Consider the following 72089-nt stretch of genomic DNA (forward strand, 5'->3'; position numbering starts at 1 on the left):
CAGGGGGAAGACATGGAAGGTTGAGAGGAAGACAACCAAAGCTTTAGTTTCTAGACTATCATTTTACAGAAAATGTTTTTGGAAGATGCGATGGATCATTGGGGATCATTCAATATTCCCTTTTGTTGTTCAGTGAAATCATCCCATGTGAAGAGTCAACTCATTTAAATAAAGTTCAATTCGTAACTACATTTGTATTTATTTATTTATATTGGAAGGATTTAATAATTTGCAATTATGTCTACTTATAAGGTAAAAGGTTTATGTTTCTGTCTCCATATGACATGCTAAATATATCCAATGCAAAAAACATCTACATTTAAATGGTATTAATATTAATTAGCATACATTTCCATTAATTCCCATATATTCCCACAGAAAGTTTCCACCTCTGAATATTCTCCAAAATGTGCAACCCTAGTGGTGAGTAATCGCTGTTCTGATGTCCAGAAGTTATTTTTGGTCATAAGAGACAGTTGCAGCAACATTATGTACAAAAATAAGTGAAAAGATAAGATACAAACAACATCAGCCATCCTCTCCGGCGCCATCTTTTTTCTTCTTGTGGTGCTTTGTTCTGTTATTTTTTAAATTTTTTAATCTCTTTTCTTCCACTGCAGAAAAGGATTGACCATGGGTATGTGACTGTTTAAACCCATTGCTTTCTCTTTGCATGATACCCATCTGTTCCAGAGCCTCCAAAGTATGTGACTACCAGTGTGTCCATTTCCTACTCAACAGGTCTGTGTAGAGGAACCCTAGAGAATGTATTGACAGTTGAAATTGATGCGTTCAGTTTAGATTGCCATCTAGGTGCATTGACAGTCACCCACTAATGTGATGAAAAACAACATATGAAACAATTTATTAACAATTCAATGTTGATGAAATGACTGATGTAGCCTGCCTACCAAGTGTTGTGGCAAAGGTGGTATGGTTTTACACTGCAAACCAGCCCTTTACCTCGCTTCATCTGTTATCATTCCCAGATGTGTCATGTCCACCAATGAAGTCATAGACATAAACCTGCTCTCACAGCTGGAGGTCATTCCCCCCTCCTGCTCCCTCAGCCCTCGCACATATTTTTTTCCCATCATCCCACTCTCTTTTACAAAGGGCTCTTTAAAACACATGGGAGGCCAGGGCAACCAAAAATGAGTACATTGTTCTGTCGTTGTTCTGTTGTCAGGTCTCACCCAGATCGTGGGGCTATTTAGTCATTACGTTTGATTTCAATCACTTTTTAACCGGACCCCTTGTATTTGAACAAAACTTGCCATACATATTTGCCTGTGGTAGAAGTTGTCAGAAAGTTACTTTTTGGAACTGAATGCCAAACGTTTAGGAGATGGAGGTACTCAAAGTTGCCCCATTTTGCATACCACACTCTACCATGAGACATCCATGTAGAGGTCTTCACGGATGCACTGGTACCGGAACACCCGAGACTCGATCTGGTACCTGAGCGGATCCAGAATTCAAAATGATGTCACAGGTCTGGGTCAGATCTGATATGATTGTCTCGGGTATGTGTCATTTTAACTGACTTGTCCGGATGGGCCCGTACAGAGCCAAACGCGACAGCTGCAGTTGAGAGAGACATTTTTATCATTTATGGTGCTGCTCTTGATTTTCACGAGAGTGGAGCGTGGCGCATGTGGCTTGTTGTTGGCCGTCAAAGTGGCAATAGGCTACAGTCAGAGAGCCTCTGTGTGTGTCAAAATGTAAGCAACTATCTAATCGATGGCAGATGGAATTAAAATGACTGAATTAAAAGTTAATTCAAATGTGAAGGAGAGACTACAACAATAGGCTGCTACTTAATATTCTGAATGGAGTTATTTGTAACTGTAGGATGAGAGCGCATGCACTGCAGCCTCAATTAGCCTAGCTAGCTAACATTAGCTAGTTTAACTAGCTTTTCCCAGGTTGACTCAGTCAAGACTATGAGATCAATATCATGCTAAATGTATTCACAAATGTAAATCACCGATCCACAACTGTAAATCACTTTCCCAAAAATGTAACTCACCAATCCACAAATGTAAATGACCAATCCACAAATGTAAATCGCTATCCACAAATGCAATTCACTATCCACAAACAGCTTTTTGATTTGTATTTGTAAATCGAGGGCCTTAAGTAAACTTACTGCCATAAAGATTTGCACATAAGGAGAGAGATGCGCATGACAGATATGGCAAGCCTGCAACTTCATATTTGGAAGTGCATAGGTCACCTGACTTTTGGCAGTAATTTGATGACAACAAAACGTGCCTTTCAAGGCTGCAGAAATCATAGTATGGTAAAGATATGTTAACCATATGTGTAACCATAGTATGTCCAATGTAAATAATTGAAACCCTAGCCCAAGATTACTCTATATTTGCAACACTATTGCGGTGTACACCCGTTCATCACCCAAATAGTTGAATTAGCCGGCCAGTGTGATAGCACCACTAAATGTGAAGGATATGTCATACATTGTAAGTGATTATAATTCATCCGCTGTCTCATGTTGCACAGACGATGAGCATTAAGGAGACGTAAGTATTCCTGAGGCCTCTAACCGTTTCCCCAGGAGAGTCCTATAAAAGGTAAAGGGGAGGTGTAGGATATGGGATCAGACTTTGTAACAGTATTGCTTCCGTCCCTCTCCTCGCTCCAACCTGGGCTTGAACGGGTTGAGGTTGGATGCGCGCTGTGTTAAGAAGCAGTGCGGCTTGGTTGGGTTGTGTATCGGAGCCCGTACGGGAGTTGTAGCGATGAGACAAGATAGTAGCTACTAAAAACAATTGGATACCACAAAATTGGGGAGCAAAAGGGGTAAATAAAAAATAAATAAAAACATTTGATAATAAGGATGTGTGTCATTCTGTTACCATTTGAATTGTCCATTCCCATTTTAGTACAGGACAGCTAGCCTGGACAGCTAGCCTGTATTCAAGAGCATCTGATAGTGGGCACGACACAAACACCTCAGATGATGTAAAATAGGGTCTAAACTACAATGTATGCAAAAATAAATAAATAAAGAATTTTATGTGCTTTTAGATCATTTATGTTAAAGTAAAAAAAAAAATGGATTAAACTTTTTTCAAGAAATGTATAATATACTTTGTCAACCCTGTTTTTAAGATTTTAAATGATATCAATCATTTATATTTAGCATGGATGTGTCATGGTGGGATGCAAAACTTTGAGCATCTCCTATCTCCTAAAATGTTTTTGCATTCAGGTCCAAAAATGTTACTTTCTGACCCCTTCGACCTTTGGCAAATATGTATAGAAAGAATCATTCAAATCAAAAGAGGTGCGATCAAAAAGTAATTGAAATCAAATGGAATGACCCTATTAGCCTCGTTTTAGCTGGGATGTTCTTCAGAGACGCAGACCTGTGACTGGGGGATCTTGGGTTGGAGTTACAGGTGACACAGTGACACAGCCTTTTACCCTCAGGGAGGTAGAGACACTCAACCTCTTTCAGTCAGATGGGACATGCGTTATTCGATAGCAGAGGCTATTGTGTGTTACGATGCAGTTTGTTATCAGATTCTCTCGTCGGAGTTGTAGTTTTGTGCCAGATCATCCTGATTTTAAGTCTATTAATTCAGTAATGGAGCAATCTACATTTAATATGTGCATTTGAGTCCTATAGGTCCTGTTCTGTGCTCAATCTGTCCTGCTGAGCATTTCGTATTGTTTTGGTTCAGGCTCATTATGGACGCACATAAAAACTTGTTTTAATTACCACACTTTGGGTAATGCATTTCAAATGAGTCGATGGTCACTATTAATTCTAAACCGTCATTCTCTACGGCTCTTGGAGAGAACCACACCCTGTTAAATTGGACCTGTGGCTTCCCTGCTCTTCAGAAACGAGTGGATAATTACAAGGGGCTAGCCTAAGGCCATACACATGGTGCTTCATTAAGTTAGTAGATATTGGAGGTAATGTTTACCTCAGAGTGTCCCTCTATAAACAAACACACACACACACACGCCCAAATGACTGTTTATAAACATTAGAGCCCTCCTGACAATAACCGTATTTTCACTCTGAGAATGAGTGTTTTGATTTCTGCGAGGATTTCAGAGGGTAGACCCACTGCAATTTCAGCCATGCCGTTTCAATTAAAGGATTCTTCATATCAACAAGCTGAAGGAAGCAATACCAGTTGTTTGTCCCTCTTAACTGGTGGTTTCAAGATGGACTTTTTAAATTGCATGTCTGATAGCAATTTTCTCTGCGGGAATGAACACACAATCACACCCTTTTATTTTTGCGGCACATGAATCGTGGGGTAGCTGATGTACTGGTGTCTTTGATTGGGATGAATGTATTTTGAATATATTTACGTTTACAAATGAAGTCATTTTTGGCGCGTTTGCGTGTGTATGGGAGGGTTGCTCTCTATAGCGTATCCATTGGAAAGGGCTGCCTCGCCGTGCCAAAGCCCTGTTGCATTGTCTCTGAACGGCACAGCACATGCTCATTGATGTAGAAGCACAACAAAGACCAGGATGCAAAGTTTTTATCTGCATCACTAGTTCTGCGTGTGGAGTCAGTGGATGCGCTGCTGCTCTTTATGAGCAGAGTCAATAGAAGGCAACACAGGCCTGTCTCTGCACGCAGCAGTCAGAATGCTTTCTCCTGGACAGACAAGCTTCCTGTTTCTTAGTGTATCTGAGTTCAGCACACTTTTTTTGTTTGTTGTTGGTCCGAACGTTCATCTTAATACTAGACGTCAAAACACATTTCTGCCCCTGAAGGACGAAGCCATTGGATGTACTATTGACTGTTGTTTGTTCCGTGGTGTTCAGATGCTCGGATAGGATAGGCCTCCCTTCGATTCCATGGCGCTTGCTCTTTGCAGCTGGCCTGGGTGGTGAAGAGTTAACCAGTCCCTTTATGATGGGCCACCTTTCTAAATATAACCCCAAACCTCCTCAACATGGGCACGCACAAGTCCTTCGGCTCGACTGCACTCCCTCTGTCAACACTCTCACTCACACACTCCTCCTCCGGCGCGCACACACACACACACACACACACACTCCCCCAGTTAGTTTTGTACCCACACTCAATCAAACTCATTCCTCCCCAAACTCCCCATTTTTAATACTTCAAAGTTTACCGAGGAGATGATTCATATAGACTATATACCTGGTAGTTAGTATGAGTGATTTTCATTTTACTCCCCTGGACCAAGCTACTATTCAATAATGTGTGTTTCTCAACTACAAGACTGGATGGGCAATCTGATTGGATGTAATTTGCAGAGTAATGACATGTCCCCTTCAAAATACAGTTTTCTTTGTATAGGTTGTTTGGGAGATGATGAAAGGGATGGGAGACTACTTGTCTAAATGCCTCCTCTAGTAGTTCCGTTTGTTTCTGCAGGAGGCGGCTGAAAATAGGCCCTTATGCTGCAGCAGGCACTAGTTGTCATGCTGTAGCCCATGACTGGTCTCATCATTAAATAGCAAGCAGCAGTGCACTCAAAGCTGTTCCAGATGATTACCACATGTCTGCAAAGCCCCGAGCGGCAGAGCAGATCGGCTCCCATCCTACCCTCTAATTTGTCATCCCAAAATTGGACATTTGGGTCTTTGTGTGACATTGTCCCTCCCTTCCATGGCTAGCACAGTGCGCTCTCACGGTATTTCATTCCATTTTCCTATTACAGAGGTATAATAACAGCGAATCAACCTTTTTGAGCGACGTTGAGAAAATGTTTTGTCAATGGATTTGACGACTTACGGGTGTGGTTTTAAACCATCCTCGATTTGCAGAGCGGAAATGTTCCATCTTCTGTCTGTATGTGGCCTTTTTGTTGTTGTTGCAAAAGGGCCTTGGTTTTTACTATGTCTGTCTTCTCTCTCTCTGAGAAACAGTTCCCCAATGTCTCTGTATTGTACTACTGTACCTCCGCAGAAATAGCTGAACATAGCCATCACAGACTTGTTGCATTCATGAAGAAAATAATCAATCTTTCCAGAGACAGACAGAACAAGGTTCTAGCCAGCCTAATTAATGCAGAAATATTTCAGGCTTTTACAGTTTGCCCAAAACATAAAGAAAGTTCTGCTCTCTGTGTAGGAGTAAATTTAAAAGAGATCTTTGTGTTTACCAGTGAGAAAGCCATTGGCCCCAGACTGCCAATCCCAGCATGCATAGCAATGCACCTCTGTATGAATACATTGCTTGTCTGACGGAGTGGAGTGGGTCGAATGCCCCCCCCCCTATCATCCATACATCCTACACAGGCTATGACACTCAACAGCTTGTCGGCTTGTCGCACAGGAGAAGTTTTTGAAGGTCGGTGAGAAAGGGAGGATGATGACAACATAATTATCACTAGGTTGCAGTAACAAAGCACTTTTACCTTGGGAAGATGGAACTGCGTGAGATTTTAGGAGAAGTGATTTGTTTTGACATCGACAGTAAAGTCAGGAGCTCAAGCGAATGGCTTTGAAGGGGATGACGGAAGGGGACTTCTCTTTGTTTGGATGCTTATATAACACCTTGCCTTCAGGAGGGCTGAAGGAGCAACCGGAAGAGACAAGTTACCAAGACCAAAGAGAGAACATTTTAGTTGTTTTTTGGGGGGGGGGATTATGAGGATACGTTAGGTTCTTCAAGGTGTTGAAACCAGAGCACAGTTGGAGTGGAGGGTTTAGACCTGTCTTCTTCTGCTGGGTTGTATCTACAATCCAGATCCTGGAGGGTGTTGATAAGTCAGGTGTCAGAGCTGTCTGTTTTAATGTTAGGGATCAGACTGTTTCAAACCAAGACGGTGGTTTGGTTTCTTCAGAGAGCTAATGAAAAACCCAGTTAAAATGGAAATCTTGACTCATTTATGCCTAGTTGGACATGGAGCGAGGAGCTCTGGTGCATGGCTTGGAGAGAAGGTTCAAAGCAAGTGTTTAGTGGTTGAGCGGGATGAGGTAATATAGCCTAGTTTTGCAGGTGCAATTTTTTTGAATGAAGTTGAATGAGCTGTTGGCAGATTTGAAGAGTTGGACTACATTGGAGAGTTGGAGTCTGAAGATGGATTCCGAGATGAGTTTGATGTAGCAAGGAAGGGAAGATGTAGGTAGTTGTGGGTAAAATAATGCATAATGTCGGTGTGGCATTAGTGTCAGTCGAGTACAGTGATCGGGGGACAGGATTTGTAGGTTGTTTAGGTAAGGTTGAAGAGTTAAGGTCCATAGTTAGGGTTGAGAGTGAGGGAGACTCTGGGGTTGGTTACCATGTTCCTGTATTGGAAGAAGAGGGGGGCGTATGAGCTGGAGACCCTCCCCTCCTACCTCACCGAGCAGGTGGCAGAGCACTACTCCTGGTCTTCCTCTCTGGACGTCATCCATGATCTGTGCGGTAAGCATTAGGATCGAGCGAACGGGATAAGTACACGCATCCGATTATATATTCAAGGGCTGGACCTTTGACCTAGCTGATTGTGTGGTATGTTAGTAATAACATGTTTATTGCATGCTTACTTCCATTTAGACTGAATGGCACGGGCAGGGGGAATTTGATTCCATTGGAAGATGATCATGGTAACTGACTCCATGAAGCCTAGCATTTGACATTTACTATTAGGCCTATGATGTTGTATAATTGATCTGAATCAGCCACGTTGTCATATGACACTGACCAACTTGAAGAATGAAATGTAGCCGGTTGCTCTGCTAGCAGATGGCGATGCCATGTGGTTATACATCAGAGATCTGACCTCCAGAATTTCAGCACCATCATGGAAAGCTTTTTCTTTTCTTTCCATTGCTCTCTTCTTCCGTTCAGTCCGTGGAAAGCACTCGACACTCAGTGACCTGGCATAGAGAGCACCTCAAATGAGAGTAGCCGAGAAGCGAATGGGGATAGGAACAGCTGCTGCTGTGGAGATGAAATATTTACCACAGAAGAAGGAGTGAGTGCATACTGTTGGTCGACGTTCCAAATGACACCCTATTTTGTTATAAGGTGTACTACTTTTCACTAGGCTCTGGTCGAAAGTAGTGCACTATATAGGGAATAGGGTGCCTTTTGGGACTGACACTAGGACAGCTGAATTGCGTTACTGTCTTTCTCCACTCAGTGCTTCTGCTTTCCCCCGTCCACTGCCCTCTATGCCATTAGTGAAAGGGAAAAGGGATGTAATAACTTTGGGCTAGAGCTGGCTACAGGAATGCTCTTATCCAATCCTCCCAGACCTAGCCAGGCCAGCAGTTTCTTGGAGGTCTGCCTCTGCTCTGTCTGTTGAGTCGCTGGGCAGCTTCAGGTGTCTGCAGAGTAGACCTTTGTGTTCTAGAAGAAGTGGAATGTCTGACTGCCACAGATAGAACTGAACGGCAGGTCTTTGATCCCTACCTGGTCCCACAGTCCTTGTAATTAATCCTCAACTCTACTGCTACTGAAAACATTTCTCAACTAGGCTGGGGTAAGGGTTGCCTAGGGGACTGCGCACTCTTAAAAAATCTAATAAATATTTATTGCAAAAAAAAAGTATCTACCTGGAACCAAAAAGGGTTCTACTACAGGGTCAGCTGAGGGACACTTAAAGAAGAGAATTTTAGGTAGCCATTTTGTTTTCTAAGACTGTGGGGTTGTGGCTTGGGCAGTCCTTTCCGTCTCCCCTTATCCCCTGAATGTAGTACACACTACTGTAGCATTCTTTAACCTATAATCAGGACGCAGGCCCCAATAACGGAGGAACATACCTCTCCACCCTTTCGCTCTGTGCCATTTCATCCCATAGCACTTGCCCCGACACGGAATCAAATCACATTAAATAATCAACTGAAATGACCTGGTGTTGTATGGTGCTGCTCAGTTAGACATTAAGGCATTCAAACATTCTGCTTATGTAATGAATGATCCCCACATGACACTCTTAAATATGGTTATAAGAGTATTATAAGCTGGTGCACTAATACTCTTACTTTGGACAGAATTATGCTTTCAGTTTTGTGGTGTTTTTGGCACTTTTTAAATGTTTTATTTGTTTATTTGTCAGTTATGTCTCTTTCAACATTCGATTGAACTAAAAATGTATTTCCCCTTTTCAACTACGTTGTTGTATACTGTTATCCAGGCGCAGCCTGAAACTCAAACAAATCGGTGAAATACATTTTTTTCTTCCTGCATCCAAATAGTGATCCACCCTCCACTATCTGCCTCTCTTCTGTTCTAAATAGTTTCTCATTGTTGTGCTCTGCTGGGGACTTTGGTAGTGGAGGAAGCACTGTGTGGCCGTGTTTTTAGATGTGTGTGTGTGTGTGCCACTACAGGGGTAAAACAACATCAACAGGATGACTTTGTTCAGGCCCCACTGACTGCCACTGAATATGCTGCTCCATTAATAACAGCTGGTCCGTCGTTTGCTGTTCTGGAATAACAAGGCCCAGCCAGGCAGCCCCAGCTGCTCCGCTCAGGCCACCATTTCTGCCGAGTGTACAAGAGTACTTGCCTGGTCCCAGATCTGTTTGTGCGGTTTTGCCAACTTCTATGAAATTGGCAAGACACCACAAACATATCTGGACCAGGCTACAAGAGTGCCAGGGTTTCAATAATGGTGGCGGTCTAATTAATCAAATCTAATTTTATTTGTCACATGCGCCGAATACAACCGGTGTAGAAGGTGAAATGCTTACCTACGAACCCTTTCTCAACAATGCAGAATTATTTTTTTTTTTTAAATATTAAAAAAGAAAATGGTAACACAATAAAATAACAATAACGAGACTATATACAAGGAGTACCAGTACCGAGTCATTGTGCAGGGGTAAGGGGTGCAGGGGTGAGATAATTGAGGTAATGTTTTATTAAATTTTTATTTAACTAGACAAGTCAGTTAAGAACAAACTCTTATTTACAATGACAACCTACCCTGGCCAAACCCGGACGACGCTGGGGCCAATTGTGCCCCGCCCATGGGACTCCCAATCACGGCCAGTTGTGATACAGCCTGGAATCGAACCAGGGTCTGTATTGACGCCTCTAGCACTGAGGTGCAGTGCCTTAGATTGCTGTGCCACTCGGGAGCCCTGTACATGTGGGTAGGGGTAAAAGTGACTAGGCAATCAGGATATATAATAAACAGAGTAGTTGCAGCAGTGTGTGTGTGTGAAAGTGTGCTAATATGTGTGTGTGTGTGTGTTGCAGTGTCAGTGTAGTATGTGTGTGGGTAAAATCCAATGAGTGTGCAAGAGAGTCAATGCAAATAGAAAGGGTAGCCATTTTGTTAACTGTTCAGCAGTCTTATAGCTTGGGAGTAGAAGCTGTTCAGGAGCCTTTTGGTCCCAGACTTGGTGCTCAGGTACCGCTTGCCGTGCGGTAGCAGAGAGAACAGTCTATGACTTGAGTGGCTGGAGTCTTTAACAATTTTTAGGGCCTTCCTCTAACACTGCCTAGTATAGAGGTCCTGGATGGCATGAAGCTTGGCCCCAGTGATGTACTGGGCTGTACGCACTACCCTTAGGGTCGGATGCCAAGGAGTTGCCATACCAAGCGGTGATGCAGCCAGTCAAGATGCTCTCAATGGTGCAGCTGTAGAACTATTTCAGGATCTGAGGGCCCATGCCAAATCTTTTCAGCCCCCTGAGGGGGAAGAGTCATTGTCATGCCCTTTTCAGAACTGTGTTGGCGTGTTTGAATTATGATTGGTCCTTAGTGCCCTCCTCCCTAATAGGCTGTCTCATCATCGTCGGTGATCAGGCCTACCACAGTCATGTCGTCCCAAAACTTAATGATGGTGTTGGAGTTGTGTGTGGCCAAACAGTGGGTGAACAGGGAGTACAGAAGGGGACTAAGCACGCACCCCTGAGGGGCCCACGTATTGAGGGTCAGTGTGACGGATGTGTTGTTGCCTACCCTTACCACCTGGGGGCAGCCTGTAAGGAAGTCCCCAAATCACGTTTCCCATCCTCATCTTTGCCTCCCCAGTTACATCACACAGTGGTAGCGCCGGGAAAAGGTGTTTGTGTTTTTATAGCAGATGCTCTTTAGTGTTAAGACATCTTAACAATTAATCTCTTTTGTAATGGGGCTTCTTGCTGGGACAATTTGGCGCAGATGCGGAGTTCCTTCCCAGTGCCTTCCAGCCCGCCTCTGACACTGAAATAAGCTATGCTGACACATGCAGCGCAATAGAGTGAAACACATCTCTGCCAGCCCCAGGCCTAGGAAACACCTTGTTCCCTGGCAGGGCAGCAAGCTCTCCATCTGCCATCTGTCTTTTGTCTTCTAGGAGACGGTCGACGGCGGCCATTGCATAATAATCCTTTTCCTGGCCTGTGTGCAACCGGCTCAGACAATCGCCCTCCCTCGATCCCCTTTCAAATGAGAGAGGGGGGAATAAAACGGAACAAACAGAGAATAGCTCAGCCTCAGACGCCCGATGTGCCACGGCAAAGCTCAGCAAATTGAATGCAGGACTGAGGCATTCTTAACATTCCGTATAAAAGTGTGCTCAAGGCTTGCGGCGAAACGTACTCTTGGCTCTGCCTCGCTCTGCCTAAACATGGAGCTGTGCTGGTGAGGCTGTGCGGGTCTGAGGGAGAATGAGGTGATGTAAGGTTTATGGGTGAACGAGGGAGTGAGGTAGAGTTAGTAGCCTGGTGGTCTACTCGAAGGGCTTTATCCAATTCCTTTTGACCATGATGTTGGCCTTTGACTTGACAATGATGGAAGAGTTGATTACAGCACACAGGATCGGACTGGGCTACGGGGGTCTTCAGCCAGTTGTGGCCATGGTACAAAATATCCCGTTTTCATTATCATGGCCTTACACATCCCTTTTCTATTTATTGCTGTATGAAAGTGACTTGCTTGCCACTCAATGCTGTGTCTTGTTTATTGACGTTATGCCTCCGACTTGAGGCACTGGGAAGCTGTAGAGAGAGCAAGGGAAAGGCTGTGCAGTCTGAACGCTCTGCTGTCTCTTTGGTGTGCATCAACTCATTGTCTGCTGTCACATGTGGCCTTGTGTTTGTTTGTTTTTGGCTTAATCAGCAGTGCTGAGTTCAGGAATTCCTGTTCATCAGAGACACACAGGCGGTGAGGGGCAAATAGGCAGAGAAAGGGAAAAGTGGAGTACGAGGGTACAAAGTGATCCAAAGCAGGAGAGACGGTGATGGGAGGCGAGTGAGCTGGAGAGACCAAAGGGGGAAAGGCCGAGGGCGGGAGGAAGAGTCCCATAGTAAAGGTATGGTACACAGAGGTATAGGCAGCTAGCTATATGAGAGACAGAATATCATGAACTTCACAGGTGAGAGAGTGTTGCTACAGGGTCAGGGGTCAGAGATCAAGAAGCAGACCCCTGGTCGGCCATTACCTGGAGCTTGGGTCACCTCTGTGGCTGGGTGCCTCTGCGGACCTCATAGTGGAGCTTTTCCATTTCCTCTGCACTGGCCGAAAACAGTTCTGCAGTGCAAAATTGTTGCCTTTAGGACTAGACAAGTGTCATAAAAGACTTGTAGTTTGAGGAAAAGTGCCTCTGAAGGAAGAAAAAAATCGGAATAAAAATGTGTTTCTCCCTGCGCAGTGTGCTGCCTGTAAACCTAGAAGGAGTCATTAACAGAGGTGGTGTTGGCAGAGGCCCAGGATGAGTGAGAGCACGTCTCGGCCTGCTCCCAGGCAAGGCAGGAGGGACAGACTCTGGGAGGGATTGCCCCTGCCCTGCTGCTATCCCTGCCTTGTGCCATGCCTGTAGTGGAAGAGCAACAGGTGTGTTTTGGGGGATTTTAGTAAGTTGTATCGCAGCCCTTGATCCAGACCTGTTTCTTGGCGTGAGTGGGGTTTAAGACTTGTTTTGTCTCATTTAAGAAGGTTAATAGGTACGTTTGAGGTCCTCTCTCTGTAGCTCATGTACAAACCGAGTTAACTTTTGGGCTCAGAACTGGGTATGTTTTAGTTTCTGGTTGCTCCTGTGTTTTTGTGAAGGAATCCGTTTTGATATTGAGATTTCTGTAGTCTGTGTGCTTCTCATTCAAAACCACTTTTGGCTGGCACTAGCCACTCACCACTTTGTCTTTACATTGATTCTAGTTGGCTAGATAGGATGTTCGTCATTGATCCTGGAGCCTGTTGTTTAACATGTTATATACTCACGATGGAGTATAAGAAAGAGTGGGAGAGACACAGTCGTCACTGTGGACAGGTCTGCTATTCCAAGGTTCTTGGAAAGTTGTTGCAGTACAGCTCTGTCATGTCTGGACCCTTTTGGCAACAATGCCGTTTTCTCGGTCTTTCAATTGAACTCTTACACCCTATATATAGAGCATTCTCAGGCCTGATGGGTTTACAGTATGTTTTCAAGTCAGATTTTATTGGTCACATGGTTAGCAGATGTTAATGTGAGTGTAGCGAAATGCTTGCGCTTCTAGTTCTGACAGTGCAGTAATGTCTAACAAGTAATCTAACAATTTCCCCAACAACTACCCAATACACACAAATCTAAAGGGGTGAATGAGAATGTGTACATGTAAGTATATGGATGAGCGACGGCCGAGCGGCATAGGCAAGATGCAGTAGATGCTATAAAATACAGTATATACATGTGATATGAGTAATGTAAGATATGCAAACATTATTAAAGTGGCATTATTTAGAGTGCATTGTGTAAAGTGACTAGTGATTCGGTCTCAATGTGGGCAGCAGCCTCTCTGAGTTTGTAATTGCTGTTTAGCAGTCTGACGGCCTTGAGATAGAAGCTGTTTTTCAGTCTCTCGGTCCCAACTTTGATGCACCTGTACTGACCTCGCCTTCTGGATGGTAGCGGTGTGAACAGGCAGTGGCTCTGGTGGTTGTTGTCTTTGATTTATCTTTTTGGTCTTCCTGTGACATCGGGTGGTGTAGGTGTCCTGGAGGGCAGGTAGTTTGCCCCCGGTGATGCGTTGTGCAGACCGCACCACCCACTGGAGAGCCTTGCGGTTGAGGGTGGTGCAGTTGCCGTACCAGGCTATGATACAGCCCGACAGGATGCTCTGGTACATCCTGTTTGAGTTTCTGCCTATAAGACGGAAGAAGCAAGATGGCATTGTGGGCAGATTTGCCGAAGGGAGGGCGGGGGAGGACTTTGTATGCATCGCGGAAGTTAGAGTAGCAGTGGTCGAGGGTGACATATTTATTTGGTCTGTGTGTGTGATCTTCTACCGAGGTGTGTGTTTCTCATGGTCTTTCCTCTGCTGTGTGTTCCAGACGAGAAGCCTGTTCAGGAGGAGGACTGGGTGGTGTGCCAGCATCCTGAGTGCCCTGACCGTCGACAGGCCTCGAAGGTAAGATTCACATCCTTGGATGGGCCAGTCAGTTAGGGATTATCCCTTTGAGCCTGATTCATTGAGCCCAAATCATTATCAAATAAATCCACAGTGAGGAGAGCTCAGTGTGTAACTTTATTTCATTTAGATTGTCAGTTTGGACAGAACTCGTATGCTACACGAGGTCCAGCTTGACCCCATAAGACCTTTACCCTTGTAAAGGTATCTAGAATATTGAAGCTCTATGGTGAGGTCCCGCTACATACAACCTGATTAGGGAGAGACTCCTTTTCTTCTGTTAGGTGTTAAAAGGGTACGAGGCGTGAGGCAGTGTGTCTGGCCACTAGACTGTGAAAGGAATTATTCCTTTGAAGCGGCTGCTTTCTGAAAACAGGACCATAGCCAGACGGCCAGATGAACCAAAGCAGTCTCTGTCTGGTCGCTCGGCTCTCCCCCAAACGGTCCACTTCACAGGAGCCCTTTCTCTCAATCTGGATAAGATGTGTTTCACCCTCAGTTTCTGTGACCGAGCAACCGGTCCCTTTCTTTAACAAAAAATTGAAATGATGGACTGGAGTGAAAGAGGGGAAAATAATAGAGAGAATTAATGGAAAAGAGCACAAAGCTAGGGAATAAAGACAAGACAGCACAGGGAAGGAGAGTTATCGACAACAAGGCTAGTTCAAGCAATTCTCTGTTGCAAAATCGTATAAGGAAGTTAAGGCACAAGGAGAGCTGGAGAGATGAACCTGTAGTAGCTTCAGTCTCTTAGCCTCTCTTCGGCTTCACACGTTATTGGGCAGATCCGTCCCGCCCCTCCTTTCCCTGGGTGATAGAAACACTACTACTGTACATCGCTTTTTTCCTGCCCTGCTCGTGTTATAACAGGCAACAAGGATCTTCTACAGGCCTTTTAGGATTTTGTTTGTAAAATTTGAGCAAGAGCCAGTGAACGTACACAGTGGGTGAAGTGTCTACATCGTGTGTCAAACTCAAGTCCTGCAGGCCCATTCAGGCCCCCCGGGTGGTTTGAGTAAACTTTTTTTTATTTTATTGTATCATTTTTTTCTACCAGGGAAAAACAACCCTCTGTCTACATTGAAAAGACTAAAACCATATCAAAACTGTAGAAATGATAATGGACCTATATTATACAGTGTCTTCACTTTTTCCACGTTACTAAGAATCGCCGAAACCAAAGCTGGATAGTCATGGAGCATCGAAAATTCCAAAAGAGATGGATAGAGGACTATTGTTTATATATTTTTCTAATCAGTGCGTCCCTTCGGACCTTGGCGAAGACTGAATACGACCCACAGACAAAATTTGTTTGACATCCCTGGTCTACATCGTGTGTGTGTGTTGATCTGTGCACCGGTGGGAGGAGGGGAGTTCATTTGGGACTAAGCCTGTCCGACTGACGCAACCCGTCTCCTTGGCCGAGGTCACGGGCTGACGTTATGTAAGGAGATTAAGACGAGGCCTGTTAGTTATGGGGACTGGACTGGGATAGGAGCAGGGGAGGATTGAGAAGCTCGCTGGTGACTGGGATGGACGGGAGGGAGGGAAGCCTTGTTTTCAACTGCAAGCAACAGCCCTGTCCCAGCCTCAAATCTCTCCCCCACTCTTCTTCTTTGCTGCCTTTTTCTGTCTGATTTCCATTTAATCATCTACATCTCTCCAGTCGGTTGACAAACTCGTATATTTCAGAGGATGGCACAGCAAACCCTTGTTCTCTCACTTGTGCTAATGTTGTCTTCAGTTGGCAGACAGAGCAGCAGGGAAATGTCCATGTCTCCTGTCTGTGACAGATCTGGTCTTAGTCAGCAGGGGGCGCTAATGAAGCAGGCCAGTTATGCAGCAGTCCCATCTCTTCTTATTACCTCTTGTTGCGTTTCACTCCGATTGCCTGCATTGCATAAACGTTTTAGACATGATTAGAGCTTTTTAAAAATACACTTTGTATTATATCCCATGTGGTTTTAAATGAACTCATCAAAGAAGCCATTTGACTCCGAACAGAAACATTCAACTTTTTACATTTCATTTTAAGAGTATTTTAAGGAGCTTGAACAAACCCTTTGAACTGAGCTGCTTTTGGCAACGGGGAGGGAGAGAAGGGGAGATAGAGAGTCAGTCAACTGGACTGCAGTCTCTTTCCTCACGTTATTTCTCCATTTTTATTTGAAAGTGCTTGGTCTTTATAGCTCTTCCTTTGGTCCTACTTCATAGTATTATAACCGTTCCATTCTGCGGTAACTCAGCGCCCCAGAGGCATTTGTGAGTCTGTTCCAGTCACCGCATGAGACATGCGCCCTGGCGTAGCATTAGTCAAGTTCACCTGTCCAATAATTCACTGAGTACATCCAGGTGTCCCATGAAAGTCTGGTACTGACACTACCTACTATAGCTGTCTACGAGTAGAGTCATCATCACATTACTTAACACTACCTGTACTGAGGATAGGCTTAGATAACTATTTCATGTGTTTTCCAAAGGGTTTGTACCATAGTCGTATGAAGCTAATTTAAACCTTTGTAGGTCTGGGACTGTTCAGGCCGATAGCTAGGCCTTTAGTTCTGAGTTAATACTGGACTGACTGACTGCCTAACCGTGCTGTGGCGGTTAGCAGCAGGGCCGTGCATGGACCTTTCAGGGGGCAGGTGCTCAAAATGAGTTCTGATTGACAGTTACAGATATGATTGGTAGTTAGACATGATTGACATCAGGAAAAGAGGGTAAACTGTCAGCTGATCATTGATGTTGATGATGGCTGTAAATCTGCTATATTGATTGTTTCTACTGATTGTGATACATCTTCAATGCTTTTAAATAATAACTTAATAATATAGATAATATTGATAATCTTTTAATTCATGATGTGTGGCTTGTGTGGATATTGTTGTATATGGAGGTTAGCTAGAGTCTAGACTACCTATTCAGTGCTTAATTTGTCATTTGTGCCGTTATTGTGCCGAAAATCTCCCCCTGCAAGAATCCCCCCCCCCTCTCGTGAACGCGCACACACTCAATTCTTCATTGCTGCGACTTGCTTGCTAGTTGAGATTTCACTAGTATTGTCTGCAGCTTTCGGTTTGGCTATTTGAAAAGTGTATTAGTCTATAAATAAATCTCTTTGCCAAAATTCTTCATCTCCCCCATGTCTTATTCGACTAGTAGTTGTTCTGAAATGTTTATTGCGGGGGGGGGGACGCATTTTATTGCCTGCCCAAAGCTCCTCCTTCCATCTTGGGACTGCAAGGCCTGGCACACTTCAGAATCATTTTGGTAGCTCATGTTGACTAGTAGTGTGAGTCACAGAAAGTATTTGACTCTGGCCACAAAATTTAAGGAAATTAGAAGGGGGAGAGAGGATTTCGGCAAGGCCATTTTCTTGCCTGCCAAAATCTCCCCCCACCCCCCTTCTAAATTCCTTAATTTTGTCACTAGAGTCATAAACTTTCTGTGGCACACACGACTAGTCAACAGTGTGGAGACGAATGGATTCGGTTCAGTCGGTTGTCCTGATAGCTGGCAACAACAGCAGCATGGCGCTAGTTAAAACTTGTAAAAGAAAGTGAAGTTTATTTTGATGGGCCAGGGAGAAATAACTTGTAGTATCGATCACAGACCTATATCCATCCTGCCCTGCCTATCTAAGGTCTTCGAAAGCCAAGTCAACAAACAGGTCACTGACCATCTCGAATCCCACCGTACCTTCTCCGCTGTGCAATCTGGTTTCCGAGCCGGTCACGTGTGCACCTCAGCCACGCTCAAGGTACTAAACGATATCATAACCGCCATCGATAAAAGACAGTACTGTGCAGCCGTCTTCATCGACCTTGCCAAGGCTTTCGACTCTGTCAATCACCATATTCTTATCGGCAGACTCAGTAGCCTCGGTTTTTCGGATGACTGCCTTGCCTGGTTCACCAATTACTTTGCAGACAGAGTTCAGTGTGTCAAATTGGAGGGCATGCTGTCCGGTCCTCTGGCAGTCTCTATGGGGGTGCCACAGGGTTCAATTCTCCGGCCGACTCTTTTCTCTGTATATATCAATGATGTTGCTCTTGCTGCGGGCGATTCCCTGATCCACCTCTACGCAGACGACACCATTCTATATACTTTCGGCCCGTCATTGGACACTGCTATCTAACCTCCAAACGAGCTTCAATGCCATACAACACTCCTTCCATGGCCTCCAACTGCTCTTAAACGCTAGTAAAACCAAATGCATGCTTTCCAACCGATCGCTGCCTGCACCCGCATGCCCGACTAGCATCACCACCCTGGATGGTTCCGACCTTGAATATGTGGACATCTATAAGTACCTAGGTGTCTGGCTAGACTGCAAACTCTCCTTCCAGACTCATATCAAACATCTCCAATCGAAAATCAAATCAAGAGTCGGCTTTCTATTCCGCAACAAAGCCTCCTTCACTCACGCCGCCAAGCTTACCCTAGTAAAACTGACTATCCTACCGATCCTCGACTTCGGCGATGTCATCTACAAAATGGCTTCCAACACTCTACTCAGCAAACTGGATGCAGTCTATCACAGTGCCATCCGTTTTGTCACTAAAGCACCTTATACCACCCACCACTGCGACTTGTATGCTCTAGTCGGCTGGCCCTCGCTACATATTCGTCGCCAGACCCACTGGCTCCAGGTCATCTACAAGTCCATGCTAGGTAAAGCTCCGCCTTATCTCAGTTCACTGGTCACGATGGCAACACCCATCCGTAGCACGCGCTCCAGCAGGTGTATCTCACTGATCATCCCTAAAGCCAACACCTCATTTGGCCGCCTTTCGTTCCAGTACTCTGCTGCCTGTGACTGGAACGAACTGCAAAAATCGCTGAAGTTGGAGACTTATCTCCCTCACCAACTTCAAACATCAGCTATCTGAGCAGCTAACCGATCGCTGCAGCTGTACATAGTCTATTGGTAAATAGCCCACCCATCTTCACCTACCTCATCCCCATACTGTTTTTATTTATTTACTTTTCTGCTCTTTTGCACACACAAATCTCTACCTGTACATGACCATCTGATCATTTATCACTCCAGTGTTAATCTGCAAAATTGTAATTATTCGTCTACCTCCTCATGCCTTTTACACACATTGTATATAGACTCCCCCTTTTTTTCTACTGTGTTATTGACTTGTTAATTGTTTACTCCATGTGTAACTCTGTGTTGTCTGTTCACACTGCTATGCTTTATCTTGGCCAGGTCGCAGTTGCAAATGAGAACTTGTTCTCAACTAGCCTACCTGGTTAAATAAAGGTGAAATAAATAAATAAATAAATAAAATAACCCTCTGGATGTCACCGTGACATGCCAATTAACTAACCTAGCGACAAGCCTGTGCCAATGAATGTTGTATCAAGGTGCTTGCCAATGGGAGACGTGATTTTATTTTGAATAGGATAACAGCCTACACAAGAAATAACTTGTCAAATTGGTAGTAGCCATCTGAATGGCATTATCCGAGATGCAGTCTACTGCCCAATGGGGAGAGTTTGCGCTGCAAGCCGGCAACACTACAATATCGGGAACAGTGTCCTTCGCTTGCGTGTAGCCAATAACAGCCCACAAGCTTAAACTAGCTAGCTGGGAAGGGCTCATCAGGATCACTGACTGAACCGAATCCGTTTATCTTCACTTGACTCTTGCTGCGAGACATATGTCATCAATTTGGACATGTGGAGTGTCCGTATAGCCTCCCCCTTTCCGGTTTCACTGACTCACGCAATGATGCGCAGCTCACTCGCCAGCAATGGCCGACGTGTTTGTGCCAAAAACACACTGTAGCGACCCGCACAGACAGCTGTGCGTTATGTGTTATGTTGTTTGTGTTGTACGTACCAGTACCCAGTGTTCGCGGGGTCCGCCATGCCAATCAACCTGCTCTCTGCCAATCACGGGAATGCCTGGAATGTTCTGATGCCGGGCATCCTGGCGGTTGGTGGAAGGGGGTTGGGCAGGGGGAGGGAGCACTGGAAGTTAAGACCAGGTTTAGCCATTGTTCGCTCTGTTACGTCTGGCCTTCACAAGAGAAGGTCACGGTTGTTTTTATAGGGTATCCTTCATTTATTTGGCGTGGGCTACGGCCAAACGGTAGCCTGTGTGAAGTTGGGTTAATAAACCGTCAATTCGTAAACTCAATTCTTTATCTGGACAGTTGTTCCTTTTGTGATCTAGTCAGGTCATTGCAATACCTTACTCTGTAAAACAATGTTCGCCCAATAGGCATATTTGGAAGTTGATCAAATATTTTGGTAGCTTACAGCAGATAGATTCCAACCTGTTTTCCTGCGATTGGATTTGAAATGAAAGGCCTCTCTTAGCTGCATGCTGTTCACCTTCAGATGTGCTGCTTGTTCCCGACTTCAGGCTTATGCCTAGTTATTGGGCTACACACAATCTGCAGCTATTGGTCTTTTGTGGCTAAATTATAGGCCTAGTTGTGGTGTAGAAGGTTATTGTGAATTATTTAATGTATTTCTGACCAGACAGCAGTAATTTATATTTATTTGGCAAATGTATTTACATTTGTCAGGGGTGCTGCAGCCCCTCCAGGACCCTTCCCGCGGCTATGGTTCTAAAAGGAACTGGTGATCATCCAACCAGACTGAATGTTAACGATGATGCTAACCAAGTGTTACGCTTCTGTGGCAGCACTGTTGATATTTAAACTAGGTAGATGGCTACACACTCGACCGGCGAAGCCATGCATTTTTGGATCCCGGGCGGGTGTGCCAAACTCCATACGGGACAGACTGGGAGAAAGGCACAAGCGTCGCACATGTGCTCCGTATAGGGCAGATCAGAGGTCGGGTTGGGGGGTGGCGAACTTGACGAAGTCACGACGACTTGGGGGCAGTGGGCTCAGAACAACAAAAACTGTTTACAAAAAAATGAACACAAATTATACCACCCAAAAGGGAACTGGGTGGGATGGCAAAGGGGCAGGTGCTTGGGCACAAGAATACCCTGACTTGTGCACCTGACTGATTTAGAGGCAGCATTCTTGGCACAGGAAGGAGAAGAGGCCAGTCTGAGCTCGCTCTGTAACAGGTCTCCCACATATACAGTTAATTACACCCCTCCCCCCCCCTGTCTCTACGGGAACGGGACAGGACCAGACAGGCCCCGAAAGGTGTGGGTTCTCACGGCAACGCGCCCCTCCTAGTACAAACAGCTGCAGGGAAGGTGACGGAATGGAAGGGTGGATGGATGGAAGGGGAGAAGTTTCAACCAGCTGACTGACTTCTATTTCTCTCTTTGGTTTCATTGGTTTCACTTGGATGGTTTTGACCTTTTTATTCCTGCCCCTTTTATATATTCATTTGACTAATATCTCTCTGATGTTTTATTTTTTTTGGAAGTAGTGACACTATTTGGAAGTAATATTATCCACCCTTTTAAAGCGAGTCACGAACGAAACAGTCCCTTGAACTTCCAGCGTGGTGAAATAATTGTCTGAACAAATGCAAAAACAACACAACGTCACGCCATTCAACAATCATCTATAGGGTGACTGATACCCAGGTATTGAGGCACAGTGGTAAGCCTTAATTCCTTACTGAGTTACCTAATGATGCTTCCCTTCCCTGCTTGGCTCTCCTCCGGCATGAGTCTGGCTCTAGCTGCCTCTTGGCACGGACAGATCAGAGGACTATTTAAAGCAGCTGTGCACATCCTTTTAATTTTCATACGGCTCTTTTCTCCCTTTTCCCCCCCTCTTTTTTTGTCCTGGTCTAATGAGGAACAGTCTGTTTTGAAAAGGTCTTAGGCATGAGGGCGGCCAACACTGGAGCACGATTTATAGATGTACTGTCAATAATTCGAGGTAAAATGATCTAGCTGTCTCTCTGTTTGTGTGCGCGCTCGTGGGAGAGAGAGCCTTTGTGTGCGTGTGTGTTTGTGTGTGTGTTTGCGTGTGTGTGTGTGCGTGCGCGTGCGTGTGTGCGTGCGCGTATATACCTTTTTAATTTGCATTGAAAGTAGACCCATATTCTACGTGCTCAGAGCCCTGTGTCCTGGTTGTCTTTGGCTGTTGATTTGTGAAGACACATACTTCTACCATCCAGTAAGTGATTTAATATTGCTTGAAGCAGGAAAATATGTACATAACTCATGCTTGATTGTCATCCAAATATTCCTCACAACTTGTATTGCCTTTTATATAACAAGCGCCAAAATAAATATAGCTTAAGTAGACCCGTTATGAGTCGTAAGGAGAAATAAGAGAGCACAGAGTCTCCGATTGGGGTTTCTTAGCAGGAAAAGGAAGGAAGGATTACCTCATTTTCTGTGTAAGGAAAGTTTTCCCTGTATTAGAAGTCAAAGGCTTTTGTCTCTAATGGCACCCTATTTCCTATGTAGTGCTACGTTTGACTAGGGCCCATAGGAGTCTGTTCCAAAGTGGCGCACTACACATAGGGAATAGGGTGCCATTTCAAATCAAATCCAATTTTATTTGGGACGGAGCCAGAACCACTCCGGCTGGCATGGGTGGGATTTCTGCTGTGGTGGTACTGTGATGTTAGACTACTAAGCAGGATTTGGGCATTGGGATTGCTCAGGGAAAAGTAGGCTAATGGGTTTTCAATGTGAAGTACATAGTGGAAGTTAAGAGCAGTGTTTTTTGATATGCCTGTTAAAGACTGGAACTCCTTCTTCACACAGAAACCAATAATGCTTATGATAGTGTTTTATATTCATTTCAAGCATTTTTCTTTTTTTCTCTGGACATGATTTATGGAAACGTACCTTTTTTATAGAGCAACAGAATTGAAGTATTTCTACGGCATAGGCTACATCTCACTTCTGCGATCGCGTGGTTGAATTGGCCGAGGACATGAAAGCATTTGCGATCTGGAAAGTGATTTCACCCCATAAAGCACAGGCCTACTGTGTAATCTCAATGACACACAGAGCACATTTGATATACGTTAACGATCAAATTCTCCACTCCAGTGGATGTTCTACTCCAGGTAGTATGTAATATTCCACTTCCGGTAATCGTACGTGACGTCTACAGGCACACACACACACACAGAGGGTGATTAGGTAAAGACACAGTCTCTGCTGGTGGCTATAGCCAAGCAGGAAGCCGTGGGTGACGTACAGACCTATACCTAGAGTCACAGTTGGCCTCATGCAAGCTACAACAAGCTTTTGACTCCACAGAACTCCCAACGCACCGCCATCATTGTCTATTAGCCAATCGACCTCTTTCTTCCCATACTGTATTTTTCTACCATTCTCTTGACGTTCAAACAAGGGGTTGTTTCCGAAGTTCTCACGTACGCAAATCGCTTAGGCGGTCTTCCGATGGTAAATCGTTCTCAATGACAGTGGCAGATTTGATCGCGGTTGTGTTTTTTTACTTGGGTTTCCTTGAAATGAGTTTAGTAGTGACCCCATCAGTCTTGGGTCATTAATTTTTCAATCGTGATTGGCGAGACAATGAATGATGCAAATGAAGACAGTCATCAGATTAAATAGTGCTCTCCGTGGAGATACTTACCTTGCTGGGTAGTAGGTTTGCATCAAAAAAACACGACCGATTTCACAGCAAAACAATGTCACACATGTCATTGAAATGCGGAAAAGAAAGGGGATACCCCTGTATGTATGGAAATTAGGCCTAAGGATTTGACACGCGGCCAACAATGTGTGTGTGTGTGTGTGTGTGTGTGTGAGACGTGAGCCGATCTGTCGAATGTCTTATCAGGAAGGTATTCAAAGCCAGGAGGAGGTACCCATGAGATGGTGACGCCAACCCCAAGCCATGTGAGCCACTTTTAACTGGAAGCAGGCAGTGGAATAACAGGAAGAGGGCATCTGACTGGGCAACACCAACGACCAACCGACACTCCAATGGAAATGGCCTTGGGACGACAGGGAGTCGGGGACGACCAATGTAACTGGCTGGTTTTTCAAAGTCTTTTATAACGAGGCTCGCCGTGGCGTAGATGGTGGGTTGAAACGACACAACATTCAAATCCCTCCTCACACGTGAAGCTCTGCTCTTCTTCATGGCAAACCAAACTAAAGCCTTCATGTGTAATTACTGGTTAGGGCTAATTTCTGAGGGAGGGAGTCAGCAGGATGGTTGAAACTAATTAACGGTTTAAGAATGACGGTCTTGTCTGAGCCTTCAATTAGGAAAAAGGACCCGTGTTCTCGAGAAAATCTCCCCAAAATCCAAAACATGTTATTATCGCGGATACGCCGAGTAATAGTAGGAGACTTTTTTTGTAAATCAGTCGAATGAACTCCCAAACCAGACTCCAGCCCCTGGAACTTCCAACATAATTTATGGTGAAATAATTAGGCTACATGTATCCTGTTTTTATTACCCTTCTCGCCCGCTCTTTACGCTCTACACACTTATATTCCTCTCTGTTTTATCTCTTTGTCTCCTGAAAGAATATCTGGACTTATCGGTCCGGGAGGGATTAATGCCAAGGTCCGGCAGCAAGGGAGGGTCACCTCTTTACACAGAATACATTCCCCTTCTCCTCCCCAACAATGACACTGCCACCACAGACTAATCCTTCAGGGTAATTGCATGGCTGCCGCCCCATCTTTTAAACACAGACAGCTGTAATTGAGGTTGGCAACGGCGGGTGGTGGGTTGGGCAGGGGGACCCGTATGTTGACTTGTTTTGAAGAGGAGAGATTAGTTTGGGCTTCCCATCCCGAACAGAACTGACCTCTCGCCTCCCCAGGCTGTGCCTCCAGGAAGTCTCTCCAGCCTCCCTGCAGCCATGGGACCCCCTGAATCTTTTTTCAGAGTTGGCTAATTGTAGACTCCTCTAGGCTTAGGTTGAATGACAAAAGAACAGAGCGCAGTGTACTGGCCCATGTTTGTGGACAGGTTAGCACAGTAGACTGTGCGAAGACATGGGGTCATGAGGGAGGCAGTCATTTTGATATTTCAGCCACCAGAAGTTTCAACAATATTGAGGTTAACTTCCGTGCCCATAGGATTAGAATATTCCAATATCATGTCATCAAGATTGAAATCCTATACGCAAGTGACTTATTTTAATCTGATATTGAAAGACGTAAGCAAGTGCCGTTCTCTAGCACTGCTTCTTACACTGTTCCCTCCATTGACAACTTGTTTTACTATTTAGGAAAGAACCACTAAAACGCCGCCTCTTTTTCCTGTCAGCTCTTCTTAAAGCACAAATACACCGTCCTGCGTGCTACTCTCTGACCTTGTGCCACTGAGGGGTCATGGGTCAAACACACGGACAAATGGGAGGGAGAGGTGAATACGGAGCAAGATACACATGAGTAGGGAGAAGCATAGAAATTGTGGGTAAATCCAGTCTTAGTCATTCAATTTCTGTGAAGACAGGGGGGGGGGAGGACGGACACATGAGATATTTAGAATAAGGACGGGTTTTGAAACAAGTCAGTGAGTCAGTCCAGGATGTGTGTATGCTGGTAGGTCTTTGAGTGGAGGGAGAGGTTGATGGTGTAGATGGGGGCGGGGTATCGCAAACACCGAGGCAGCTCACATGTTCATGCTCAATCTAGTCTCGTCTGTCAGGTTGTCCTGTGGCGTTCTACTACCTTGGAGCTCTTCCTGCTCATAGAGCTCGAGGGACTTTAAAACACTTTCTCTCACGCTCCCTTACTGACGGATGAACGAGATTAGAGAGAAGCTTCCATCGAGGGTGGGATTTTAACTTCTGGTCTGCCTGCTACCGACAGTTGTGACCTTGGAAGTATTTTGTCACTTACCCATCGAAATTGAGAGATTATTTTCGGGGGAACCCTTTTTCCCTGCACATTTTGTTTGCAAACTGGAGGTGAGTGATCGAGAACATCCTTACCCCTCTCACAACCTCTCCCGCTGCGTGCATTAGTACTGAGGTTCAATGAAAGGAACCCAGCATGTGTGTGTTATTGTCTGCCTAGGGTTGTGTGGTTTTAGGGTTGATCTTACATTTTGGTTCACAGCTAGGTGTAATCTATAGGAACAGGTGGGAGAATGGAATGGCAAAGGGGTATCATACCTGAACTGAGTAGATCCACAGCCAGGGTGAAGCTGAGTGATATGTTGTTCCTCAGTGTGAATGCTAGTGCAATGCACCCTCTCTTTATGTCTCGACTTTTAAACCCTTTTGTTCCTCGGGGAGCATAGGCCACCTACAAACTTCCTGGAGCCTTTTCAGTCAGCCCCCATGTTCTCCCTATCTCTACACTGTTCCTGCCTGCTAGTGATGATGGCGTACACACAGACATCAATTGCAACGTTTGGGGGCCTTTTTAAGTCTCTTTTTTTTTTTGTCAGACGTCAGCATATTCTACATCTGCTTCTTATATCAACAACCCAAGATCCTCAACAGCACACGCCAGCCCAGCCAGTGCCCCCCCTCCTCCATTTTCTTCATACCAAATTTAAAGTGGCTTACCAACTATTCATTTCCAAGTCGAAATTGGAACTGCCTGTGTCCAAATCAGCAATTTGTCTCTCGGAGTTTCCAGCAGTTCCCAAAATTATTTTCTTTTTCACACACTTCCTCTTTTTTGGGGGGGGGGTCGTGCACATCGCCTTCCTGCCTATCGGTCTCTTTTCCTTCCCTGAAGCTATGGATAGGAAGCCTGGTTGCATCACAGTCCAGCAGTTGCAGCCTGAGAAAACACTCGCTCCGTCTCAGTGCACTTGACTGCGTTAGAGCGGAGACAGACCAGCTGCCGGTGAGTGGGTCTTCAGTTTTCTCATGTGGTCACCCCAATAACTCTCGACGTTTGTGTGTAAGGAAAACGTTGTCTCTCGTTTTGCCTTCGTTGACAGTTCAGTGTCTGATGAGGCCAACAGCAAATCTGCAGTTTTATGATTGTTTAAAACTTCTTCTTTTTTAATGCCTCTGCGTATATATGGTATATCATATGGGTATAGGACAAAAGGCTTGGCTTCACCTTTTAGGGACAAAAGGCTTGATTTCAGGGTGGTCCGAGTCTCTTCCTAGGTGAAGTACGAGCCTATTTCTCAAGGTGTGGGTGTGAAATCATGCTACATGTTGAAACACACTTTTGGTGGAATGTTTTCTTTGTAAAAAGAGAGGCTATTTCCTGTAACGTTCTGTGAGATGGATGTCCTTCAGTTTATCTCTGTCCTAGAACAGACAATTCCCAAACTCTACTGTACATCCACTGACCAAACACAGCTAATCAAATGGACCGTTGACTATTGACGACGAGCTGTTTTTTTTTGTTTTTTTCTGTAGTTTTTTTGCCACTAATCATGTGGTTTGTGTTGGAGACTGCTATATTCTGAACTGATGTCAGGTTCCCTCTCTCTAGTCCGGACCTGTTTCCCTAGCGTACTCTCTACGGTGTGTACATCTGGAAAAGTCAGTCCTCTCCTAAGACTTACAGTAGGAGATGTGTCATAGGTTTGTCATCATTACCACACTCCATGTGGTTTTCCCCCCCAGTCTGCCTGACAACTCCTTTTAAAATACATTTCAACAGATGACAAGTCACACAGTTTAGTTTGACTAATGACTTTCCCACTGATGGGATTAGATTTCAGGCCTGTTTGGTTGGGAGTGTTCAACCCAGCCTGGGAAAAATGCATCCGGTTGTACATCAACATTATTTGACTGAATTTAAACTGAAAAGCTGCAGGCATTTTAGTACAACACTAGAGAAATGACCTAATCTACTTCACTAATACCTGTGGCATTGGCCTGAATGACATCATATCCTTTATCATATATACTGTATATACATCAAGTACCACAAGCGAAGTAAAATCTGAAACATTTAAAAATATTTTTTAAAGATATAACACCTCACGGCACAACGGGGCCTGTGAAGAGACGTGCGCACACACACACACACACACACATTGTAATATTGTAGATTTGTAGTGATGGAGAAGTGATGTAATGTTTTTGTTTATGATGTAGGCTGTGACGTTTTGTAGAGATGTGGTTGTTTTAATCCTGTTTGGACCTCAGGAACAGTAGCTGTTGCCTTGGCAATAAATACAAATACAAAAAAAATGTATCCTGTCAACCAGACACCAGTCACTCAGCCTCAGGTGTGGGCTTGGATGTTTCACTCTGCCAATCATCTCCTCATTACAGATCGAAAACAAGTCTCCCTACAGTACAAGCCTTTATACATGAATCATCCCATGCGTCCCAGAAACACATGCACGCTCACTCTGCCCTAGCTTTGAACACTCCGATACAACAAGTGCCTCTGTTTTGAAGAGTTCCATATGTGTTTTGAAGAAAAGCAAACCCTTCCACAGTAAAGGGATGGTGGGGGGGGGAGTGTTAATAGTAAGGAGACACGCCAGGCTAGCGTTGTGTAAGACCTCCTGCTTTAAAAGCTCCGGCCTGGTCCTGGCACTCTCTCAGAGCCCAGCTAGAGAACCGGACCGATGGCGGGAGAAGAAAGAGAGAGCGCGGCGGCACTGTTCTCCCCTGCCTCTTCTCACAGACTCACCCAAGTTTATTTATTGAAGAAGAAATGGTCAGATCTGGCCCAGTCCTGACCCGGGTCTCTGATCTATCCCTTTGATCTCATTTATCCCTCCCCCCTACCCCCTGTTTCCACCCAGCCGACCAGTAGCAGCCAGAACTAAAAGGGTACAGTCAGTGGTGTAGTGGTGCCTGGAGAAGTGGGTTTACTCTGATTTGGCCCCAAAATTTCCTGTTTTAATGACATGCACTCCGAATGATCTAAAATGCTTAAACCACATCAGGAGACAACTTAAAAAAAAAAAATGTATTTAAACAAATCTGACATTTTTTATTTTTAAGTGTACTTACCCTTTAATTTAAGTGCCAGGCACCTAGCACTGTTGTTTTGATTAGTGGTGTTTCTGTAGCACATGAGATGGAGTTTTCAAAACAAATGGCCAATGGATTGATGTAAGTGATCATGACATCATTCTGACAGGTAGGCATGGGCTACTTTGTAGCTAGTTAACATTTTGTTAAAGTATTTGGGAAAGCCTTTCCATCTACCAGAAGGCGGTTAGGCCTATAATTAGCAAAACTAAATATATTTTTTTCTGTTCCTTAACTGTTTGAAACCTAGACTTTTTACTTCATATATGAGGCGTGTCCTACCTTGCTTCAAAGTAGCCTATAGCCAAAGTCCCTCCAAAAAAACGTGGAGGCAATTATTTTACAAAGGACTTTCTTTCATTGTCTTCCAGCCAAAAGCGTGATCCTTGTCATATTAGCAACCCATGATAGTTGTTTCATCCTTAGATCTCCCCTCTCTTAATTTCTCATTCTCACATATGCGTGGGATTTAGTGGGGTTTTCCACAAATTGCATTTTGGAACATTTGCACTGTTCTAGGCCTACTGCCGTGTGCACGTTGCTGCACTGAAAATGTGAAGAAGAAAAATTGTCTATCGTCATTTTTTAAAGCTTAACATTCTGATCTGCCTTTATTAATTAATACGGTGTATACCTCCACTACACTATTATGACACGTACCCTGGCGATTAAGAAGTGAGTATACCCAACACCCACTGAAAAATAGGTGTGTGTGTGTGCGGCGTATACCTGCGTTTATCCTCCGCTACATCACTGGGTACACTGAGGCTACAGCGTGTGATGTTTAGGACACCAACCTCTACAGTGAACCGAGGGGGGCCCCCCCAGTCGCGTGCTCAACTCCCAAGAGGGGCATGAAAATGTGTTCTCAGAAAATGGTAACTAAAAGTAATGATGGCCTAGATGGCAGGCCTAAGAAGAAGTGATTTAACTGTCTTTTTGATGTAACGCAGACTCCCTGGGTATTTTAGTGTTTAGCATTTGCGTACCAATCCATCATTCTGAATTAAAACCATGATTGATACGATGTCCCAGTAGTACAGCTGTAGCATTACGGTGAGTGCTGGCCACCCAGGCTGAAGCTGTATATTTTCTTTTAAGTGGTGTGGAGAGAGTCTCTCTCCCACGCAGCTCATTGATAAGTTGTAAGGCATGCTGACGGAGTCAGAGTCTGAACACAGAGTCCCAGAACAGACCAGACCAGGATTGGAAGGACTGGGAAGGGTTAGAGAGCGGAGAAGCTTTTCAGGTCTGGGACATCTGCTGTGGCTTTACCGAGTTAAAGTTCATATAAGGAAATCAAATTGGGCTCCCGAGTGGCGCAGCGGTCTAAGGGCACTGCACCTCAGTGCAGGAGTGCAAGAGGCGTCACTGGCGTCACGAATCCAGGCTGCATCACATGCGGACGTGATTGGGAGTCCCATAGGGCGGCGCACAATTGGCCCAGCGTCGTCCAGGTTTGGCCGGGGTAGGCCATCATTGTAAACAAAATTAAAATCAATTCATTAGGCCCTAATCTATGGATTTCACAAAACTGGGCAGCGCTGCAGCCATGGATGGGCCTTGGAGGGCATAGGTCCACCCAATGGGGAGCAGTTTGTCCCCAGCACAAGGTGCACCTGTGTAATGATCATGCTGTTTAATCAGCTTCTTGATATGTCACACCTGTCAGGTGGATGGATTATCCTGGCTAAGGAGAAATGCTCACTAACGGGGATGTAAACAAATTTGTGCACAAAATTTGAGAGATTAGCTTTTTGTGCATATAGAACATTTCTATGATTTTTAAATTTTTTTTTTTATTTCAGCTCATAAAACATGGGACCATCACTTTACATGTTGTGTTTATATTTTTGTTCAATGTATTTGATTAGTTAGACGGGAGTGAGTCTGACACCAGTGTATGAGGGAGTCTGAAGTCTCTACTGCCTGTCTCGTTTGAGGGTGTGTGAGTGCACACAGTCTTACTATTTGTACAAGACTGTACACGACTGAGTCAAACCAATCATTTGTGTGTCACTTTTGCTTGTGTTGTGATAACGTGTCATCCAAGGTCGGTAGACACCAGTCGAGCCTCATTTACGGTCCAAGCCCAGGGGAGGGTGTGTCTGTGTGTCTGTGTGTGTGTGTGATTCAGTACGTCTTACGTATTTAAATGACTGATGATGAGAAGGCATATCAGCTTTAAGGTAACTAACGCTAAAGGGTGAACTCTGCTTCAAGTTGCCAAATCAAAGATGTCTAACACGTTAGTGCCTGGCCCTGAAGTGATGTTTTAGTGTGGGGGTGGAGTGATGTTATTGTGGAATAGTTCACTGAAACACTCTGCAGCACACTATCAACTGACTGCAGTGTTAACAAGGCACACAGTAAATTACTGAAAGGAAGGCTTTATTAGAGGACTGTAGCCATATCCAAATGTCATCATGACTGTTTGGGCTGTGCTCGACCCAGCTAAACACAATCATCTGTCTTGACTGAACGTTCGTCATAGCTGTTCAGTGGTGTGTTGATTTAGGCTGCGTGTGTGTGTGTGTGTGTGTCTGTGTGATGGCTGCTGGAGACTGACTGTATGTGGATGACCCAATGGAAGATGGGAAGGGAATTTAATTAGCTTTGGGTGTGGGCACCAACAACGTGTGTGTGTGTGTGTGTGTGTGTGTGTGTGTGAGCAGTAAACTAAATACAACAAGGGCCCTATTTTCTCTTTCACATTGTCTATCAATAATCAGTCTCCTTCCACCAATATCCCATCCTGACAACTTTGCTCCAGTGAGTGCTTTTCCACCTTTCACTTACACACTATGACATTGTACAGGCACACGTTGCAACGTTCACTGGAACTATCATCAACCTTATTGCAGGAAATGTGTAAACACACACACACACACACACACACATAGAGGTTGGGATTAGGTGTGCTCTGGCAGGACAGGCTGTTCAGATTAAAGCCAGTCAGTCCGGGGGAGGGGGGGCCTGGGAGAGAGACTGTTGTGATTGATGCAGTGCTGTTGGCGGCCTTGCATTTTATCAGTATTTTCCTAATGACGAGGGGGATCAAACCTTATAACGCCGACCATTTTGTGTGTGTCGCTCGGGCCACAATCACTGTTCTTCCTCCAAACCTGCCGCTAATCCCGTTGACTTGATAACACGCGTATGGACACACACACACACACACACACACACACACACACACACACACACACACACACATGCTCCCGATCCCCAGCCAGCTGTCATTTGACCATCATCCTCCTTCAAAGTCACAGTGCACTCTGTAATTGGCCCATTAGTACCAGTCACCACCAAGTGTGCTGTGCTCTCATCTTCACTCTCAGGTGACCTATTGTTGGGAAATACTATCACAACCCAGTACCAATCGCTAAGATGAAATGGTAACTTGAATAATTCAACATTTCATTGACAAAGCCTTTGAGTCTTGTCCTCTGAGTATGTTCAAATGTAGTCTGTCCCCCCCCCCCCCCCCTTCTTTATAACAAAATTCTGACAGGTTTTGGGACTGAATGTGTGGCTTTTTGTCCAGGAGAGAAGAGTCATAGGGGAGTTTTCCTCATCCGAGAGGTGACACGTTTATGTGTGTTGGGTCGCCCAGGCAGCAGATACGTTCAGCAGCTTCAGTCCCGACAGGAATGCAGCTGCCTGGACACCCGGCCCGTGCGTGAGTTGTTGGTTACCTTGCTGAGCCCGCCGCTGTCTAAATATGGCATCTGATTTGCTCCTGTTTCACCCGCCTGAACACACACACACACACGCCTGTCTCCACATTTCATTAACACCATGTCACGTCTGTTATGTGGTTGTTGAGAGAGAGCTGTTGGGATACAGGGGGCTGTGTGTGTGAAATGACTTCTGAGGGGAAAGGTTTATTGTTATTTCCAGGAAAACAAATTGAAAGCAGTACACTTGACATTTCCTGACATGCTCATGTTGTTACATAGCACGATGTTTTGTATTTTATTTAACAGCGAGAGAGAACAGAACGAAACATTCCAACTATGGATTAATATAACTAGCAATATACCATCATACCAATGTTTTGGAATGAATGGAGAAAGGCCTTTTTCTTTTAAGTTGCATTTGAATCTCCCATCCAACAACCAGAGACATGCTTCATCTAAAAACTTCAAAGCACACTGAACTTAATTGTGCTTTTGGAGGGGAGCGTTTCATGTGCCTATTACAGTAAACAAGGGTCTCTCTCTCTCGGTCTCTCTCACACTCACTCGGTCTCTCTCGGTCTCTCCCTAGAGAGCAAGCTGTTAACCCTAGACATGTGTCTGGGTTAGGGTGTAGACTAGAGGTCCCGGGGAATAGAAAGGAGGAGCGTCAGAGGACCCTGCCTGGCTGTCTTGGAAATGAGGGAGGGGCCCCTGGTCTAATCTCAACCCTGCTTGCCTGTCGACGGAGTGTCAGATGGCTCTGCCAGAGCAAGACCAGCCCAGTCCACTGAGCCCAGATTAGGGGGCTTTGGACTTCTTAAATCTGCTTGCGTATTATTATTATTTTTCTCCTCCTTCACGTTTATCTCTATACTGGGTGGGACTCCTTCCTTGGCTTGGCCAGTCTTAACCTCACAGCTACTCCTCCCCCCGGCCCCCAACCAGTTCCTCAAAATACTTACTGGTACTTAACCTGACTAGACATTGAGAAGTATGGATTAATTAGGCAGCTTGTGGCTGTTTCCGGGGGGAGAGAAAGGAAAGGACTGTTAGTTAGCGTACTGGAGAGGTGGTGGATTTTGTAGCTGAAGGCCTGGGTGCTTATTGGCCTGGAGATGGAGCCTGACTGTATGGCTGGCTGGGGGACAGTGCTGCTCTCATCCACTCAGCTGGAAGGTAGGTGGAGGGTGAGAGCACAACAGGGGCACATTCCTGTACGCCTCAATTCATTAAACCAAAGTGTTCTTGACTGTTTTCCAGGGATTTAAATGACAGCTTAATGGCCCTAGCAGAACATATGGTATTATCAATGTTTGTGGATAGCTGGAGTTGACATGCTGCATCTTTGTGTTGACAGGTACTTTATATCCATGCATGGAATACAAAGCCTACAGGTGTATTTATTGGCTTGTCAACGTAGGAAGAACATCCAACAGGGCTGTGTGATTGTTATTCGACCTGCGTGATTGGTAGCTTGTGGGAAAACACTTGGTGTGTGTGTGTGCTTGTTTACATGAAGCCCCCCTACACGCATGCTGTGCACTGTGTGATACTAACCTCCAGTCCTGAGCAGAGCACACCGAGACAATGACAGGAACTACATTACCAGGACCTAAATTGTCTCTCCCCAAACGTCCTCATTCCCTGTATAGGAGTCGGTCTGGGTTTTCGTGGTGCCCGGGAAGGAGAAGAGGCTGGAGAGGGGGAAACCCCTACCCATGTCCTCCACCCCCTGGGCCAGGGATGCCACCCCCTGGGGCTGCTGTCCTCTGGAGGGGCTGGTTGAGGGGGAGGTCTGTCTGGGTCTGGCCCCAGGTGGAGAGGGCCTAATCCAGCTCCCTTCTGCTGTCTGTCTGCCTGACTGGATGGCTGGCTGGCTGGCTAACTCTAGTCAGAAGACCTCCTGTGCGCTGTGTGATATCAAACTGTGTCTGCTGCTTCCATGCCCCTGTGATGGTGTAAACAATGGCTTGGGTCCTGGAGCAGTAGTCTGTCTGTCCTGCTGATGTAAATGTGTCGTTATACTGTGACCTGTCTCTCTGTTAACCTACTTGACCTCCCCGGGGTAATTGCGAGCTTGGGGAGGAAGTGTCTGGCGCGCGAGGCTACTGGCCAAGTTGATTGGTACATCTGCTGTGCTGACCCTCACCCCTCTCTCTCCCTCTCTCCAGGTGTGCCACCACCCAGAGTGCCTGGACCTGAACAACAAGAGCCCTCTTCACCTTTGTGAGTCATGTGACTCCCGCTGCCACCCGGAAGACACAGAAAACATGCACTTTGACCGACACCCCCGCTTTGACCTGCAAACACAAGGTACACAACACTACCCACCGCAACACGTACACACCCAGACTTCCTCTCCACGACATTTAGTGCCCGATCCTACACTCTGGTCAGGTCATATGCAGGGGTGGGAGTAGTGAATTAGGAATTGAACTACATGTTGTCGTAGCTTGGTGGTAGTTTAATACATTCAAATCTTTGTAGAGTTTTCAGTAGTTAGCTTCACCACTTACATGGCAGAAAAGTAACTTACTTCTTTTCTTTTCAAGTAGGCAGTCATTTCCTTTATTTTTCGGCATTAGACCTGCCTAATTCTCACTTGAAACAGTTTTTTGTGTTTGACAGACTAAATGGCACATTCTGTCAGCATCTGAATCCAGACTGTTCTGAATTCCATCTGTTCTTGCGATTTTGTAGTCTATGACATTTCATAATTGGACATGATCATTTTTCACGATGTAGTCTCTTTTCGAAGTAACTATATTTTTCTTAAGAGTAGCTTAACTTCCTCCAGTGTGAAGTAATTGCTAGCTTGGTAAACTATTTTTTCAGAGTAGCTTCCCCAACACCGGTCGCATGACAGGTCAGGTCAAGGTCCCCAGAGCTGCACTTGTATCGAAACTGTTGAGTCAAAGAAATGTATTTCCCCAAACCATATTACATGCATAAGAATACATTCTAGACCATCTTCCTGTTCAACCACTGACTTCCTCCACCCGGGATTCCATTATTATTGTTTTTTTTCAACTGTGTTCATTGTAAGATATGAAGCTGTCTGACTTCTTCTGTGCTCATTGAACTCCTGTGTTAGTCGCGACTTCCTTCCACAAAATTGACAAACGTTTAGAATGTCCTTTTAATATTTAGTCAGGCTAGATTAAACTGGAAGTACCTGTGCTATTAAGACAAAGTGTTATTAAAGATCTCTAACAGATATTCTGTGTAACCCCCCCCCCCCCGAAAGGTTCCATCCTGGCCCGGAACGTTTCGACGCGCTCCTGTCCCCCCCGCACCAGCCCCCCCTCTGACCTGGAGGAGGAGGACGAAGGGGCCAACGACCGAGGGTATGTCACTTCCGTTATGTCAACGATCCAGACATCATCACTTTGTCTGTCTGTCAGCATGGCGCTCGTCGTTTCGGTTTGAAGGAGAAAATGTACGCTAGACGAGTGAGGGGAGTCATCTTTGACGGCACTGCTCTATTAATATACGATAGTTGTGCTTGTGTTTACGTTAGTGTTGGCCTGTTATTCCATAGGTGTTTCATTACGGGAGTTAATATGAGAATGATTTGTTCAATATTTGTGTCAATTAATGTGCAAATGACTGTTGTTTCCCCCCCCCAGGGAACGTAAAGCTGGGGGGTTGAAGTTGGTGAAGAAGAAACCACGGCGACGGCACACTGACGTGAGTATTGATGCAGGGGTGCGACGTAGAAATACACCCCTTAGGAAACCACATCTCTCTACCTCAGTTCCTAATAGTATTGGGTCAAGTCTGTTGGTCTGAACAGAGCTGTCTTGTTGTATGTGGTAGAAAGTTGTAGGTTGTATGATGATCACGGTGCCAACATGATTGCAGGCTTCATGCGTCTCTGAGGTCGCGTTAGTTCTCTGTGGCAGCCAGGGAGTGATATATATATATATAATGGTCTCCGACGGGCCGTTTCTGAGTAGTCTTAGCCAGTCTGCTTGCTAGTAAAGGGCCTCCCTGTGCATCTACTGAGAAAGAGATCACTACGGCCGTTCTGACTGAGCTCTTCAGTTCGACGGCCCGTTTAACTTCCAATGTGTCTGTCGCCCCCTGCAGGATCCCAGCAAGGAGTGCTTCAGCCTCAAGTTTGATCTGAACGTGGACATTGACACAGAGATCGTCCCCGCTGTGAAAAAGAAGACCCTGAGGTGAGAAACAAGGCGGCTGGGGGAGTGGTGGGGTCGTTATGAATGGTTTGACTAAGTCTGTAGGGCAGGGATCGTCAACTAGATTCAACCGCAGGCTTATTTATTTTCTTGAGCGGAAGGTCAACATGGAACATAATTACAAATAATTTGTGGACTGCAAATTGACAGCAAGAAGCCCAAATGGATATAATAGTTGATTAAAACATTGCTTGCTTTTGTATACTATCACATTTATCGAGCTATTATCCGTGGGAGTATTTTTGGAACAGGTTTCCAAAATAAAAATCACTTGGAACTGATTTTCTAGTGTTTTAACAGTAAAAAAAAAAAGAAAGTCCAACAATTAAACTTGGTGGGCCAAATACAGTCACGGGCGGGACGCCAGTTGGGTAACCCTGTTGGCCTGTTAACTCTGTTCTCTCTGTGTTCCTCTATTCCAGGGAGGTGCTAGGTCCTGTGTTTGAGCGTAAAGGTATTGAGTTATCCCGGGTAGATCTGTTCCTGGACCAGTCCAACACTCCCCTGTCCCTGAACTGTCTCAAGGTTAAAGGTAACTGCATCAGAGGACCAGTCAGCATCCATCAGAACACCACATCTTATTATGAGGTGCTAGGTCCTGTGTTTGAGCGTAAAGGTATTGAGTTATCCCGGGTAGATCTGTTCCTGGACCAGTCCAACACTCCCCTGTCCCTGAACTTTGAGGCTTACCGCTTCGGTGGCCACTATCTCAAGGTTAAAGGTAACTGCATCAGAGGACCAGTCAGCATCCATCAGAACACCACATCTTATTATGCTTCCCTCAAGTTTCACAATGAATAAAATATAATATATAAATATATTAACATGTGTTAATATTTGTATGAACATAAGATTCAACAACTGAGACATAAACTGAAGAAGTTCCATAGACATGTGACTAACAGAAATGGAATAATGTGTCTCTAAACAAGGGGGGGGGGTCAAAATCAAAAGTAACAGTCAGTATCTGGTGTGGCCACCAGCTGCATTAAGTACTCCAGTGCATCTCCTCATGGACTGTACCAGATTTGCCAGTTCTTGCTGTGAGATGTTACCCCACTCTTCCACCAAGGCACCTGCAAGTTCCGGCTGACAGACATTGTATCATTACACCAGGATGCTCAGGGATTGAGAACAAAGCCTTGCAAAATGGGAGCATGTAATGACTTCTGGGGGAATGGCCCTAGCCCTCAGCCTCCGATCCAACAGGTCCCAGGCATGCTCAATGGGATTGAGAACCGGGCTCTTTGCTGGCCATGGCAGAACACTGACATTCCTGTCTTGCAGGAAATCACACACAGAATGAGCAGTATGGCTGGTGGCATTGTCATGCTAGAGGATCATGTCAGGATGAGCCTGCAGGAAGGGTAGCACATGAGGGAGGAGGATGTCTTTCCTGTAACGCACAGCATTGAGATTGCCTGCAACGACAACAAGCTCAGTTCGATGATGCTGTGACACACCGTCCCAGACCATGGCGGACCCTCCACCTCCAAATGGATCCCACTCCAGAGTACAGGCCTCTAAGTGTAACGCTCATTCCTTTGACGATAAAGGCGAATCCGACCATCACCCCTGGTGAGACAAAACCGCGACTCGTTGGTGAAGAGCAGTTTTCGCCAGTCCTGTCTGGTCCAGCGACAGTGGGTTTGTGCCCATAGATGACGTTGTTGGCGGTGAGGACCTGCCTTACAACAGGCCTACAAGCCCTCAGTCCAGCCTCTCTCAGCCTATTGCAGACAGTCTGAGCACTGATGGAGGGATTGTGCGTTCCTGGTGTAACTCGGGCAGTTGTTGTTGCCATCCTGTACCTGTCCCACAGGTGTGATGTTTGGATGTACCGATCCTGTGCAGGATGATTGATACATGTGCTCTGCCACTACGAGGATGATCAGCTGTCAATCCTGTCTCCCTGTAGCGCTGTCTTAGGCATCTCACAGTACAGACATTGCAATTTATTTCCCTGGCCACATCTGCAGTCCTCATGTCTCCTTGCAGCATGCCTAAGGCACGTTCACACAGATGAGCAGGGACCTTGGGCATCTTTCTTTTGGTGTGATTCAGAGTCCGTAGAAAGGCCTCTTTAGTGTCCTAAGTTTTCATAACTGTGACCTTAATTGTAAGCTGTTAGTGTCTTAGCGACCGTTCCACTGGTGCATGTTCATTAATTGTTGGGAAACTGTGTTTAATCCCTTTACAATGAAGAGCTGTGAAGTTATTTGGATGTTGACTAATTATCTTTGAAAGACAGGGTCCTGAAAAAGGGGACGTTTCTGTTTTTGCTGAGTTTATATTTTCCCACGGAATCGACCTCTGTTTTGATTCTAAACCAACCAAGGTACAATGCGTTTCAACTTTTGATTTACTACCCTGCACTGACAACCAGATTGGTCGGGTTAACAAACCATGAAACAAACACTAATCTAATTGATTGTTCTATATTTGAGAATATTTGGCTTTTCTTTTTACCCGCAAGCTTTAAAAATGCCTGGGTGGGACAGATGGCAGGGCCTTAGTTTCCTGTCTCTCCCTTGGTTCAGAGGAAACTGGACAGGGCGTCCCCCATCTTGGATCCCCGCACGAGACTATTCTCTGTAGCAGCAAATCACCTAATCTGTTTTTCATTTTTTTATTTGTCACATGCGCCGAACACAACCGGGTTAGACTTTACCGCTAGGTAAGCATTTTAAGAGGCCTTTCCCAAACAATACAGATTTTAAAAAGTAAGAAAATTAACAAGTGAAAATAGTTACACGATAGATAACAATAAGGAGGCCTTATACAAGTACCGAGTCAGTGTGCAAAGGGGTACGAGGTAGTTGAGGTAATATGTACATGTAGGTAGGGGTAAAAAATGACTAGGCAATCAGGATAGATCAGTGGAGGCTGCTGAGGGGGAGCACAGTTCTTAATAATGGCTGGAACAGAGCGACTGTAATGGCATCACATCATCTGCTTTTGATGTATTTTTCTTTATACAATCCAATGTTTAAGAGGGATTTAAGGCTGCCCACTAGATTAGAGATCCTGTTTTGGAGCCCGCAGAGCGAGAACTTCAACAGGAAGCTAGAGCCAAAAAGAAAAGAATGTTGATACGTTTTTTTGGGCATGTACTTTTCTATTGCAAATATCGAGCTTCAATAAAGAGAATTTTAAAACCCAGGAAGCTAACCCTCCCGTTGTTGGTTCCTCCTCAGCGCGGCCAGGTGATGAGCTGAAGGTGGAGCAGGGAGTGAAAGACCTGCGGTCGCTCAGTCTGCCCAACATGAAGCCCTCCTTGGGGGAGCAGAGTCCCTACATCCTTACCCTCTGTAGTGAGAGGGTGGAGCACGGATCCCTTGGACGCAAGGAGAGCAACGTCGATCTGCTGGTCAGTGCAGCCTCTACAGTATGTTCTCACTCGCACACTACACTAAATCTTCTTTCTCTTTTTCTCTCTCTCTCTCTCTCTCTCTCTCTCTCTCTCTCTCTCTCTCTCTCACTAAACACAAACACATTCATGCCATCGCTAAATACATTCATACAGACACTTGTAAGCACAGTTAAACTATAAATCCTGTCTGATTTATACACAGCCACGGCCCACTCATCTCTAAATCCTCTTGAAACTTTTGTTGTGACTTCCTCACACTTTCCATAATCTCACCCTTCATCCCGTGATGCCTTTTCTTCATGTAGTGGATCATTCTATGTAGTGATAATAAGCCAGTCAGTTACCATTACCTCATCCTCCATTACCTCATCCTCTATTTACCTCTATCTTTCCTCCGATCTGAACACTTAAACCCTGCTTATCGATTTCCTCATGCCCTCTGTACTGTGCCAGCCTCCACTATGTTTCCGACTAGCCTGGGCTGTGCCAGCCTCTGAGCCTGCTGTGAGACTGGTGACCTCACGCAGGAAGAGGCGCTGCCTCTGGCCGCTTCCCCCCCGACTGACAGGGAGGACCAAGAAGTGTTCCCTTTTGGCCTGGAGAAGAGGTGCTGAGAGGGAGTGGCTGGCAGCTCTTTTGGATAAGGGGTGAACTGGCACCCCGGTCCTCTGTGCTAAACACAGGCACGCTTTCCATAGCTGTGTGTCGCGTGAACCCGGGCGGACTGATTTTGACACCGGACAAAGAGAGAGGCTGCAACGTTCCCTCAATATAATGTCTGTGGTTGGTGCTATGCTCTTGCACATTGCTTTGAAGCTTGTGTGGACTAGCCCTCTGTGGTTACAGAGTGAAAAACAAGTCAATGGGTGTGAACGGTGACGCGGTAGCGTTGCGTGCCACTGAAAACATGGACATGATGTCATTGCCGCCGTGCCCCCGGGCCAGGAAGCGGGTAGCGGGTGGGGATAAAGCGGAGGTTGCTGTAATGTGACAGGGCTTTAGTGTCCGTCTGTCTGTCTGTGGATGGGTAAGTCGTCAGCCTCGGACATTAGACATGGGCCTGTCTGATTTAGTCAGAAGCTTGGTCATACTGTTCATCTCCTCTCCTGTCTTTGTTTAGTTAAAGTGCCTCATTCAGTCAACATTTAATGCTTGACAAGTCCCCTTCAGAAAATTCATTGGCTCTTCTTGGCTACTAGAAAACGTATTGTTGCCGGGTGCGACCGTTTTCTGTACATGTCATGAATTGTTGCGTCATCATCTCAAACCGACAGCTCTTGATACGATAACGATGCAATTATCTTGGTTGCAATTCTCTCCGTGTCCTCAAGAGGGAGATAAAGAGTTGAGAAAGGCTACACACTTTTCATCCTGTAGGATAGGAGCTCAACACTGGGCCATGCATTTGCTTAATATAGCATTCCAGCAGAGCCCAGGGTCTGGTAGAGCCTGAGGAAAAATGGAACATGCCGAACCTTATGGGTGTTGACTTCAGCCCTTTTTTAAAATTACACACGGACCATTCCAAGCCTGGCTGGCTGCTCGACCGTACAGAAGACTTTGCTCCAGGTAGTTTAAATATTTATCTAGCGACAGGATACAGCCTGGCATAACAACGAATTGAGCCAGGCAGGCTTCAAATAGACCAGGCAAATTCTGCTACTCTTAAAGGAGCGTCCGTTGTGCATGAAAGGGGATATTACAACTTTGTAATATTATGTGTTTGCCATAGAGCTTGGAAAGTTAAGAGGTGCAGGGCAACCGAGGATTTGCCTGTCGACTCGAGCCGAATTCTTCCGCTGCTCTATCGTTCGCTACATACTTCAGTCTGAATCTGCCAGTGTTGAATTCGTTTGTGGTGACGACGGGCCTTTGTACAAAACAAAGTCATCAGCGTTTGAATCGTCTCTAACCAATCAGAGTATCAAAGCCCAAAACGTTGCTTTGCCCACGTGTGTGTTCTGGCTCTTGTCCAACCCATCGGTTTCTGTTTCCACATTGACCTTAATCACGAATACACATTATGCCCGTTCGCCCATTTCCACCTCCCCAATTACCACCGTTGACGTCTCTCACCAGACCAGAGAAGGCAAAGGCCTGGGATGGGCAGGGCTGTGTAGGGCTCATTGTCGTGTGACGGCACGTAGATACTAGATACTCAACCTCCCACCACATTCTGTGCAATGCTCACACAGTCCCAATGCAATCCCCATGCCCAGCCAGAGCTTAGCACTAATCCTCTGCCTACCTACCTAGCTAGCTCTGAGGTAGAGGATTCCTGGCTCCAGAGGTACTGAGCAAAGATTACTGGCACCTGGAAAAAAAAACATGGCACAAATGGTGGTAGACTGGCAGGACTGTGTCTGCTACCTGCCATGAGGTTAAGGTATTAGGCACAGGCTAAAGTCCAAAATGTGTTTATAAACGTTTGACCAAAGGGGAAATGACTACTAGCATAATTGTGTCCCAAGATTTGCAGTTTAATTTTGTACAATCTTTGTAAAATGCTAGTCGCTGTGTAAGCCTAATGTAACTTTCGAATAGTACCATTTATTGATCATCTAAGCTGTTGGCGACCCCAGTCAGCTGGTTAACGATGAGTACTTCAAACAGAATGCGGTGGATGCTTGGTGTCTTGTTGATTTACATTCCCTAGCTAGATCACATCTATAGCAGTGATCTTTGGACTTTCTTTAAGGCCTTTATGTCATTTGCACCATTTGGTTGCCATAGATAATAATACAACATTGTCACGGCCGGTTAACAGAACAGAGGATACGATTCACTTGCTCAGAATGAAACGGCGTTTGACAGATATACAGACTCATTACAAAGCCTTGTCACTGTGAACTCCTCTGACCTTGGGTAAGAGACTAATATCCTCCAAAAAATATATTCTCTTCTACCAGGTGATTCTTTTCACTATGTCATATCCCATAAAAGTGTTGTATTGGATGAATGAAAGTGTGAATGAAAACCCATCTACCAATGACTGTTGTGGAATGTAATGGTGCAGTCCAGTCCGGTACAATGGAGCACAGATGGAAATGTGATTTTAGATGGAAGACTCATGGCAGTCTCTCCACAACCTCCCACATGTCCATCCGTCCTTGTCTATGGTGTTAGGTGAGAGGACTCCCTTATCTCACAGAATTTCAGATGACCCCCCCCCCCATTATAATCATTCAGTCACTCTGAGAATTAGATGCTGACATGGGCTCGTAATGATATAACCAGTAGAAACTATATATATACATACATACACATATACATACACACACACACACACACACACACACACACAGAGCCCAGGTCAACCAGGGCTTGTGCTCCACCCAAGGTTTATAGTAGAAGGTGAAATGATGGTCCACCCTAGAGATGTCTGAAGGTGTCTGTGGAACTGGAGTGGCCAGAGGGAGATGTGTAATGGATAGGTAGTTAGACTGGGGGATGGGGATAAATATATGAACTGTTCTGCCTGCGGCTATGGAGCCCTGACCTATTCACCGGACGTGCTACCTTGTCCCAGACCTGCTGTTTTCGACTCTCTCTCTCTACCGCACCTGCTGTCTCTAACTCTGAATGGTCGGCTATGAAAAGCAAACTGACATTTACTCCTGAGGTGCTGACTTACCGCACACTCTACAACCACTGTGATTATTATTATTTGACCCTGCTGGTCATCTATGAATGTTTGAACATCTTGGCCATGTTCTGTTATAATCTCAACCAGGCACAGCCCGAAGAGGACTGGTCACCCCTCAGAGCCTGGTACCTCTCTAGGTTTCTTCCTAGGTTCCTGCCTTTCTAGGGAGTTTTTCCTAGCCACCAAACGGCAAGCAATGCACATCTGCGTTGTTTGCTGTTTGGGGTTTTCGGCTGGGTTTCTGTATAGCACTTTGTGACATCAGCTGATGTAAAAACGGGCTTTATAAATAAATCTGATTGATTGATATTACAGGAGTTGAATAGCTTGGAGGGTTCAGGGAACCATAATGCAGGCAGCCCTCATCTTTTAGAGGAAGTAACATAGATGTGACTAGCGAGCATTCCACTGCAACACCCTCATCAGAGACCCTAAACACACACACACACACACACACTTAATGATACTTGCACACGTAGACAATATTGAAGTTAATAATTATAATTCAGACATGCATGTTTGGTTATATTTGACAGTATTCATTTAAATGTATTATCAACCGACTTTAAATACTGTAGGACTGCAGTGTCCTGTGTATTGATGAAAGTCCTTTGATGGTAGCAGGAAGACGGGTAAGGGGGAAAAACAGTTGTCTTTATATGTTTCCCCTTGACCTCGGTGTCATTTTCCCCACTAAGCACAGTGCTCCCACGCATGTCTTTTCCCCCTAGACTACAGTAGTGATTGTTCTGCTCGGAATAGACTAACAAAATGAACAGCTCACTCATTTCAGGCCGTCAAACCTCAGTAAAATACACAACGAGGACAATCCAGCAATTTGGCGCAAGAGTCGCTTGAAATAACAACGGGGAGGAGTCGCGTGCATTTGTGTGGGATCACGTTTGACGATCTCCGGGAGCACTTCCACACCTGTTCAGTGAAATTAATAACCATTCATTTAGATTTTTGCCATTTAGCAGCCGCTTTTATCCGGAGCGACGTACAAGAGCAATTAGGGTGAAGCACCTTTCTCAAAGGCACATTGACAGATTCTTCACCTAGTCGACTCGGTGATTCGAACCAGCCACCGTTCGTTTACTGGTCCAACGCTCTCTACCGCCAGGCTACCGGCCACCCGATTCACACCTCTCAGCTTAACTAAGAAGAAACAAATTGACATATGAGTTAACTATCATGTTTTTGTTCTTCTAATTTAATAGACAACTCCGCTGTGAAAATGCTGGATTTTGTTTGATATTTCATTGCTCTTGGATATTAGATGCTGAAGTATACATGCTGTAGTGTAGATGTGGTCCATCTTGGTGGTTCAACCAAGTTGAAAAGCTGTGTCATTAAATAGTGCAATGCTGAACCGTGTCTTCAATTGAAACCCAAGTTGTTCATCTAACTATCCCTACCTGACATGCATTTCTTTTATAGAAGGTTTGTTTATCCAGCATGAATGGGGATATTTCTGTGTACTAAGTGTGGTGTTGTGTGTAAAGTGGGCCTACTGTGTTTGTTGAGTATGCTGAGCCAGGTGGGGACTGATGTTTGCGGCCTATCAGGGCTGGGAGCTCCGTTATGACTGGGAGGGGCTAGGAGCCAGTTCAACTGCTGCAGGAGCAGTAGCTGTGTGTTAATGAGTGAGACTTGGATAGTAGAGTGTGTTGAGGCTTCACGGGAGAAGGGAGAACACACAGCATTTTTATGATCTCAGTGTGATGGTTGACCTGCCAGGAGACGGAGAGATTCCGGGAACTACTGCTCTGGTGACCGACAGGAAGTAGCTCTAATTCTCCTCCACCTCAGCACTTTGGACACCCTCTCCTCTGTGGATTTTGGTTGGATTCTTCCTCTTTTTTTTCTGAGCTGTCATGTTTTTTGGATCTCGTAGAGACTTTGTTTTAAATTCCAGACCTTCCTAAATGAGTGGTGACATTTGGACTTTTGTTGGACTTGTTTTGCATCTACAGTAAGTGAGGATTGAGAATGGTGCGTTTTAATCGCCTCTCGTCCTGGTATAGCTGGGACCTGCTGCATGTGGATGGTATTCCTGAGGGTCTGCCTGAATCAGCCCCTCTCCAGAGCCCAACGCCAACACAATGTCCGGTGAGAGAGAGACAGACAGACAGACACACCCACCCACCCACCGGGTCTCTGTACCTCTGTGCTTGTAGCGTTTAAGTTGATATTAGACAAGATGCCAGTGTAATGTATGCCAGCTTAAATATAATGCTTAGGCAATGATTGCTGTAGTTTTGATTTGACACAACTTTACAGAGTAACTGCATGAGCAGAATTCTCAATCTGTAACCTTAGCCAAGGGGGAGATTTGTATCTGATTTATTGATCTTTTGGGCATGAGCATGATGGGGAAAACCCCAACAGGGTAGTGTGTGTGTGAGATGAACAGTGGCGACTCCAGTCATGCTGGTGGGCCTCTTGTAGGGACACATTTGGAATCACATTCTGATCATTGGCCTGTATTATCAGTGATATCTGGTTTACCAGGTGATGGACGATTTCATCTCTTCCCCTTTTTATGTCAGTGGTTCTTCGTATCCACCATGGCACTGGCTATGGTCATGTGTGTGCAAATGCGTGTTTTCTCTTTTTTCATGTATTTGAGTGTGTGTGTGGGTTTGTGTCCATGTGGCCAGGAAAGTTAATGTCACACTGTTTTCCAATCGTTAATCAGCCTGCCTGATCCTAGGGGCCTCTTATCGCTGAATAACAACAGACCTGAAAGGCCAGTAAGGGGGGCACTACTGCATGACTGTTTAGCTACTTTCAATACAATCCTCCACCCAAGGCCCTTCTGGGGTTTTGGCACCTGAAAGATTTTCCCCATCAAAACCAAGGTTAAGACCACAAACGGCAGAGATGAGATAAGGAGCCGACTCGACACGAGACTTGATATCATTAACCTGCTTGGAGCTGACCGTGACTGCAGACTGCCGAGGGCCACCAACCCCAGTTCCCAGACCTGTCAGTAGTGTTGTAGGTCAGGGTCCTCTGTTATTAATGGAGGGTGACCGAAAGGTCTACACAGAGGCCAGGTGAAACTCATGTCAACACCATCGTTTGGAGAGGGCTGGTTAGATAGACAGGGCCACACAGAGATGTTGGTAAAATAGTAAACACCATAGGTAAGATGGGGGGCTGTTTAGTCAGGTGTAGACTGCTGCTCTTTTGAGTAGACGTGCTCTGTAATATCTGCTGTTTTTGTAAGGAGACTACCATTACAAATGGTTCATTTTAAGTAGCCTATGTTGAGAAACACAGGAGATAAATGCTAAATGAAAGACAGCTACTCCAGTTGATTAGAGTTGACCTGAATTTGATGGCTTGTAGTTGATCTGCCATGTTATGCAAAAGTATTTTCTTAGTCCTGTCTGTGTAGAATAAGTAGGCACACTTTATTTGTTGCAACAGGCACTACAAGGGATTTTTCCCCTTCAGGTCATTACTGGGCATTTGTTTCCTTGTTACAGTCAACCAGGAAAGCGTTGCGGAAAGTTGTCTAGACGTGCAAATCAAAACAGAGTTGATTGAGGAAAACATCAACCTATTGGGTTGGGAACTTTGATTCAAACTAGCGATGGGTCGTTCATGAACGAACAGCTCTATTTTCGGTGAATTTCGGGAATCGAATCCTATCTGTGAAAGAGACGATCTTTTGGATCCCTGATTTGAATACTGCTTTTTGAGCTCCAGATTAGGGCTGTGACGGTCATGGAATTTTGGACGACAGTCATTGATCAGCCAAATGACCGCGGTTATCGTTATGACCGCGGTTATCGTTATAACCGTGCGAATAGCAAAAATAAAAAAACATTCTGATTCACATTTTCTCCTTTCCTTTGCTTTTGACTGCTGCTGCAAGGATGTGGGCATTGCCTAGGCAACCGAAGACTAATTTGCTACAACAACTGGCTTGTTTTAGCAAGGAGCAACAAAGTTGAATTACATTTACGTCATTTAGCAGACACTCTTATACAGATTAATTTACAGTGCAAATTACGGTTAAGTGCCTTGCTCAAGGGCACATCGACAGATTTGTCACCTAGTCGGCTCAGGGATTTGAACCAGCGACTTTTCGGGTTACTAGCCCAAAACTCTTAACCGCTATGCTACCTGCAGCCCCTTCGTCACATTGTAGAGTCCATGTTGCCGCCAACATTAGTAGTTGTAGAGTCCGTGTTAGAGCATACAAATGCCCGCATCCGGTCTTCAGTCAGCTGTTCGTTCCACACAAAAAAACGTTTCCTTTTTAACGACTATGACCAGGGCATAAAATTCACTTTTTGGTTCACCAGCCACTGTGGCAGGTAGATTTAAAAATATACCAGCCACTCAGCATTTTTTTACCATGCCAAAGATATTTGGCTTTGCCTTATTTACACCAACAAAACAAAAACATGGATGAGCATGCTTTGTTTCTGAAACAGTACATGTATTCCTAGTAAGAAGTAATGTGGTATGTTTCATTTCGATTGGCTTTTAACCAAAATATCAGATACAAAAATGTGTTCCTGCCCTTTAATGGCGGAAGGTTACCATGGTAGCGCGATTTGAGTCATGTTTGTGCCTTTTGAGATTGAGTCTGACTAGTAGCAGCTTGTCTTCTCTTCCCTAGCAGTTGAAACTCATGCATAGGAAAACAACCTAGCTTGTAAACAAAACAATGTAAATAGCCAAGAAACACAAGGACAAAGTCTCACTTCAGACTTTCATTTCACATATATCAGACCAAATTTTATGCCTGTGTGCAGAGCTTCACTCGGCTCCTCACGTGCGCACAGTCTGGCGGTGTTGTAGACCGAAGTGGAATAGACTATATAGGATTCATAGTTCGTTGACTTTGTGGGACGAATTTACCAGCTATGAAACAAAACGACAGAAACACTTTGAAAACAGCTACTGCAGCGTTTATTTTACTATAAATGTGATCATACTTTTTTTTCTTCACAAATGTGAGTGGAATGCGCACACTGGAGCTCTGACCACCTGCCAATGTGTCTGGTGAAATAGACATCTTACCGCCAATGCCAGAATCTAGAGGGTGTTAATTTTAGCCCTGGTTATGATGGTAAAAAATTATAATGACAGGCTTCATCCATAACCGTCGGTTACACGGTTATACGGTAATTATGCCAGCCCTACTCCAGACAACAATTATATGTAGATGAGCTATAAAAACATGATCTGAAGATGGTAATTCCTCACTACAGGAATAACCGGTAGTGAGGAGAGAGCCTCATTCTTTGAACACAGCGTGTTAAAAATCTAGTTCTTGAATTTGAACTCTCGTTTCACGAGCCCGACAAAATGGTAGTCAACCTTTTTTAGGCTTTACATTAGAAATGTACGGTTTTTCATACCTTTCTTTAATCAAGCACCACTGAATGAAGAGCTGTTTGTGAGCCAAATGAATGGCTCTTTAAAAAAATTCTCAATTTAAAAACTTGGAATGCCCATTCAAACCACAACAGAGCAAGACTTTGTGGTCATTTCACTGTGGTAAAGGCCTAACTAGAGTTATCACCAATTCAGTAATACATGTTTTTGTTAGCTCACTCAATGCCTCCTTTTTTTTCTCTCCTTACAACTGGAGACATTCCCAAATGAACTTGTATGTGACAATCTGCTTTGCTCCCAAAAGCAAAACTCTCCTTGTGAGTGTTTCTATATGCCTGGTACATGCGTCATACCAGTGACCGCCTGAATACATTTCTGTACAGCTGTACTGTAGACTAACACAGTTTTGTTTACGATCAGGAAGCATGGCAGATTTTTAATGATAAAGCTGTCAGTCAGTTTGGAGGGAAGTGCAGTGGTTTAAAAGGAAAGGAAAGGCACGGGGTGGGGCTCTGTGGGGGATTCCGAACAGTCAGAACAAGGAAATTGGACATCAGTTGCGGCTCTAAACAAAGGGCCAAAGAGCCACTATGAACAGTTGGCAAGTCTTCTGCAGCACCAGGATGTCTGTTCTCTTCTATCCTGCAAGCTGTTGCTCTGTCCACGCCCCCTTTATGTAGATAAGTGACACACTCACACTTTTCCAGTAGCCCTGCCTCCTCTTCCTTTCCTCCTCAACACAATGGGCCAGGCAGGATCCTCCCGGTTGCTATGACTCCAGGACAGTGGCTGTGTGAAATGCTAGGCAGGCAGCAGGCTCAGTCAGCACAGCAGGCGTCACCTCTCAGTGTTAGAACAGCGGTACTTGAAGGACTACCACAGAGACACACAGAGTTCAAAGATGAGTCCTGGGGTGGTGCTCATGGTGTATTCATGGAGATAGAGTGGCTCTTGTGTCCTTCCTATCAAACATCAAAATGTGGACTCTTTCAACTTGAGCAGGACATCTCAGCTCATAACTTGACTTCAAAAGCGCTTTTCTGACGGGGAACAACTTCTAGTTGTTGCAGCTGTCGCTCTCTGGGGCTTTCCCCTCTTAGTCTAAGGGCTCTGGCTCTGAAGTGCATGTATGTGCGGAGAAGGACGAAGAGAGATTCAACTTGAGAGAACACTGCAGCTGCTTCCGATCCGGTATGGGCTGCAGTCAATGAGTCTCTAACCGAATGATGGTTTTTGTAATCTTTGACATGCCGCTGGTTTCAATGGTGAGTATTATACTACTTACATTGTGTGAAACGTCAGGGAGCCTTTCCCTTACTGAATCTCTGTTAGAATTAAAGACGTGGACATCTATTTGCCAGTTTAGACAGTAAGTCACACTAGGGTATCGCAGTTGTTGGTAGCAAAGACTAAGCCTACTTCTCTTTGGGTTGGTGGGCATAGTGCCGGGACTTTGTTTTGTACTGTAATGTATTGAAACTCGTCATTTCAGAAATGTCCTGCAAATGACTGATACTGTGTCATTTTTAGTTTTGGTCAAATGTTCGTTATCATGCACTAATCTAAAAAAACATGTTGCTAAAACTAGAATCACATTTTTCTCACCTACCGTGCTCTGTGTAGCTGTTGCCAGAGCATTACCACGCTAAGCTAATAGGAATTTAGCCTCTCTAGTCTAGCCCAATGAGATGCTGTCACTAGCACAGAGTCTCTCTCTCTCTCTCTCTCTCTCTCTCTCTCTCTCTCTCTCTCTCTCTCTCTCTCTCTCTCTCTCTCTCTCCACTTCCTGCACCTGTGTCCTTGTCCTCTTGGCCGAGATCCCCCAGAAACCCCCCCTGGTCAGAGCTGGATGAGAGACCACACTGTTTGCTCCACTGAAGCACTTAAATCTAAATATAGTGGATTGGGAAATGATGCTTCAGTCATTTGTTACTCTCCCTCTCGATCTTATCCCACTTTGATACTAAAACAGAGGAGGAAAACTTCCTCCGATATGAAGTAACAGTTTATACGACTTTGGATAGGAGGAGAAGGTTGTACTGTACTACAAAGATTGGTCGAAACGGGGTTCTTGCGTGAAAGCCTTTCAAGAATCCCGAAAGGTAATACATTTTGAGCAGTGTTGTTTATAGATGGGTACAGTAGATAATGTGCATCTAGAGAGAGAGCGAGAGTGGTTTGCTATTGCTCCTCTCCATCCGACAGTTTGTTTACCACACCACTGCTCAATGCCAACCAGCCTCTTTTGTGTGCATTCTCACTACGGATCGTGTACTGTAGGCGGAGACCTTATCCTCTGCCTATGATTTGTTAGTCACCCAGAATGACTTGACAGGGAAATAGTTGAGATTGAGAGCAGTGGATAAGAAAGCAGCAGTCAATACCATGGAATTGATGTTCCTTTCTACTGTGACATGAACTGAACACGGGTCAATGGCCCAGCAACTCCCTAGTCCCCACTAGCAGATTACACTGCACTGACACACTGTCTCTCTCTGGCAAAAAAACCAACTGTTTCCTCAGATACCGAGGCCTGAGGAGGCCCATGTTTGTTTTGGTTTCCCAGCCGGACGATGCTCGTGAATTGGATTGAGAGTGTATGTTTGAGGCGCGCAGGCCAGCGGGAGGGCTTGCTTGCTCACAGGGTAGCAATAGTGATGGAGCAATGCAGTGGATTGATTCTAGCCGTCCGCCGGTTCTTATGGAACAGCGTCTCTTCCCCCCTGGCCTGCTCTCTTTCCTCTGAGGTAATTAGTGTTCCGTCTCAGGAAGTGGCATTCCTTCCCTGTGGTCCTGTTTGTGTCTGAACGACAGTTAGGATGTTAGGATTGCTTTAACAGCTCTCCTGCTGATGTCATCATCACTTTTAAAAGATCCCTCTGTTTCCTGTTTATTCTCCTCGTGTATTTTACTTTTTTTCCCCTCCCGTCTTTGCTCCTTCCTTTCGCATGAGTTGCTATTCTTCTTACCGTCTCTTATTTCTCTTTCTGTTTCGCTTTCTCTCGCTCTTCACGGTGACTTCATGTAAACTCGCTCTTAACACGGGTCTCTCCCGGTTCTTGCAGGGTCAGGCACGTCGCAGGAAGAACATAACAGAGTTCCTCGGGGACGCCAGCATCCCGTCTCCGGACTCCCTGACCGCACTGAGCAGCTCTCTGCCCAGTGTGGGGGCTGGACCGGACAGCTGGAAGAACCGCGCCGCCAGCCGCTTCTCCGGCTTCTTCAGCTCCAACACTGGAGCCGGGGCCTTTGGCAAGGTGAGGGGTAAAGGCCTGGTCCGGGCCGTCAGAGGGGAAACCTTATCAGCTAGTAGAGTGAGGGAGGCGGTGTGTTTGTGCGCGCCAAGCGTGTGCGTGGTACGGGGTTCAAAGGCCATATCCACTCAGCTCCCAGTGAGATCACATCCCTCCTCTCCAAAGCCTCTGAATAGGCTCACACAGCAACCTTCCACTCAACAGATACATTAAGTAGCTGTGGTGGAAGTGACTGGTAAGAACAAAGGATTAACATGTTTTGAGGAATGTCTATTCAAGACCCTACTACGATAATAACATTCCACACACAAGAATGGGAAAAAAATAAGATGCAAAAATACGAAATGGCAATAATCCTTCACTTTTATCTCTTAAGGCTAACAAAGCACACACACACACACGCGTACATTGTCCACGCTCCCCTGAGGTCATATCCTGCACAGTAGCAGATGTCAGAGGGAGACCGTGTCTGTCACTCACCTGTCAGCTCCCAGGTCATCTCTATTCACCGTGGCCAATGGCCATCATCTTTAACCCTGTCAGTGGCAGGGCTGGGTGGGGGACCGCGGAGACCTGCCCCCTCCACAAAGCAAAGGTGAACCAGGGTCAAACAACCAAATCCTGTATCCCCTTCAGGGGACAGGTCCCCAAAGCACAGTTAGCATCTCCCGCCCCCTTACCCAGCTCCTCTATTGTTCAAGTGATCTCAATGCACTGAGCTCATTTTCATACGTACACATACACATAAGGCTGCCCTGGCAGGACAATAGTCTGGGTAGCTGTTAAGATTGAAGAATTCAGTGGACTCTGAGGGTTATGCTTATGCAGGAGGTCAATCTGTCTTACAGTTTTCTTTAAGACAATAATAACCTCTATCGTAATACAGTTAAAGACACTGTTCTTGCCTCTCCCCTTCCTAAAGTAATACTTGATTATTTTATTTTTTTTACCTTTGATTTAATACTGACCTTGTGATTTCCTCTAAAGGTGCTGTGCATGTGAATTACGTTTGAATGAAGCAGGAATACTTCATTTGCCCAGGAGCTGTGGTTAATGACAGGTATGGGTTTTCCCCATTCTATTAGGAGGTGGACCGCATGGAGCAGCTCCAGAATAAGCTGCAGTCGTACACTCTGTTTGGCCTTCCCAAGGTTCCTCCTCAGCTCTCCTTCCATCACGACTCCTGGGAGGAGGAGGAGGAGGAGACCAGCCTCACCCTGGAGGACAGCTGGACACAGCTACTCGACAACCATGAGGTACGGTAACATGAACACACACACACACACGAATACAAGCACGCACCGAAACACACACTCATTCACTGACATTCACAAATACCTAATACCTATTTTTTTACTTAAAAATTGCACTGTTGGTTAGGGCCTGTAACTAAGCATTTCACTGAAAGGTCTACCTACACCTGTTGTATTCGGCGCACGTGACAAATCAACTTTGATATGATCGCATGCATGTAGCTACTCCCGTATTAAGTCATAAACTGTTCACAAGCCGTTCCTGTTTTGGCCTGACAATCTCCCACCCATCCAGTCTGGTGTTTCCCAGCAACAGGGCGGATAACGTTTACAGCCAGTGTTGTACAGCTGTTTATTAAGGTTAATGTGGAGTTGTATAAACGTTACCAGATCAATCGCGTCCGTCTCTCTTTCCTGGGCAGAACTCACACCCTTAGAGGATGGGCTCAGGCAAGATAGACCGATGTCTGTGTGTGATAAGATGCTGTGTGATTGGGGAACGGGATTTCAGATACACTCCAACTCAATTGGGGGGTGGTGGTGGTGGTGGTGTGTGTGTATTGTGTTCATATGTGTAACTCATGGATAAGGGAGTGTGTCGTCGTCTGTTCACATGGATGTGTATGAGGCCATTACCTCATGAGTGTGTTTTTGGTTCTGTGTGCTTCCAGACGTTGACCAGACGCCAGTTCCATCAGCAGGAGGCGATCTGGGAGCTCCTGCACACTGAGGCCACCTACATCAAGAAACTACGAGTCATCACTGACGTAAGTACCCTTTTACAAAGTAATTGCTTCACTCCCTTACACACGTGTACCTCCTAGATCATTTTTGGAAGAACAACATAACCCTCTATGTCAAGTCCAAAGGAACTACTTCAATGTATCCTGCTAAGAGTTTTAGTTTGGTTAGGTGTGCTCTCTGAGTGCCGTTAGTGGCACGTATGCAGCGAGTGTACAAAACGTGCTCTTTCCGTGACCGACTGACCAGGGGAATCCAGGTGAAAGCGAGGATCTCATATTGATCTCACTTCAGCCAGTGTAGATGAAGGGGAGGAGACTGGGTTAAAGTAGGATTTTTTAAAGCCCTGAGACATGAGTTCAGATGGTGAATGGGCAAGACCAAAGAGTTTAAGTGCCTTTTGAACGGGGTATGGTAATAGGTGCCAGGCGCACCGGTTTGAGTGTGTCGGGCTGCAACGCTGCTGTGTTTTCGGGCTCAACAGTTTCCCATGTGTATCTAGAATGGTCCACCACCCAAAGGACATCCAGCCAACTTAACACAACTGTGGGAAGCATTGAAGTCAACATGGGCCAGCATCCCTGTGGAACGTTTTCGACACCTTGTCGTCCATGCCCCATGACAAATTGAGGCTGTTCTCAGGGCAAAATGGGTTGCAACTCAATATTAGGAAGGTGTTCCTAATGTATTGTACACTCAGAGTAGGTTGTCTATCTCTAGTGCAGTACTTTCCTATCAGATGTCCCATATTGCAACCTGTTCTCCCATGTCCTCTCTTCCTCCAGTTGTTCCTGTGTGGGCTGTTGAACCTGCAGGAGAGTGGTCTGCTGACGGAGGTGGAGCCTGCGCGACTCTTCAGTAACATCCAGGACATTGTGCGTCTGCACACGGCCCTGTGGAACCAGGTGATGCTGCCTGCCCTGGAGATGGCCCGGAAGGCCAGAACCCTCCTCAACCCGACAGACCTCCACCACGGCTTCAGGACGATTGGCTCCAGGTTTAAGCCCTACATCCGCTACTGTATGGAGGAGGAGGCCAGTATGGAGTACATGAGGTCACTGCTCAGGGACAACGAGCTCTTCAGGATCTATGTCACGGTGAGTCGCAGTCCGCCTGTCCTCCCGATCTCGCTCTCGCTCTCGCTCCACACTGATGGTGTCAAGTTAAACAACTGCCCACCAAATACCATTTACTCATCTCACAAATACAGAACAGTCAACCAATATCAGATACCACTATTACGTTCTACATAGCACTTTTCAGTGTTGTTCATTTAAGTTCCTAGCCACATTTTCTTTAACCTCTAACTCCTGGTCTCTCTCTCCCCTGCGCAGTGGGCTGAGACCCATAAGCAGTGTAACCGGCTGAAGCTGGCTGACATGCTAGCCAAGCCCCACCAGAGACTCACCAAGTATCCCCTACTGCTGAAGGCTGTTCTCAAGAAGACGGACGACTCGTCGTCCCGCGACGCCGTCAGCGGCATGGTGGCGTGGGTGGAGGGCTTCATCAACAGCGTGGACTCTCAGATGCGCCAGCGGGAGGAGCAGCAGAAGCTAGCCGCCATCTCTGGGCGCATCGACTCCTACGAAGCAGTGGAGGGGAGCAGCGAGGAGTTGGAGAAGGTGGGCACTCACCACACTCAGGGCTGGCTTGCTGGGTATACCGGTGCAAGTCTACTGCTAGACGAGAATCTCTATTGAATTAGATTTTTAGTCCGGGTTGAAATTGTGTTTCTGCTTGGTGTGTAACTCCTTCTTCTTCTTCTTCTTCTTCTTGTCTCTCTCCTTAGATCCTGCGTGAGTTTAACCGCTTCGACCTGATGGCTCCTATGAGAGGCACATCACCAGAGGAGACCAGACAGCTCCATTTGGAGGCGGCACTGCGCATGAAGGAGGGCAAAGACAGCAGGGTAAGTGTCTGGCTGGGCTACTTGGTAACTGCTTTTACCTCATTATAACTGTCGCAGGCTGAGAACTACCCATGGTCATTGTGATAGAATATGTCAATGACCAGGGTGATTGGGGAGCAAATTGCTTTCATAATATTTACTTATTTGATTTAGCCTAGTTTATTGTACTAGAATGATGACAAGTGACCTGAAATTGACCTGGAAGCAATTCCCCATCCTTCCCACAGATGGAGGTGTACTGCTTCCTGTTCACAGACCTGCTGCTCATCACCAAACCAGTGAAGAGGTTAGAGAAGGTCAAGGTGATCAGACAGCCCCTCCTCATCCACAATGTTGTCTGCAAGGAACTCAAAGACCCTGGTGAGTACCAGCATGCAGCTACATTTAAACCGGGGTTCAAGGTATTTGTTTTCTTTCACATACTTCATCTGTGCTTAATTAAGCATGTCTGGCACAGAAAAGAACCACTAGAAAAGTCCTGAAAGAGATATTCCTTCCCACCTGGCACTGCAGACAGGCTCACGCAAATGCTTGAGAAACGTGTTTTGATTAGCTGTTCTCTCTTACTATAGGCTCCTTCATTCTCATCTACCTCAATGAGTTCAAGAGCGCGGTGGCGGCCTACACTTTCCAGGCCAACAGCGCCGCCCAGGGGCGAAGCTGGGTTGACGCCATCTGCAACGTCCAGAACCAGCTCCAGAGAATGCGGACTGAGGAGGTTCTCAGGCAGCAGGTCACCCTACAGCGCCGTCTATGCGGAGAGGAAGAGGAGGAGGAAAACAAGAGCAGCAACTCCACTTCCAGCTCCCCCTGCATGAGGAACAAAGATCAGCAGGGACCAAGGTACAAACCCAAACAACGACTTAGACATCGTAGAGCTTCATTCTTCTATAAGGACACTGTAGATGTTGATCGGATCTGTGCAAATATTATTTCATGTAAACATTATCAGTTATTGTTAGTGTTTTATATTACTAGAACCATTCTCATCAGTATAACATTTTGGTCTCATTCTCTTCCAGTCATTCGGATTGCTCCACAGAGACCCTGTCAGTCATGGACATAGGAGAGGATTCAGGGGAGCACCAAAACCCCTCAGCCACAAGCACAGACCCAGGAGGACCCTTAGAGAAGAGCCTAGACTCGGGCACAGTTACCCCACCTACTGGGCCTGAGCCCCTGCACTGCAACCCTGCCAGCCCCCAGGACAACCTCGCCGACCGGAACCCTGAGCCAGAGGAGGAGGGTGTTATGGAGGGAGGGGAGGTTGAGCTGGAGCCTCAGTGTCGCTCTCTGTCCATGGACAGTGCCTACGGTACCCTCTCCCCAGAGTCCCTACTGAGAGAGCTGGACCTGCAGACACGACCAGGCCAGAGCAAGGGAGAAGAGACTGAAGAGGAGGGAGGGATAGAGGGACACGAGGTGGGGGTGGAGGTGGAAATGGAGAGCGAAAAGGTGGTAATGAAACTGATGGATGAGGAAGTGGAGAAGGAGGAGGATTCAACCTCTGTTGGTTCCCAGCTGTCAGTGGTTCAGTCTTTGAAGCCTCGGCGACGCCCCCCGGTTACTGCCCGCCTCCGCAGCCTCCAGAGCCTGAACATCAAGTCAATTTCAGAGGACAACCTTCTGCAGCGTTTCCGTGATAACGCCCCTGTCTCCCGGATACAAACCTGCAGCCTTACAGCCCAGGACCAATCAGAACACAGGAGCGAGAGGGCGGAAAGCCTGGTCCACAGTAAGAGCCTATCCGCCCAAGACCTTACTGGGCTGTTTAAGACTGACCAAGACTCAGAGCCTGAGTATGAGGACTTCCTGAGTATGAGCATGCCTTCTGGTAAGCTCTGTGACACCCTGAGGAAGGCGGAGGCCCGGCAGGTCCAGAGGGCTCTGGCTGCAGCTGAGGCCTGTGAAGGCAGCAATAGCCAGGCTGACGGCAGCAGCTCAGATGGGGAGACGGTGGGGGCGCCCTCTGGAGGACACGGGGGGAAGTGCAGTGAGTCGTTCACAGCCGGTTGCCCAGAGAAGCAGTCATCGCCCAAAAGAAGGAAGACCCATCAGCACAAGAAGCTGACCCTAGCCCAGCTCTATAGGATACGCACCACCCTAGTGCTCAACTCTACTCTCACTGCATCGTAAGTCACAGCTCACTTTATACATGGGTATAATGTCTATACACCTGGATGTGCTCTTTGGGCTTCCATGTGTTCTATTAAATTCTGCCAAGTTGACACTATGCAAGCTATGGTTATTTACAATCACTTCCAAAGTAGAAACCACAGAGGAACTCTTTCAGCCAAAGTTCTAATAAATAAATAATCTTCAGGATACTGCCTTTTACTCTATACAATATCAAAGGCCTTGTGGTAATCAATCTCTGTTGTGTGTTTTCTGTTTCTAGGGAGGTGTAACCACTCTGGCAGACAACCAACCAACTAGTGGCAACCTGACCACAAAGAGGAACCACACTCTATGGAGTCTGCGTAGAGGGGACTGAATTCCTTGTGACACAAATGCACTCTCTCAAGCTGCCTTCTCCCTTTCCATTGCCTGTTGGACAGTGTCTGCTGCACGGTTTTGCAATCGGACAATAAGAATATTCTTTGATGTTGCATTTGGTTTCAGTTTATTGTGTGGGATGGGAGGGAAAAGGCAAAGAGACATTTAACTGCTTGCACTTTGTAACGGACGGACAGCGCGTCGAGGGGAGCTGAGGCTGGGACCTTTGGGGGGACAGTGGACTGGACAGTTACTGGTGTAGGGTAACACCCTATCGGCCTACCCACTAAAAAGAGACTGAAAGAGGGGTCGTCCAGGCATAGATCTGCCTGCTTCTCTCTGCAATGGACCGGAGTGGATCAGAGAAGATCTAGGAAAGGCTTGGGTGGCCCAAACACTCTTTAACTCTTAAAGATGCACTCCGGGATCCAAATTCATAACATATTGCACAAATTGGTTTCATGACATATCACACGAATTGCAACATTCGAATGATATATAAATTGCAAAATGTGTAATATATCACGAGATGGATGACACAGTAGACAATTGGATGACGTAGTACTCAAGAAATGTGGAGCGCTTTTGGCTCATGAGCACCACTTTCAAAACTACTGGCTGAAATTATGCAAAAGTTGGAGAATGCACCTTTAAGTAACTACAAGAAAAGAAAAGGGCACAATGTCTGAAAAAAATTGCTCTCTAAAATGTGTTTGGTGATTTGCAGCAACTAGGATGGCCTGGTATATGTTCTACTCCTGGTTTGCTTTGTTGAAAACAATTAAATGTTGCACAATTGTATCTTTTGTTCGATAGACTAATCACTAAAGGGATGACTTTACTTTCACAATGCACACTTAGAATGAGTTGTGCGCGTGAGTGTGTGTCTGTCTGGGTGTGTCTGTATGTGAACGATACATTGTCCTAAACTCCTGATTGAATCAACATGATTTCTGTCATGGTGTTCATCCTCTTTGAGTGACATACCCAATGATGCTAAGACCTAAGTACCAAGTCGATGTCAAACTAAAACTACACATAACAAAATACAGTGTTCCAGCAACAAGTAACAGCCACATATTGCGTCATCAACTACTGTGTATTTTCAAACGTACAGAGCCGACAATTTATTTTCAAAATTGCCGCATCTAAGCATTAGAATAGACAGAGTAAATTCTGGCCTTTTTTTTTTTTTTTTTTTAACATTTTCTACTATGCTGGTGCAATTTGTCAGTCAATAGTGGTGGTATGATTTAACTACAAAGACTAAGATAATGAAATGGCTTCCTGTTCTTCGGTGTTTAGGAGCAGAAAGATGAACCCTTGGTTATTAGGTGGAATGGAGTTGTCTTGGGAAATGTAACTACACTAAATGTAGAAAGATTTCAGCATGCACTTACAACCTGCAACCTACATGGAACAAATGCTCGGTAGAATGTGGTGATATGTAAAAGAGCAGTCTGTACACACACAAAAAAATACTATTCCATGTAACAATGAGCTTGGAACACCTTTTGAGACGTTGCATATTTTGTGTTCCTTTAATGTAACACATTAACGCAATACAGTGACTTAAAGAGACTGAACAACGGTTTTGGGGTTGCATATGATTTGTGAATCCGTTTTCTTTGAATGTCTTTCTGTCCACACTAACGGGAACAGTGATTTGGCGGGAGCATTGACCACCATAGTACATTGACATGGTCAAACTGACGTTCAGCTTGTGTTTTATTGATTGATTTAATATACGTTCTCTCAACCCCTCCTTGTCAAATATTGCCCAAACCAAATAGTTTAACATTTGTTTACTTCACCAGTTTTTGTTTATTTGTAATATTTATTAAGCTTGCCATGTTTTATATATAAAATATTGTTTATATTGTTTGATTTCATGACTTGTACATTTTGTGTTGGTGTACACTTAATGTTTTTTTGTATCAGGCATGATGAATCTGCTATGAACCAAAACTATTTGATCTCCCTTTCAGGAATGTCTCTTAAGTGTCTTACCAAATAAAAAAAAAGCATCAAACATTTTGCTTTCGAGTACATTGTGTGTAGTGAAGTACACCATGGATATGACCTTCTTTTTACAGGGTGGTAAAGTAGCCTAGCGGTTAGAGAGGTTGAGCAAGTAAGCAGGTCAGTTGTTTGAAACCTGAGCTGACGAGGTGAAAAATCTGTCTGTGCCTTTGAGCAAGGCACTTGACCCTAGTTGGTCCAGGGTCGCCGTTGATAATGGCAGACCCGGGCCGTGACCCGAATCTCTGAAGGTGTCTCAGGGAGACTGGGATATGCAAGAGACACATTTCCAATTCACACGTGTATGTTAAAAAGGACAAATATAAGCACCCACAAAATTATTATTATATCACTTAATAAATGTGCATTTTTAACCACAAAATAGGAGTCTGACTTTTATGTTGTTAATGAACAGTAATGGGTGTCTCAAATGTCTGAAATGGAGTCAAATCACAGCCTCGTGCACCTGGACTAGCAAGTAACTTCACATGTATTTATTATAAACTGCCAGCAGATGGCATTAAGAATCTTTGTGGTTCTACGTTATGCAGTGCCTTCGGAAAGTATTCACACCCCTTCATTTTTTACAGATGTTGTTGTGTTACAGCCTGAATTTAAAAAATTGAGATTTTTGGTCACTGGCCTACACACAATACCACATAATGTCCAAGTGGAATTATCTTTTTAGAATTTTTTACTAATTAAATCTGATAAGTCTTGAATCAAGTACTCATACCCTTTATGTCAAGCTTAAATAAGTTCAGGAGTAAGAATGCACTTAACAAGTCAAATAAGTTGCTTGGATATTTAACATGATTTTTGAATGACTACCTCAACTCTGTACCCCATACATATAATTATCTGTAAGGTCCCTCAGTTGAGCAGTGAATTTCAAACACAGATTGAACCACAAAGACCAAGGAGGTTTTCCAATGCCTCGCAAAGAATGGCACCTATTGATAGATTTTTGGGGGGAGGGGGGGACAACAGGGCACTAAAGCAATACTGCTAAAAATTTGCCAAAGTAATTCACTTTTTGTCCTGAATACAAATTGTTATGTTTGGGGAAAATGCAATACATCGCATTACTGAGTACCACTCTCCATATTTTCAAGCATAGTGGTGGATGCATCATGTTATGAGTATGCTTGTAATCATGCTTAATCATTAAGGACTAGGGAGTTTTTCAGATTTTTCAGGATAAAAAAGAAACAGAATGGAGTGGCAAAATCCTAGAGGAAAACCTGGTTCAGTCTGCTTTTCACAAGACACTGGGAGATCAATTCACCTTTCAGCAGGACAATAACTTAAAACACAAGGCCAAATCTACACTGGAGTTTCTTACCAACAAGACAATTAATGTTCCTGAGTGGCTGAGTTACAGTTTTGACTTATATCTGCTTGAAAATCTATGGCCAGACTTGAAAATGGTTGTCTAGCAACGATCAACAACCAATTTGACAAAGCTTGAAGAATTTTGAAAATAATAATAGGTAAATATTGTACAATCAAGTTGTGCAAAGCTCTTCGAGACTTACCCAGAAAGACTCTCAGCTGTAATCTCTGCCAAACGTGATTCTGACATGTATTGACTCGTGGGTGTGAATACTTATGAAAATTAAATATTTCTGGATTTCATTTTCAATACATTTGCAAAAATGTTGTGAAAACATGTTTTCACTTTGTCCTTATTGGGTATTGTGTGTAGATGAGTAAAAAATATATATGTAATCAATTTTGAATTCAGGCTGTAACAACAAATTGTGGAATAAGTCCAGGGGTATGAATACTTTCTGAAGGCACTGAACAAAAAATATAAACGCAACAATTTCAAAGATTTTACTGAGTTACAATTCATATAAGGAAATCAGTCAATTGAAATATATTAATTAGGCCCTAATATATGGATTTCACATGACTGGGCAGGGGCGCAGTGATGGGTGGGCCTGGGAGGGCATAGGCCCACCCACTGGGGAGCCAGGCCTAGCCATCAGAATGATGTTTTCCCCACAAAAGGGCTTTATTACAGACAGAAATACTCCTCAGTTTCATCAGCTGTCCGGGTGACTGGTCTCAGACGATCCTGCAGGTGAAGAAGCCGGATGTGGAGGTCCTGGACTGGTGTGGTTACACCTGGTTTGCAGTTGTGATGCCGGTTGAACGTACTGCCAAATCCTCTTATGGTAGAGAAATAATCCTAAAATTCTCTGGCAACAGATCTGGTGGACATTCCTGCAGTTAGCATGCCAATTGCACGCTCCCTCAAAACTTGAGACATCTGTGGCATTGTCTTGTGTGACAAAACTGCACATTTTAGAGTGGCCTTTTATTGTCCCCGGCACAAGGTAATGATCATGCTGTTTATTCATCTTCTTGATATGCCACACCTATCAGGTGGATGGATTATCTTGGCAAAGTAGAAATCCTCACTAGCAGGGATGTAAACAAATTTGTGCACAACATTTGAGAGAAATAAGCTTGTTGTGCTTATGGAAAATGTCTGGGATCTTTTATTTCAGCTCATGAAACATGGGACCAACACTTTACGTGTTGCGTTTATATCTTTGTTCAGTGTATTGTGTTTGCATCATTCACCCACACTTTGACCTCTCGATACAGATCCAGTTAAGCATACGGTATATAACACAATACAACTTCTATTGAAGTATCCCTATACTTTTTACGAGGTGTACATCCAGTATTTTATTGCTTGGATATGATATGCTGTACCCTTTACTACAACCTCTTGGATCCTCGTATTACGCATAAGATCATCTCAAAGCCTCCGAATATGTTTTCAAAGTATAACTGATGTTGCCGTTTTCTACGGTTGGTGTGACAGGCTGAAGAAAGCGTTGGATCTGTGGTGTTGCGTTAGCCTGGGTGCCAGTCTGTTTCTCTTGCCAACTCCTTAAGGAATGGTCGACAATAACAATGGAGTAGTGAAAAGCACTGATCTGGGACCAGGCCTAGATTAAATTAAATTAGATTAAACCTGTAGAGCGGAAGATACCTGCTATAGTGCAGTTGAAAATTAAAGTCTATGTTCCTGTATTTGCGGAGACTGCATTGACGGTAAACGCTGCATATGTCAGCTCAATTGGAAATTACCTCAACAGTCAAATTGCGCTATAACACAGATCTTCCTCACTACGGATTGAATCTAGCCCTTATTTAATAACCAAGATGTTCTTATTTTATACTGGCCAGTCTTTACAGAGGCAACTCCTGCTGAACACGACTGAACTCCTGATGAGGTAATGCTATATACATCTGGTTGACTGGCCTCTCCTTTTCCTCAGAACTTCTCAGCTTTGAATAGTGGTTCACGGTCCATGCATGTGGCAGACCTTCCAGAGGTATGGCAGTAAATATGGAAAAACACACACACACACACACACACACACACACACACACACACACACACACACACACACACACACACACACACACACACACACACACACACACACACACACACACACACACACACACACACACACACACACACACACACTTACTTCCAGGAAAGGCTGGTCCTGTCTGTAGTGTGCGCAGACCAAGGTGTATTTACAGGTGATTATCAGCTAATCGGTGGATTACAGCATGTTGATTCCACACATGCCCCTAATCCGCATTGGAAAAGGCACCGTGGCCCCTCTGGGATTGTCCCTAGTCTTAATCTGATCCAGAATCCGGTTTGTCAGTGGGCAGTGGCCCCTCCCGTGCTCACATCTGGCCCTGTGGGATTTAATGTTGTAATCCTTGATTTTATTTCCAACATTTTATGCTTTAGCGCTGATACACTGGACTTTAATTATTGAAATGCAGCTTTCATTTTGAACCACAAAGTAATTAAACAACCCCAGATAAATAAACCCATCTTCATATGTTGTGGTTGTGGTACACTGCTTGTAGTAGTCTATGGTGGCTTGGCTGCTCTCTGGACACGGTACTCTGGTATGCTCGTCTTCACAATCACAAGTCTAAGGTGAAAGACATTGCATAGAAAGTTTTTAATGTAACTGCACTTTAATCAGGTTGGATTCTTTGATACTGTTGGTACAAAATGAATTTGTCGAGAAATTACTTAAATATAGGAGTAAATGTTTGAAAGAAGGCATTGTTACGCTTTCCTAAATTTGATTATTTTTTCTTCAATGTTGGAATAAGGATGAGATCCTTTTAAATGTACAGTATTACCATCCTGGTTGTTCTGTTTAGTTCCAAGCAGCTGGGGCATGTGAGCACTCCTCCCTGTGACAGATGTCAAAAAGCATCCTGTAAAAAATGTCAGATTAACACAAAGGGGCACTTTGTGCAAATCCCGATTATGGAGAGCACTTTCATTTATTAAACTCTGCCAATCCCTATGCTCTTTTGGAGCCGGGATTAAAATCAGGTAGACACCATTGTCTGTCTAAACAATCCCCTTTCTAAGCTCTCTCTCCCTCCCTCTCTCAGCCAGTTTTCTCTGGATGGTGTAACCCAGACCCAGGGCTGGCCGGTTGGCTGGATGTAGAGGCAGCAGGGGCTTAAATTATAGGTCGTCCGCTTGATAATACCGCCACCATCGATTCCCATTAATCAACATCATCCCCTTCGGAAGAGCTAGGTGGAGGGGTGGAGGGGGGAGATAAAGTGTTTACAAGGTATGTGCTGTGAAAAGGCCCGCAGACAAGTGGCAGCCATATGGAGTGAATCACCATGCTAGTCATAGTGAACAGCTGCCCTCTATCAGAGTCAGCACAGCACCAATACACTGCCACTGCCACGCGTTGCCATTAGTTAGATAGAGACTGATTGACTTTCATGTTATTGGAGACTGGGAGGGCCACAGCTAGCTTTAATATCTGCCCCCACGAGGCCCCTCAAGGCCCCGAAGTTTTAAACGACAGGTGATGGGTCACCCTCTGTGTATTTCCTGGTCTGGAATCTTTCTGGTCATACATCCCGGCCGGTAGCCTAGCGATTAAGATGCGCTGGTTTGAATCCCTGAGCCGACTAGGTTCAAAATCTACGCGTACCTTCCTCTGCCTTGAGGAAGGCACGTAGCCCTAATTGGTCCTGTAAGTCGCTCTGGATAAGGGCGTCTGCTAAATGACTCAAATGTAGATGTAAAATGGAATCCCCCAAGTTACAGTTTAGGAAGTTAGGCTGAGAGCATATTGTTGAGAAAATGTTTTTTGGAGATAGAGCTGTTTACCGCAATGTAAGTCTTTTCTTTTACATTGTTTCCCCATGGGGAACGTCAACCTATTTCAACCTAACGTCAACCTATTTCAACCTAACGTCAACCTATTTATGGATACAGTCTGTACAGACAAATTCTACCTGCTATATATTAGGATGTGTGTCCTCAATACTGTGATTACATGTACTTTGAAAGAACTTTCCAAAATTGCTCCATAGTGTAAGCAAAGTAATTACATGGTTGCTACTCATGATTTACCTTCCACACAGTGTATTTCAGTAATGGCAAAGTGATTAAATATGTTCTCAGCTTCTGTGTTGGTACTTTACAACACAAAGACATGACATATGTCGGTGGATCATCATTCTTGACCCTCATAAAAAGGGTGTTTTTCTAAAATGGCAGAGCATAAGGTTCCTATTTTTTTTTCAAGATTAGTAGGGACTAGGGCCTACTGCCCTCTATAATTGTATCAGTTTATAAGGAGCTTATTGTCATCTCAATATTGTATTTTTTTGTATGGTAAAACATATGAAATTGAAATCACAAGCATATTTCTTAATGAAATAGAAATTAATTTAAAGAGTAGCTCGCTACAAGTGGAGAAAAAGGGAGAGTGAGATTACTGGGGTAAATCAAACACATTTAATATTCAGAATGCATTGACACAATTAATCTGACATTGTGTTAAAGGATAATACCTTAACTGACACTAGCCATCCACTACACTGGGGCTCTGACTAAGCAGGATGGGCCCTTTTGCTGTGGGGTATGGTTACACACCCAAGTAAACAACCTGGTCTCAAAGCATTTCGTATTATTCTGTACGTAAATCAAGACACTCCATTTAGTATGATATGATATGGTATGTAATCATTTGTGGATGCCCATCACCCATTTCGTGTGATATATCACAAATTTACATTAGTATTATATCTTACGAATTTGCATAACTTGTTATATGTTACAAATTTGGTTAGGTGAAGGGTTAGCTAAAAATGGTTAGGGTTAGTGGAAGGGTTAACTAACATGGTAAATAGTTGTAAAGTAGCTAAAAAAGTAGTAAGTAGTTCCTAATTAGCTAAAATTGTCCTTGATGAGATTTGAACCTGCGAAGGTTGCTAGACGTTTGCGTTAGACATCCACCCTGATCAAACACCGTTTTTGTGTTAAGTAACCACAATGGTGAAGTAAAAATACATAAGTAGTACTACTTAGTAGTTTTTTGGGGTATTTGTACTTTACTATTTCTATTTTTGACAACTTTTACTTCACCACATTCCTAAAAATAAAAAAAACTTTTTACTCCATACATTTTCCCTGACACCCAAAAGTACTGCATGCTTAGAAGGACAGGAAAATGGTCCAATTCAAACACTTATCAAGAGAACATCCCTGGCCATTCCTACTACCTCTGATCTGGCAAACTAAATAAACACAAATACTTCATTTGTAAATTAGGAGGAATAATAGTCTGGGGCTGTTTTTTTATGGTTTGGGCTAGGCCCCTTAGTTCCAGTGAAGATCAACGCTACAGACATTCTACATGATTCTGTGCTTCCAACTTTGTGGCAACAGTTTGGAAAAGGACCCTTCCTGTTTCAGCATGACAATACATCTGTACACAAAGCGAGTTCCATACAGAAATGGTGTGTAAAGATCGGTGTGGAAGAACTTGACTGGCCTGCACAGAGCCCTGACATCAACCCCATCTAACACCTTTGGGATGAATTGGAATGCCGACTGCAAGCCAGGCATAATCGTGCAACATCAGTGCCCGACTTCACTAATGCTCTTGTGGCTGAAAGAAAGACAGTCCCTGCAGCAATATTCCAACATTTAATGGAAAGTCTTCCCATGAGAGTGGAGGCTGTTATAGCAGCAAAGGGGGGACCAACTCCATATTAATGCCCATAATTTTGGAATGAGATGTTTGACAAGCAGGTGTCCACATACTTTTGATCATGTCGTGTATATTTTAGCAATTAAATATAATTTTGACTCCAGAGTGGCGCAGCGGTCTAAGGCACTGCATCACAGTGCTTGAGGTGTTACTACAGACCCAGGTTCGATCCCAGGCTGTGTCAAGACCGGGAGTCCCATAGTGTGGCGCACAATTGGCCCAGCGTCATCCGGGTTAGGGGAGGGTTTGGCTGGGGGGGCTTTACTTGGCTCATCGTGCTCTAGTGACTCCTTGTGGCGGGGCACATGCCTGCAGGCTGACCTAGGTTGTCTGTTGGATGGTGTTTCCTCCGACACATTGGTGCGGCTGGCTTCCGGGTTAAGCGGACGGGTATTATAAAGCGTGGTTTGGTGGGTCATGTTTCGGAGGATGCATGACTCGACCTTCACTTCTGCTGAGGCCGTTGGGGAACGGCACCGATGAGACAAGATCGCAATTGGATATCATGAAATTGGGGAGAAAAGTGGGAAAAATACAGAAAAATGTGGTACTTTTGATACTCAAGTATATTCAGGGGCCGGTCCTGAAATTGGAGAATTTTGTATTTTTCAAACACCAGAAACAGTTTTTTTCTACAATCTAGAGTCATAACAATTATGCTTAATTCTATGTAAAAGAAAAAAAAGAAAAATAAGCATCCTTTTCTGCATATCTAAGCATACTTCTTGAGCTGTCTGTATCCTCCTGACTGATGTTTTTTTTAAAGAAACTAAATATGCTTCTCCTTATCTCTGCTAAAATCATTCAAAGGAATGTGAGTCTTATTCAGTACATTTAATTGTTTTTTGTTTTTTAAATTGCTTTTCTAAAGTCTACCAACCTTGTCAACAGGCATGCCAGTTTAGATAGTTTGACAAGCTAGCTACTCTAACTTGATCGATAGCCTGAAATCGCTTGGTAGCTAGTTATGAGGTTGGGAAATTGAGAACCTATCTGGGCTAGCTAAAGCCAATTTGATAAAATTGCTAGGTGGCTAGTAGTATTACAGAGAAACAACAGGACAAATCTGACAGAGCACCTGCCCCTGTGCCCCCTATGATCACATTTATCTCTCTAAAATAGATAGGAATACTATGGAACAGATTTCCAAAATTAAAATCACTTGGAGCTGATTTGCTGGTGTTTTTACAGTATTTTATGTCCCCCCCCAAAAAATATATATAAATAAATAACGAAATAGTTTATATATTTTTTCTGAAAACTTAATAGAATCACTTGCCGGTCAAAATTGGCCTGCTGGGGAACCCTGTACTATGGAAATGACCTTGATAATAGCATTTTCAGGAGTTAAATGCAACAACAACAAAAAATATAAAAATACATCTATTATGGTTTTTCATCACTGTTATTTGTTTACAAGCATGATAGCTGTACTTTTAGTTCATGTTTTACTCAGCTTGTTGGCCATTAGCCTATCGAGTTCAAAGCCTGTGTATGCATCAAACTGGTATTTACGACTTCATAACTTGTCAATTCTCACCTCCCACTTGGTCACAAATAATAAACTTGCGGGAAAATGGAAAGATTTGTACACAAAGTAATCCACTGAGATGCATGGGTTAGGTTTCATGGGAATGTGTCCATCAGTGTTAAAGAGTTTGTAATTGTGCTTAAACACAATGGTTCAAGTTAGTCGGAAATATATCTTATACCGTAACATATGCTTTCAAAAGGCTTTTACCCCTCAGTTTTCTTTCAGCACTGAAATAGTTAAACGGAGGGGGCGCAGTGAGTGGGTTGGGTTTGGTTGGAATGAAGTTGGACATGTGCTACAAATGTTTGTTTTTTTCCTTCTCAAATTAGCCAGGGAGCGTACAATGTCATAGCAGCAAGACCATACTAACTCTAAAAGAAACATTTTTTAGTCATAGAAAACGAGCACACATATAAAGCAAGAATGGGTGATGTCAGTGAAGAATCGTTGCTGGATTATTTCTACTCAGCCGGAGGGAAAGTAAAAAATGCTGATTTAATGAAAATATACAGGCCTTTCATTGGTCATAACGAAATGCAGCTGCGTGGTAAGTAGCAGTACATTGTATCGGAAATGTGGAATTTCAAAAATGATTTCAACGAAACTGCAACAGTTGCTCTCATCAACTGCTTCGTGATGGATGACTTGACGCGATATCACCGTTTCTCGTCTCGTGCGACATCTGTCACGTATGTAGCTGTCACAATAACATAATATGTGTGGTCCAGACACATCATATGATCATACATAATTTATTCCTTTATAACAATTCTATTTCATGAATAGTTTCCCCTCAAACCCATTTGTTTATCATTGTTCCCAATTCCCGGTCGGGTAGCCGAAACTAAACATCTGCTTTACATTAAAGGGCCGTTAAACAGAACATTTACACCAGGAATTCTGTCATTTCCTTTCCTGAGACCAGTTATAATTGCTTGAATTCTCTGGTGCCTGCTACCCAAGTCTTGCCTGAGACCCAGACCACAACAACCAACCATTTTCACCATTGGACTTTGGTGTTCTGTTGTGGTATGACAACAATGATTCACACTGATAAACAGTGTGATTATGGTGCTGCCTTTGAATTAATACCACTCAGCCCCTGAGTCATGAACACAACTCGGCATTATCCTGAAACCTGAGACGTTATAGTTTTATTGACAGCTAATATTTTCTCCAATGTCCTCCCTCAATTTGAGACTGATACCTGAAATTACAATATTGTTACGTTTGACCAATCACTTGCAATGGAATCCACCAGGGCATTATCCCGGCTTGGTTCTGGATAAAATAACGAGGCCCTAACATGTTTTGACAGGCGCTAGATGAATGATTATCCAATGTGACCTTGTATTTACAGTTGTACTGTCCAGATGCTATCTCAGTGCTACAGTTGTTGACCGAGGTTTCCAAATAAAGCAGCTTTGATACTGTGCTATCTGACATGGCTGGAGTGTCCAATTATGAAAATGATTTCCAGCACATAGTTCCAGTACTTAGTCATTTATAACAACACGTGTGTTCCCATTTTTTTAATGGGCACGATTGCACGATAATAGTGTTTTAATCATAATGCAATCATTTAGGCCACAGGCACCACCAGCTCAACTAGATCGCTAATAAGGTGCTCTTTTTATTACGATTGAGTAAAGTGGGGATATAGTGGGGGACTTCCCCATCATGTGGGGAAGTGATAGCTAACATTGCTGTGTCTGTCCAGTTGCTATGGCTATCTGTCTACCTTTTTAGCTAAAGAATTACTGAACATGTAAACTGTCACCCCTGTACTAGTAAACCAGGAATTATTTTGTTGATGAGATGTAAGTGGCCACTTCCTCTGGATTTCCTGTTTTTGTGGACTTGAAGTTGTGAGCTATGCAACTGTCTCATTCAAAATGTTCTTTCCACTCCCTGCTGCTGTCAGGAAAAAGGAAAGAGCTCAATTGTTCGGGCCTATATTCTTACATACCTAAACATTCTTTCAAACACAGGGCTTCAGCCATTAGTATTGTCTTGTTGAACTAAGATGGCCTATGTTAAGTGGTCTGGCTGGCTGGGGTAATAGATACATTCTCAGAAACAGCAGCCTATACAACCTGACGTCTGTCAGCATCAGGTCTGAATATCGTTTCACAAACCCAGTTGTATCTGTCAGAGAGGAAGTTAAACAGTAAACTATTATAATAGCCATCAATTTGCAGTTTGTTTGGGTTCCCATAGGAAAGCTTTAATACTGCAGAAATAGACAGATAGGTTGGGGGTGGGCTTTTTGGAGATGTGGGAGTAGAGTTGTTTGTATCTCTGCCTGCCTCATGTTGGCAGAGAGAGCCTTAGTTTCCTCTTCGTCCCTTTTCCCAGTCAGTGACTTTTTTCTGAGATGATTGTTTTGCAACTCGAGCTGTGTTT

General features: G+C 44.7%; 2 protein-coding genes across 2 annotated transcripts in view; both read left to right on the top strand.

Annotated features, from left to right (window-relative positions):
• Window positions 1–6301: 6301 nt before the first annotated feature.
• Window positions 6302–58670, top strand: LOC115102480 (pleckstrin homology domain-containing family G member 5-like). The gene is made up of 18 exons (XM_065005486.1): window positions 6302–7381; window positions 14204–14280; window positions 34964–35105; window positions 36040–36139; window positions 36422–36482; window positions 36885–36976; window positions 37417–37420; window positions 37583–37715; window positions 40192–40364; window positions 52443–52634; window positions 53717–53887; window positions 54556–54651; window positions 55411–55722; window positions 55960–56247; window positions 56415–56534; window positions 56762–56894; window positions 57107–57377; window positions 57557–58670. The coding sequence occupies exons 1-18, from the start codon at window positions 7258–7260 to the stop codon at window positions 58668–58670; spliced, it is 3603 nt and encodes a 1200-aa protein (XP_064861558.1). The 5' UTR covers window positions 6302–7257.
• An 11276-nt stretch (window positions 58671–69946) lies between these two features.
• LOC115102482 (ankyrin repeat domain-containing protein SOWAHC-like) overlaps window positions 69947–72089 on the top strand; it is a 22458-nt gene continuing 20315 nt past the window's right edge. Inside the window, exon 1 of the mRNA XM_065005487.1 lies at window positions 69947–70230. Coding sequence (XP_064861559.1) covers window positions 70107–70230 — 124 coding nt within the window. The 5' untranslated portion in view covers window positions 69947–70106. The remainder of the gene's footprint in view (window positions 70231–72089) is intronic.

Source organism: Oncorhynchus nerka, linkage group LG20 (genome assembly GCF_034236695.1).
Source record: "Oncorhynchus nerka isolate Pitt River linkage group LG20, Oner_Uvic_2.0, whole genome shotgun sequence".
Taxonomy (NCBI): domain Eukaryota; kingdom Metazoa; phylum Chordata; class Actinopteri; order Salmoniformes; family Salmonidae; genus Oncorhynchus; species Oncorhynchus nerka.

Excerpts from the sequence above, each read along its gene's own strand:
- LOC115102480 (XM_065005486.1), top strand. The coding sequence starts at position 7,258 with ATGTTCCTGTATTGGAAGAAGAGGGGGGCGTATGAGCTGGAGACCCTC. Across the intron at positions 36,140-36,421 it reads GAAGGGGCCAACGACCGAGG|GGAACGTAAAGCTGGGGGGT; the intron begins GTATGTCACTTC and ends TCCCCCCCCCAG. Across the intron at positions 54,652-55,410 it reads AACTACGAGTCATCACTGAC|TTGTTCCTGTGTGGGCTGTT; the intron begins GTAAGTACCCTT and ends CTCTTCCTCCAG.